Raw genomic sequence first — 72,089 nt, 5'->3', positions numbered from 1 at the left:
GGCGCACAATATGGAACTGTAAAAGCACTTCAGGTGCCTCAGCAGATCAGTGGGCATATTACAGTACAGTTCTGCCTGAATCTCCATGATCATCATTGTTTGCCGCATAACTTTGATTTGACCATAGAGGAGGGAAGTCAATCCGCAATCATGGGGAAGTCTTTACAGAACCACCAGAGCAGCTCGGAAGAAATACGTTTTGTGAGGCCCACACCAATGAATATCAGAAAGTTGCAGGCGGGCTGCCAGAGATTTTACATTCATTGAAATGTATCCTCATGTGCCAATCACTCATTCAGGCACATCTCGGTATGTACCTGAGCTGATCGTTTTAAACCTTAAAGTCCAGTTCAATCATGAGGTGAGTTTCCAACCCCGTATAATTTCCATCAAAAAGATTGCCTATTTCCAGGTCTGCGACATCACCCACTTCCGACCCCGCCTCAGCTCATCTGCCACTGAAACCTTCGTACGCACCTTTGACACCTCCAGACTCGATTACTCGCAACTGTGGCAACGTAGGAATCGTGGCCCAACAGCAAATTTAGAGCTGAAACCTGCCGCAGTATCCAGTGTCAGGGTCATCTAATTAAATAAAGCAGATAGGCACCTACACCTGTTCAGGCAGATCTTTGGTGCTGCCTGGAAGGGGGAAGGATTATAAAATGTAACACTGAACAGCTGCTTGTGGCGGGGTGGGGAAGCCAGCTCAACCAGCTGAAGTGGCAAAATGATAAAATCAGCCCCCTATGTAAGAGGACAGTTTTCATTACGTATGCTTGAAGTCATATTGTAAAGTCCTCCTGAGTGATATGAACATCTGAGCAGACCAGATGTCCGCTGGTCTACAGAAGTGGCTTATAGGTGACATGAACAGAAGTTGCTGTGCATAGATAGCTGCAATCTTCAAGGAGTCAACCTTGCAATCTTCCTTCTCCTTCAAAGAGGCCAACAAGCCTGAATGACGCAGGATGTAGGAGTCATGATTGCTGTCCTGGAAATGTGAATTTATGTGTATGATTCGCGTGCAGTGGTCGCTGACTATTTATATATTTAGCGAGCTGGAGCCATTCCTGTTCATGTAAAGTGGGACACGGTGTCCAGATGCGTGAAGTGCTGCATCTGTGCAGTCTGTTATACCTTATACTGCAGAGGAACATTACTGCCTGTAGAAATGTTTCTGCCTCTCCAGCTGCTGCTCCACTTCAAAGCTGATGTGGGATTTCTTATGCTAAAATAGAGCATCTTTCACCTGCTTGATGCAGTAGTGCATGGGAAAACTGGCTGATCCTGTGGTATTGAAATTTATGGTTGTGGTGTCTTATTATTGCCACATGTCGTGTAGTCCATATGGTCGACAGCAGAACTGATCCAATAGGTTTTCATTTCTCACCCAGTGCCTCCCTAATGACCCCCAATCTCCTCAAATGGAATATCCTCTGTGAGGTCTAGGTCGTTCACTCTGTCATGGTACATCTGGTCTGGGAAACTGATCTTCCTCCATCAAATGCACCAGACTTTCCTGCACGAAGAGGTTTTGTGTTCTCATAGGACTGCTGGTGTTCCTGTGTGTCTCATTTTTACTGAGGGGTGGATTCGGAGGAGTGGCAGCAAAACTGAAACAACTGCGGATGTGCAGAATTGACACATATGTAATTGTTCAACAATCATAAAGCTGACTTTAAAGTGATAGTGCATGCATAAACCTGTACATATACAGTTGCTTTGAAATCACATTGATCACTTCCCGATCCTGCTCGTCCACCTTTCCTGACATGAAGCAATATGAAAATATCCCACATCCAGGTAAAATAATGGCCAACCACACTGTTCAACTTTGGCAGTGGCAGTCATATTTACCTTTGCTGCCAGCAGAACTTAACTTCAGAGAAATGGGTCTCAATATTAATCCTCCCATGACCAGCGGGAGAGAGTCGAGAGGGGAGAGAGTCGAGGGGGGTGGGGGGGTGGAATTAAAAAATGAAATATGTGGAACGTGACCCCAACCCGCCACGCATGTCCTGCTGCCTTTTTTACGGTTATCGGGGTGTCCGAGTATCCCACCGTGGAGAGGCAAGATGGTCATTAACATATGTAAATCAGGCTCCTATAATGCAATTGGGAGCCTGATTTGAAATTGATGGCTGCTGCACAGGTTTCCCAAAGGTCGGAAAACTCGGCAGTGAAACGGCGGCGAGATTGCACAGCGTTTCATCAGGGTGGTTAAAGGTCAGGAGGCCCGATCTGAAAAAGGTTCGGTGCTCACAGCTGCTTTCTCTGTGACCTCTGGGGCACGGTTTGGTGAGAGCACTTGGCGCGCGAAAGTCACTTGGAGAGTTTTGAGTTGTTCAGGTAGAGAAGTGCATGGTGGTTAGTGCCATGGCTGCTTTCGATTGGACTTCATAAAAGGAGAAGAACGAGGAACAACAGCAGCAAGGCCGTGCGGTGGAGGGAGCTGCAGGTGGCCAGCAGAGAAGGGAACAACAAAGGAGTCAAACTCACAGGAGGCACTACCCACCTAACAGGGTCGACAAACAGATGGTCAACTTCCTTCACCTGTTGGAGGAACAGTGCTTCTGAAGGCTGAGATTATGGTCGCAGCCATCTGTAGCCTCCTAGAAAAAGAGCTGCTGCCTGCTGGACCTGGCGGCCATGCATTATCAGTAGCTGTGAAAGTCACCACCGCCCTCAGTTTCTTTACCTTCGGTTCATTCCAGGACGCAACCGGAGACATAGCAATGGTCTTGCGGTTGGCTGCGCATAAATACATAAGGCAGGTGAGGGATGGATTGTTTGCCAGGGCTGGGATATATGTAAACTTCCCCTGTGATGAAAATAGGCAGAATGAGCGGGCACTTGGATACGCATCCCTGGTTGGCTTCATTCCATCAATGTGCAGCTGGCGGGCAACCACAAGAAAAGGTTCATGCAGGTCTGCACCAGATTCCCTGGGAGCTGCCATGATGCTTTCATTCTGTGGCAGTCCAACATCCCTGACCTATTCATACCTGGAACCAGCCTTAAAGGGTTGCTGCTAGGCGACAATGGATACCCCCTTCAAACCTGGCTGATGGCACCTCTGAGGAACCCCACCGATGAACACCAGGAGCACTGCAACATGAGCCATATGACAACCAGATGTGTCATCGAGCAAGCATCAGCATGCTTAAGTTGCAATTCAGGTGCCTGGACAGGTGTGGATATGCCCTTCAGTACTCACCAGTGAGGGTCTCCAGTATAATCATGTTGTGCTGCGTTCTGCACAACACAGCGCAGCAGTGAGGACTAGAGGTGCAGGAGGAACAAGCTGCTCAGCACTCCTCATCTGACGAGGATTCCAATGGCGAGGAGGAGGAAGATGGGGCGCACTACGTCAGACTAGCCAATCACATTGCTACTCAAAATGCCAGTAGCTCAAAGCTTCAGTTCGTCACTCACACTGGATCAAAGTAACTATAACGGCCCTCAACAGTCAATTCATGTTTTCACAGTCAGCATGAAACAAACAAAAAGCAGAGTTGGCACTCGCCATTCAAGAATAGGGAACACAGAAAAGTGGTGCAAAGAAATAAATGTAATGTGGTATAAAAAATTATCTGTATTTATAAATATCCAGAAACACCCATGTGCGTACCCTCGGTGAACAATGAAGCTTTTCTTTTTCTGTCACTGGCGCTTCTACGTGGTGCTTTCCCTGTGAATTCAGCAGAGGTGGAGGCAGGCTACTCTGATCTTTGCTATGTCTTCTGAGGTGGTCAAGCCGACGACCTCTGGGCGTTGGAGCCCGTGTGGGCCTTGCCAATGACTGCTCCACCTGCGTCCGTGCAGAGGCAGACTGGGCAAATGGGAGAGGAGGCAGCAAGTCGGGTACTGGTTGAGGGGGGGGGGAGCGGGTGAGACATGCAAATGCTTTGAGAGGAGTTCACACTTTCAACTCCCTTATCGCCATCCTCCCTCTCCTGGAACAGTGGAACTGCCTCTCTGCCGGAGAACAGCTTGGAGGAGGTCAGTGATGCCTTGGAAGCACACGTCTAATCCACCTGCCAGCCTGGGTAAGCAGGTAGACATGTTGGCGTTCAGAGTTTGCAAGGCCGTCGTCTGGGCCTGCAGGGACTCATTAGTGGGCCATGATTCAAATCCATAGAGGAGGCCAGTCTCGCAATGGAACATTGTATCTTCGCAAGGACCTGCAACATCATTCCACAAATGTTTGAGCTGGACTCCTCTGGTTCTCTGGGACATTGTGGAGAGTGTGCCTAGCAGGACTGCAAGTACCTTGCACAGTTGCTGCTGACTGCCTATCAGTCTCCTTTTCATTGATTGCTGTCTCCCCCCGGGTTTTGCATCTCTGTCCAGCTAAGCAGAGCTTGCAGAGGACCGCGCCCTCCGATGAGGACTCGCCACAGCAATCCCTACCATTACTCTCTGCTCATGCTCACTTGTGACGTGCGATTGTCACTGGTGACATCCCATATAACAGTGTAAGAGGACTCAACGTTGTGCTGATATCTGCACTGGTGTCTGCCGCACATGTGTCCTGTGGTGGTGTGCTCTCAGCAAGAATGAGCTCCTCTGAGGAATCCTCATCATTTTCGGGCTGGGGCACCTGTTCTTCACGCGATGGCCTTGGAGGAGAGAAGAGATGGGTTTGATTTTAGTCATGGGACTATACAAACGTTGAACTGCACATGATTGGGGTGATCTTATTTGATTAAGCGCTGAAGTCAACTCAAGATGACTTTGTCTTGTAGGAGATGTGGGTTTGAGAGGTTAATGCTGTCACCCAGCATTAAGAGACACGAAACCCAGAAGTAAAATGTTAATGAGGTGTCCCCGTTGAAATTGGACATTCTCATGCATCCCACGATGTTGCGCGTTTGCCGCCCACTATTGCGCTCCCCCTTCCTGGCTCTGTTCCCTTCTCCGTGTAAATATCGGGGCCATGGAATTAAATCACCTTACAAGGTTGCATTCTGGCATGAAAGCGATCTTGTTTATATTATATTGCTTTCCCTGAAGGAAGGCTGGGCTCAGGAGGAATCACTAATACGTAAATTGATTCTTGACATGTTGTTAAAATGACTAAAATAACATTATATTTTGGACTTGATTTTCACCATTCTTGTAACACTTTCATTAACATGTCAAGTCAGAGGCACGGCAATTTATCATCACTATTCGAGAAGCCAGAACCATACCAGAAATATTTCCATGTCACTTAATCTGTCTACAGATTGAATGAGATTCTTAGGCCTTGATTTTAACCCCCGCACGACGGTCGGGGTGGGTTAAGTTATGAGAATGGTGCAACCCACCTTGTACACGACCGCCGCCATTTCAACGGACCTCGAATTGAATTTAACCAGTGGAGCAAGGACTTCCCGAGGGTCAGCAAAGTTGCCAGGGAAACAGAGGCGAGATTGGTTGCCACTTTATCTGGATGGTTAAGGAGGCCCAAGGTGAATAAAGCTTCAGTACTCACAGGTCCTTCCTCAGTTCATTGTGTTCTATGGTGTGAGATAGTGATTTGGAGACTTTACAGTTGTTGAGAGAAGTTCGTGATGGTTGGCTCCATGGCTGCACTTGAATGGACTGACGAACAGGAGGAGAATGTGGATCACCAGCAGCAAGAACATGCTGTGGAGTGAGCTGCAGGCGGCCAGCAGAGAATGGATCAACAGAGAGGACGAGCTCACAGAAGGCCCTAACAGGGTAAACAGACAGATGATGAGCTTCCTTGACCTGCCAGCGGAGCAGTGCTCCGGAAGCTCAGAAGGTCATGTCAAATGGTCGCAGAGCTCGGCAGCCTCCTCGAGGAAGACCTGCTGCCTGTTGGACCTAGCGGCTATGCAGTGCCAGTGGCTGTGAAAGTCACCACCGCCCTCAATTTCTTTGCCTCCGGATCCTTCCAGGCCATGACAGGAGACATAGCGAAGGTATGGCAGTCGGCTGCACATAAATGCATCAGGCAGGTGACTGATGGATTATTTGCCAGGGCAAGCAGGTATATAAGCTTCCCCTGAGATGACAGCAGCCAGAATGAGCGAGCATTGGGATTCGCATCTCTGGCTGGCTTCCCACAGCTGCCATCAACAGCACACACATGGCAATCCAAGCACCCCCTTACCCGCCAGAAGCATTTATGAACCACAAGGGATTTCACTCCATCAACGTGCAGCTGGTGTGCAACCACAAAAAAAGGTTCATGCAGGTCTGCTCAAGATTCCCAAGGAGCTGACATGATGCTTTCATACTGCGGCAGTCCAACATCCCAACTGAGTTTAAACCTGGGACGAAGAATGGCTGCTGGGAGACAAAGGATACTTCCTTCAAACCTGGCTGATGACACCTCTGAGGAACCCCACCAATCAACAGCAGGAGAGGTACAACTACAGCCATATGACAATGAGATGTGCCATCGAGCAAACCATTGGCATGCTGAAGTTATGCTTTAGGTGCCTCGACACGCCTGGAGGCTCTCTACAGTACTCACCAGTGAGGTCTCGAGGATAATTTGGTATCCTGTGTGCTGCATAACATAGCGCAGCAACAAGGACTGGAGGTTCAAGAGGAAGAAGGCACTCAGGACTCCTCACCTGATGAGGAGGACAATGGTGAGGAGGAAGATGGGGTGCCAAGCATAAGGCCAACGGATCATATTTCTGCTCGAGATGACAAGGATGCCCTGATAGCTTGAAGGTTCAGTTAGTCATTCATACTGGGCCAAAGTCACAATATTATTCCCCCTCACACAAATATTCCTGTACCCATTCATCCACTGGTTCCACTTCCACCAATTGGTGACCATCAATACATCTCTCCACCTTCCACACCAGTTAAACGAAAAGCAGAATGGGAAGTCATCGTTCAATTATAGGACACACGGGAATGTTGTGAGAAGTTAATGTGCTCCAAAAAATTAATTATGTTATCAAAGATCCAGAGACATCCATGTGCTTATCCTTGGTGAACTAAATAGCCTTTCTCTTCCTATTCTTACCACTTCTACGTGGTGCTACCCCTGTGGCTTCAGCAGAGATAGTGGCAGGCTGCTCTGTACCTTACTCGGTGTTATGAGGTGCTCGCGGCTGATGACCTCTGGGTATTGGTGCCCTTGAGGGCCCTGCCACTGACAGTTCCACCTGCACTTGTGCAGGGGCTGACTAGCACAGCGGGAGAGGGAGGAAGCACGTTGGATTCTGGTTGATGGGGTGCAATGGGTGAGACATGCAGACATTCTGAGAAACGTGTGCACTTGCCTCTCCCTTCTCGCCATCTTCCCTCCCCTGGACCAGCAGCACTTCAGTCCTGCCTACCTGCAGGAGAGCAGCTTGGATTGGAAGCCGATGTCTAGTCTATCTGCCAGCTTGTCAAAGCCGGTAGAAATATTGGCGGCCAGAATATGCAAAGCTGCCATCTGTGCCTGCAGGGACTCATTTGTGCACCCTGATACAACCTCTGTTATGGCGGCCAAACGCTCAATGGAACATTGCATATTGAAAAACCCCAGCGACATCTCCCCATAAATGGTTGAGGTGGACTCTTGAATCCTCTGTGTCATTGTGAAAAGTGCGCCTGGCAGGACTGCCAGTACCTCACACACTTGCTACTGAGCCTCCAGCAATCTCCTTTTAATTAATGACCTCCCCCCCACTCCCCCCACCCCGGGTTCTGCATCTCTGTCCTAATTAGCAGAGCTTTGCGAGGATGACGCCCTCCACAGCATATGCTCCTCAGCTGTCCCTGCCACCATTCTCTGCTTCTCTGCTCGTGCTCACTTGTGCCATGACAATCACCAGGTGACATCCCATCTAACTGTGCAACAGCCCCTACCAATGTGCTCGTATCTGCATTGGTGCCTGCCACTCATGTCTCCTGTGACAGTGCACCCTCAGCAGGAAGGAGCTTCTCCTGAGGAGTCTACGTCCTCTCCGGAAAGGGGCTCATGTTCTTTGTGTGATGGCCCTGGAAAAGAGAAGAAAAGGATAAGATTTAGTAATGAAACTTTGTAAATGTTGAAATGCACAAGATTCACACGAAGGTGACTTTATCTTGTACGAGACACGGGTCTGAGAGATTAGTGCTGTCATCTTACTCCGATGGACTGCCAACCTCGCCATCTCCAATTCGGGTGACTGGCAGTGGACAAAAGGAGGAAGCGGGAAGTGAGGATGGGAGGGGAGTGAGGATGTGCATGTAAGCAGTACGATAGGTGCTGATGAAAGTGACGTGGGTGTGAGGAGTGCTGTGAATGGAATACGATTGACAAGACAGGGTGAGAGGGATGCACTGCAGGATGTAGGTGCATAAAGACGTTTGCTAACCTTTCCTACCTGGTCAGGTCATTGAACTGTTTGCGGCATTGGATCCAAGACTTCACGGTCAAGCTCCTGCTGCTCGTCTCTTCCTCGTCCACCCACGCCATGAAGGCAGCAGGTCTTTTCTTCCCACTGCTGGGAAACAGCACCTCCCTCCTGGCCTTTACTGCACTCAACAGAACATCCACGGACACGACTGTGAACCTGGGGGCAGCCTTCCCTCTCCTTGCAACCATGTCACACTTCCTCCACAAATCCAAATAACCTCCAAACCTCTTACACAGTTTCAGTGCTGCACTGGGCCTTTAAAAAATCGCTGGGAAATTGTGTCATGCGGGTGTGCATCACACCCATTCACCCACAGTGGAGCCGCAAAACCCATAAAAATCAGCCAGGCTAATCCGTCTCGCGGTGTTGAGCATTCGTTTCATGCTAGTACCCGCCTTCCCCCTCCCCCACCTCTCCTCACGCTCCGTTCCCGTCTCTGATAATATCGGGGCCTTACTCTATTGGCTTCATGGTTTACATGTGATGTTTGAGTAAAGTAGCTGCTTAGTAGCATACATTGTCCTGGTATCAAGCCATTGATGTCTTCCAAGTGAGTTAAGTGTCATAGTATTTTTTTTATCATTGCTGTATGTTAGCCAAATTGACGGTTGGCTGTCATTTCATCTCTCAATTAAGATGTTTATATGTAATGAAAATTCCAGTCCTAAAATTAGACATCACATTACAACCTCAGCCATAAATTCTTAACACTTTTTTCCCTGCATGTTACACCTACACAGGATAGAGGCAGAATGGTGCATGATCAAGTGAGACCTGATTATTAGGGAAATAACTAAATCATAAAACAAATGTAGAACGATGGTTGGCTGCTAGATTGAAAACATTGACTTAGGTGAAACAATTATAAATTAATCTACAGTTTTATGCAATTACTAACAAGATTTACTTAATAAATAAATAATACTTCAAATCTCAAATATTCCCTGAACTGTTATGCTGCACTGGTCCTAAAAATGTGGGTGCTGCAAATATCTGGATTACTATAAATATCAGCCACTCATCTTTAAATTTCTGACTGAAATATAGCACTCCCTTGGCTCAAAGTCTTTAGTAACTCTGTAACATAATATTTAAATTTACATAACATGTACAAAATATTTATAGTTCGTGCTTCATGGCATTGTGCCACAAAGTGACAAGTCATGAGATTAAGCATGTGATATAAGAAAGAAAGACTTGAATTTATATAGGGCTTCTAATGACCTCAGGATGTCCCAAAGCACTTTACAGCCAATGAAGTATTGTCACTGTTGTAATGCAGGAAACACAGCAGCCAATTTGAGCACAGCAAGCTCCCACAAACTGCAATTTGATAATGACCAGATAATCTGTTTTAGTGATGTTGGTTGAGGGATAAATATTGGCCAGGACACCAGGGATAACTCCCCTGCTTTTCTTCAAAATAGTGTCATGGGATCTTTTATGTCCACCTGGGAGGGCAGACGGAGCCTTGATTTAAAGTCTCATCCTGAAAGGCAGCACCTCCAACAATGCAGAATTCCCTCGGTACTGCACTGGATTGTCAGCCCAGATTTTTTGCTCAAATCTCTGGAGTGGAACTTAAACCCCCAACCTTCTGGTTACAACCTTCTGACTCAGAGACAAGAGTGCTAACAACTGAGCCGTAGCTGATATGGGGAATTTCTGATGTTGTCACAAAAAAGGTACTGAACAGACAGTAAACTGTATAGAATCATAGAATCTATACAGTCTATGATAGATAGAATCTATCTATCTATAGAATCATAGAATCATAGAATGGTTACAACACAGAAGGAGGCCATTTGGCCCATTGAGTCCATGCCAGCTCTTGTAAGAGCAATCCAATTAGTCCCATTCCCCCGCTCTTTCCCCGTAGCCCTGTTACATTTTTCCTTTCATGTATTTATCCAATTCTTTTATGAAAGCCACAAATGAATCTGCTTCTACCACCCTTTCATGCTGCGCATTCCAGACCATAACTATTCACTGCATAAAAAAATGTTTTCCTCATGTCACCTTTTGTTCTTTTGCCAGTCACCTTAAATCTGTGTCCTCTAGTTCTCAACTCTCCCACCAATGGGAACAGTTTCTCTCTATTTACTTTATCTAAACCATTCATGATTTTGAACACTTCTTTCAAATCTCCTCTTAACCTTCTCTGCTCTAAAGAGTAAACAATTTTACAACACCAAGTTATAGTCCAGCAATTTTATTTTAAATTCACAAGCTTTCGGAGGCTACCTCCTTCCACATCGTTCACCTGAGGAAGGAGGTAGCCTCCGAAAGCTTGTGAATTTAAAATAAAATTGCTGGACTATAACTTGGTGTTGTAAAATTGTTTACAATTGTCAACCCCAGTCCATCACCGGCATCTCCACATCATGCTCTAAAGAGAACAACCCCAGCTTCTCCAGTCTATCCAAGTAACAGAAGCCCCTCACCCCTGGTACCATTCTAGTATATCTTTTCTGCACCCTCTCTAAGGCCTTCACCACAGGGCACAAGGAAAAATCAAAGGGTGAATCAACTCAAGCAGATTTAGTTCATCTGTCAATAACTGGATCAAGAACAGCATGTTATAAACCTGTAAACAGGTTTCCCAGCCATCCTCTACAACACTAAGTCCAACATTGTCTGTGATACTGTTATAGTTTGGGGATTTTACATAACCATCTTCTTTCTCAACAGTTTAACAGGAGTGCACCTGCTCCATTACACTCTGAAGGTTGCACCTTTTCTGTATTAGCTCTTGTAGAACTAGGTACTCAAGGTTCATCAATTAGCCTCCTTGAAGTCACCTACTTACTGAATTAACAAAGTCTTGTACTGTGCTTCCAAACATAATTTAGAATGCTGGATATTAAGCACAGACCAGGGCTTACAGTCTAGATAATAATTAACATACTTATTGCAATTAAATGGATAAACCAAGCACAGAAATACTAGAAATGGCAGTAGATAATTCTAAATACTACAAGAAAAGTCCACAATGGGTTAATTATCCTCTTGTACAAACTTATGAAACAATCTAATAGTATTTTAGTTTTGAAGAGCAAAGTTCTATTTACTGGCCAGGCAAATTCAGTAGTTTAGTTTTCTTGATTCACTTTTGTTATCAGAGGAACATGTTATGCCAGATTGTCTCCCTGGAGCATTGAATTAAAATTGAATTTCCATCTGATCAATCATCAGAAAATTCCAAAAATGCAGTTCCGTTCTGAAGATCTGTTCTTAACTATTTTAACTGTTTTGGAGTAAGATTTTCAAAGCAACATAGCAATATTGCATTCATAAATATATTTGAAAATGCCACATATGAAAATATCTGAATAAATACATTTATATAACTTTGCAACTGGACAAAACTCACTATCTGCTCAGCAAGAAAATACAGTTATATCTGATAACGTTCAAATACCATTGACTGGTCACTTGGTTAAGGCTAACCAGACATTGAACAAATAATTGACATAATTATAAGAAACTTCTAATATTTACATTGATGCATCAATGGGTGGGGGAATTCAATGTCCATCACCAAGAGTGGCTCGGTAGCACCACTACTGACCGAGCTGGCCGAGTCCTGAAGGACATAGCTGCTAGACTGGGCCTGCGGCAGGTGGTGAGCGAACCAACACGAGGGAAAAACTTACTTGACCTCGTCCTCACCAATCTACCTGTCGCTAATGCATCTGTCCATGACAGTATTGGTAGGAGTGACCACCGCACAGTCCTCGTGGAGATGAAATCCCGTCTTTGCACTGAGGACACCATCCAATGTGTTGTGTGGCACTACCACCGTGCTAAATGGGATAGATTCAGAACAGATCTAGCAGCTCAAAACTGGGCATCCATGAGGCGTTGTGGGCCATCAGCAGCAGCAGAATTGTATTCCAGCACAATCTGTAACCTCATGGCCTGGCATATTCCTCACTCTACCATTACCAACAAGCCAGGGGATCAACCCTGGTTCAATGAGGAGTGCAGAAGAGCATGCCAGGAGCAGCACCAGGCGTACCTAAAAATGAGGTGCCAACCTGGTGAAGCTACAACTCAGGACTACATGCATGCTAAACAACGGAAGCAACAGGCTATAGACAGAGCTAAGCGATTCCACAACCAACGGATCAGATCAAAGCTCTGCAGTCCTGCCACATCCAGTCGTGAATGGTGGTGGACAATTAAACAACTAACGGGAGGAGGAGGCTCTGCAAACATCCCCATTCTCAATGATGGCGGAGTCCAGCACGTGAGTGCAAAAGACAAGGCTGAAGCGTTTGCAACCATCTTCAGCCAGAAGTGCCGAGTGGATAATCCATCTCAGCCTCGTCCCGATATCCCCACCATCACGGAAGCCAGTCTTCGGCCAATTCGATTCACTCCACGTGATATCAAGAAACGGCTGAGTGCACTGGATACAGCAAAGGCTATGGGCCCCGACAACATCCCAGCTGTAGTGCTGAAGACTTGTGCTCCAGAACTAGTTGCGCCTCTAGCCAAGCTGTTCCAGTACAGCTACAACACTGGCATCCACCCGACAATGTGGAAAATTGCCCAGGTATGTCCTGTCCACAAAAAGCAGGACAAATCCAATCCGGCCAATTACCGCCCCATCAGTCTACTCTCAATCATCAGCAAAGTGATGGAAGGTGTCGTCGACAGTGCTATCAAGCGGCACTTACTTACCAATAACCTGCTCACCGATGCTCAGTTTGGGTTCCGCCAGGACCACTCGGCTCCAGACCTCATTACAGCCTTGGTCCAAACATGGACAAAAGAGCTGAATTCCAGAGGTGAGGTGAGAGTGACTGCCCTTGACATCAAGGCAGCATTTGACCGAGTGTGGCACCAAGGAGCCCTAGTAAAATTGAAGTCAATGGGAATCAGGGGGAAAACTCTCCAGTGGCTGGAGTCATACCTAGCACAAAGAAAGATGGTAGTGGTTGTTGGAGGCCAATCATCTCAGCCCCAGGGCATTGCTGCAGGAGTTCCTCAGGGCAGTGTCCTAGGCCCAACCATCTTCAGCTGCTTCATCTATGACCTTCCCTCCATCATAAGGTCAGAAATGGGGATGTTCGCTGATGACTGCACAGTGTTCAGTTCCATTCGCAACCCCTCAGATAATGAAGCAGTCCGAGCCCGCATGCAGCAAGACCTGGACAACATCCAGGCTTGGGCTGATAAGTGGCAAGTAACATTCGCGCCAGATAAGTGCCAGGCAATGACCATCTCCAACAAGTGAGAGTCTAACCACCTCCCCTTGACATTCAATGGCATTACCATCGCCGAATCCCCCACCATCAACATCCTGGGGGTCACCATTGACCAGAAACTTAACTGGACCAGCCATATAAATATTGTGGCTACGAGAGCAGGTCAGAGGCTGGGTATTCTGCGGCGAGTGACTCACCTCCTGACTCCCCAAAGCCTTTCCACCATCTACAAGGCACAAGTCAGGAGTGTGATGGAATACTCTCCACTTGCCTGGATGAGTGCAGCTGAAACAACACTCAAGAAGCTCGACACCATCCAAGATAAAGCAGCCCGCTTGATTGGCACCCCATCCACCACCCTAAACATTCACTCCCTTCACCACCGGCGCACTGTGGCTGCAGTGTGCACCATCCACAGGATGCACTGCAGCAACTCGCCAAGGCTTCTTCGACAGCACCTCCCAAACCCGCGACCTCTACCACCTAGAAGGACAAGGGCAGCAGGCGCATGGGAACAACACCACCTGCACGTTCCCCTCCAAGTCACACACCATCCCGACTTGGAAATATATCGCCGTTCCTTCATTGTCGCTGGGTCAAAATCCTGGAACTCCCTTCCTAACAGCACTGTGGGAGAACCGTCACCACACGGACTGCAGCGGTTCAAGAAGGCGGCTCACTACCACCTTCTCAAGGGCAATTAGGGATGGGCAATAAATGCTGGCCTTGCCAGCGATGCCCACATCCCGTGAACGAATAAAAAAAAAATTAAGTTGGTGAACAAATACAATTCAGGATCAAAAGACCCTATCTGCTTTAATTAAAAATGAAACAAAGCATGTCAAAATTTGGGTCAGAAGGACAAAGCAAAATAAAAGTGGAGATCCCATCTATTTAATTTTGCAACAACCAAGTTGCTGTGGTCTATAACTATTATTGTAGCCAAAGAACTACTGGGAAAATCTGGACTCAGTGATCATGACAGTCAATTGATATTCATAGACATTTATTACTTTAGCATTTAAAAACAAAATCAATGTCATCCTTAGTCATCGCAAAATTGCTTACAATGAGGTAATTGAATGACCATACTCTGAAATGAAATGGTGCAGTTATACTGTACCTATTGGTTTAACATTAATATGATTCTGTTAAATGGGTGTGGTAGACTAATAGTTATGATACTGGACTAGCAACCCAGAAGTTGTGAGTTTAAATCCCACTCGGGCTTGCTAGCTGCACACTACACATCGTAGGTATAAGTAACTTGGTGCGCTATCATGGGGACCATCTCAGCCCAACCCAGTCCTGTGCCCATCGCTATGTAGGCAAGCCAGTTTTAATCTGTGATTGTAAATAGAAAGCTGATTAAAAAAAAGACACCACATGATTTATTTTCTCCAACACCATGTTCCTACATGATTTAACACCAGTACTATCCAGTTATAATAATAACCAAGACAGGATTTGGGTTAAAATACACATTGCAGTTGATTTTCTTTCTCACCACCACCAACTGCCCCCCCTCCCTTCACCACCCACTGCTTGATTGCAATTTGGAAAGATCACTGACAAAATATCCCCGCACCCAGCTTCAACAACACTGAAGAAGCTCGACACCATCCAGGACAAAGCAGCCCGCTTGATTGGCACCCCATCCACCACCCTAAACATTCACTCCCTTCACCACTGGCGCACCGTGGCTGCAGTGTGTACCATCCACAGGATGCACTGCAGCAACTCGCCAAGGCTTCTTTGACAGCTCCTCCCAAACCCGCGACCTCTACCACCTGGAAGGATAAGGGCAACAGGCACATGGGAACAACACCACCTGCACGTTCCCCTCCAAGTCACACACCATCGCGACTTGGAAATATATTGTCGTTCCTTCATCGTTGCTGGTTAAAATCCTGGAACTCCCTACCTGACAGCTCTGTGGGAGAACCTTCACCACACGGACTGCAGCGGTTCAAGAAGGCGGATCACCACCACCTTCTCAAGGGCAATTAGGGATGGGCAATAAATGCTGGCCTTGCCAGCGACGTCCACATCCCAAGAATGAATAAAAAAATAATGTACCCGAATCCATCCATATTTCTGGGTTCAGGTAATTTGCATGCAGTGGACATGTGCCTGGGATTGGGCAGATGTCCAATGCGGAGAATAATTTGTGTGTTGCTGCAGACTTTAAAGGCCTTTAGCAGCTTAAGATGCACTGCTTGTTTTAAAAGTTGACTCAAAACAAGGCTGGCAGCAATGTTTGGAAAAACCGGGGCTCCTGCTTTGACGTTGATGTTATTGACAGCTTGCTGCAGTAAGTGGAGCTCAGAAGGGACCACATTTTTCTTCATGATGGCTATAAGGTCATACCATGATGCAAAGAGCATGGTAGCAAATGGTGGCCAGCATTAATGCGAGCAACCTTGTTTGGAGGACATGGCTTGAGTGCCACAAAAACACCATGAACTTCTAGAAGGGACCAGCACCTGCAATGTCAATTTATATTTATGTACTGTACCAAGTAGCATGATCTACTCCTTCCTACCCATGCATTCCTTCACTTTCTCTCCACCTTCCCAGGGATGCTCATGCATTTTACAGCACCTCACCTAATATGCGGGGATGCTGCAAGGGCTCATGAGCCAAGGCACCAGCAGGTATTCTTGGTCTCCCAGGATAAAATCCTTCACTTGCTGCGTATCAGTAAGTAATGGGGGCAGTGTGGACTGCTGTAAAATGAATGAATCATGACTAATACCTCTCAATCAAGCATTCACTTGCATTACCTGGTGCAGATGGTCACACACAAGCTGAACATTGATGGAGCAGAAGCCCTTGCAGTCTGTGTAGGAGGCACTTCTGTCTACAACGGACTATGTGGGTACATTCAAGGACACTCTGGACTTTCAGGAACACAGCCACTTGATAGAAACATGGGGTTTGGGCCTGTCGCTGTTTGGTGTCCCTGGGGAAAATGACGTACATGTTTGCTTTGGTAAGCAATCGTTGTTTTATGTAGCAATATTCTATAAGACTGGCTGATGTTGCTAACGTCATTGAACCAGGGCCGCAGGTAGAGACTAAAATGATGTTGGCGTCTTAACTGTATAATTTGACTCCAATTATACTAATGAGGCCCCTGCCTGTTTCCAGCAAGAGTTCTAGCTGCCTAAGTCGAGGTCAGCTAAAAATGGGATCTGTGGACCTCCTGGGGTACGTCGGTGGGTCAATCCCCAAGAAATTCTGGTCCAACTACTGCCCCATTTTTAGGCATAAACAAGGTGGTATCGAGATGAAAATTGCCCCAGTACCTTTACAATTGAAAAGATACTTGAAAGAATCAATTTATTTACCTGTAGATTTTGGATAGGAGTTTATGCCCTTTCTATTTCAATGAAGGCTTAACAGATATGGGGGCAGAAATAGCTCGGAGCGGTGAACCAACAGGGCTCACCGCTCTATAGATTATTACTAACCCACTAACTTACCGCAGTCTTTACATTGGGCACTTCCTCGAATCGGAAGTGTAGAAGAGCCAGTTCAAGCGAAGTCAGGACCTGTGGGAGGAGCAAGAGGATCGATCTCTCCCCTCAACCAATCAGATTGCAGCATTTTTTGATACGCTGCAAAGAGTTTCTGCAGGCTTCGAACTGGAAAACCAGGAAGTGAAAGATACCACACTAAAATCATTGTAAAAACAGTTAAAGACAGCGTAAAAAAGGAGAGGGTAAGAAATAATTGAATTAAGGGAAAAGTAAAAAAAATGTTCTTTTTAATTTTTTGAATTTTTTTTTAATGACCAAAAACTATTGAATTGAGGAGTAATGAGACTCCACGTTTTTAAAAGTTAATTTTTAGTTGTTTGGCAGTCATTAAGACTTACCGCTCTTTTAAAACTTAATTTAGACCTGGTATTTTAAGCGTACCTGTTTGGTGGCGATATTAGTTATTTTCCAGCTGGGCAGATGAGCAAGTTGGCCCTGGTTCGATGATTCCACTGATCGCAGCGGGCGATATACCTTTAATTCGAAGCTGTCATATCGCCAGTGAACCAGAAGGAGCAAGTTCTGGATTTCCGCGTTTCGCTGCGCATGTGCGAACGCCGGAACTTGTTCCTCCATTTAACGACAGAGAGCGCAGTTGAGCTCTCCATTATTTTGTAAGCAATTTCTGCCCCACTGACTTTACTTTAGCATCATTCAACCCTATCCTTTCCTCATCCATCTCAGACACAAGATCATACATAAGTCATTAGTATGTTATGCAGTAATTTGTATAACATCAATCAGTAACAATATGGAGCATTGTCATACAATTGTCTTTGCTTCAGTTATTCCACACCAGTTTCCAGCAATATATATTTTAATGTGACACCTTTTAATTTACCAATATAACCTGTGTATCAAAGGAGCGCAATGAGATTCACTTTTGAAATTAGGTTCTTTGCTTGTATACAATTTTCCAACAATTTGATTAAAGAAGATACAAAGATCTTTGAAATCTTACTACATAACAACTTGCAATTGTATAGCGCTTTTATTGTAAAAAAACACCCCACAGCACTTCACAGAAGCACAATTTGACAAAAACTGACACAAAGACAAAGAAGGAGATATTAGGAGAGGCAACTAAAAACTTGGTCAAAGGAGTAGGTTTTAAGAAGGGTCTTAAAGGAGGAGAGAGATGGAGAGGCAGAAAGGTTTAGAGAGGGAATTTCAGAGCTTAGGGTCTGGACGGCTGAAGGCATAGTGCCAATATTGGAGTGAAGGGAATAGGTATTAACAAGAGGCCTGGGTTGGATGAATGCAGTGTTCTCGGAGGGTTGCAGTACTGGTGGAGGATGAACATAAGAACATAAGAAATAGGAGCAGGAGTAGGCCATCCGGCCCCTCGAGCCTGCTCTGCCATTCAAAAAGATCTTCAACCTTACCTCCACTTTCCCGCCCTATCCCCATATCCCTTGATTCCCTTAGTGTCTAAAAATCTATCGATCTCAGTTTTGAATATACTCAATGATTGAGCATCCACAGCCCTCTGGGGTAGAGAATTCCAAAGATTCACAACCCTCTGAGTGGAAACTTTTCCTCATCTTGGTCCTAAATGGCCAACCCCTTATCTTGAGACTATGACCCCTAGTTCTAGTCTCTCCAATCAGGGGGAACAGCCTCTCAGTATCCACCCTGTCAAGTCCTCTAAGAATTTTATATGTTTCAATGAGATCACCTCTCATTCTTCTAAACTCCAGAGAATATAGGCCTATTCTACTCAATCTTTCAAAGGAAAAGCCCTCTCTTCCTATGAATCAATCTAGTGAACCTTTGTTGCACCGCCTCTAAGGCAAGTATGTCCTTCCTTAGGTAAGGAGACCAAAACTGTACACAGTACTCCAGGTGTGATCTCACCAGAGCCCTATATAATTGCAGCAAGACCTCCTTACTCTTGTACTCCAACCTCTTTGCAATAAAGGCTAACATATCATTTGTCTTCCTAATTTCTTGCTGTAACTGCATGTTAACTTTCTGTGATTCATGTACAAGGACATCCAAATCCTTCTGACTACCAACATTTCTTAGTCTTTCACCTTTTAAAAAATATTCTGCTTTTCTATTTTTCCTATCAAAGTAAATAATTTCACATTTCCCCACATTAATTTCACATTTCCCCACCTTATACTGCATCTGTCACCTTCTTGTCAATCACTTAACCTCTCTATATCCTTTTGCAGGCTCTTTGCGTCCTTCTCACAGCTTACTTTCCCACCTAGCTTTACATCATCAGCAAACTTGGATATATTACACCCAGTCCCCTCATCTAAGTCATTGATATATATTGTAAACAGCTGAGGCCCAAGCACTGATCCTTGTGGCACTCCACTAGTTACAATCTGCCAACCCCAAAATAACCCATTTATACCTACTCTCTGTTTTCTGTCTGTTAACCAATCCTCAATCCATGCTAATATATTACTTCTAATCCCATGAGTCCTAATCTTGTGTATCAACCTTTTGTGAATGCCTTTTGGTTCCCCCTTATTTAACCTGCTAGTTACACCCTCAAAAAACCCTAATAGATTTGTCAAACACGATTTCCCTTTCATAAAACCATGTTGACTCTGCCTAATCATATTATGATTTTCTAAGTGCCCTTTTACTACGTTCTTAATAATAGATTCTAGCAGTTCCCCTACTACAGATGTCAGGCTAACTGGCCTATAGTTCCCAGTTATAGAGAATTTTAAATTTGAGGTGTTGGGGGATCGGGAACTAATGTAGGTCAGCGAGCGCAGGGGTGATAGGTAAGTGGGACTTATTGCGGGTTAGGGTACGGACATTAGAGTTTTGGATGGGCTGAAGTTTATGGAAGGTGCAGGATGGGCAACCAGCCAAAAGAGAATTGGAAAAGTTAAGTGGAGATGACGAAGGCGTGGATGAGGGCTGGGGCAGCAGATGGGCTGAGGTAGAGGCAGAGATGGGTAATGATATGAAGGTAGAAGTGACGGAGAGGATAAGGGGTTCGAAGCTTAGTTCAGGCTCAAATAGAACACCAAGGTTGCCAACAGCCAGATTCAACCTGAAACGGTGGCTGGGCAGGGGGATGGGGTTGGTGGTGATGGTACAGAATTTGTGGTGGGGGCCGAAGACAATTGCTTCAATCTTCCCAATGTTTAACTGGAGGAAATTGTGGCTCATCCAGTAATGGATGTCGAAAAAGCAGGCTGATAACACAGAGATAGTGGAGGGGTCAAGAGAGATGGCAGAGAGGCAGAGCTGGGTTTTATCAGCATGCATATTGAACCAGACACCATATCTTTGGATGATGTCGCCGAGGCCAACTTGTAGATGAGAACGAGGACGGGGCCAAGGATAGATTCTTGGGGGACCCCAGAGGTAACGGTGTAGGGGTGGGAAGAAAAGGCATTGCTGGAGATGCTTTGGCTATGATTTGATTGATACGAGTGGAACCAAGCAAGGGGAGCCCCACTCAGTGGGCCACGGAGGAGAGGCATTGGAGGAAGATGGTATGGTCAAGTATGTCAAAGGCTGAAGAAATGTCATAAGGACGAGTAGGGATAGTGCACAATAGTCGAAGTCACAGAGGATGTCTTTTGCAACTTTGATTAAGGCTGTTTCAGTTCTGTGGCAGGGATGAAAATGTGATTGTGTGACATTGGGCCAGAAATTGCAACGAGCGGCATTAATTGGACTTTTTGCCTCACTTTTCGGATTGCACTATATTTGTGCCACAAATTGCTGGAAATGTGAATTGATAATGGTGCAGCAACGTCAATGTCACATCTTTGACCTCATGAAAATCGTGCCCAATGGTTTAGCTCCTTAACCAGTGAAAGAAAAGGATAAAGAAAGAGCGAATGATGGAGAAGGAAATAAGATGAAGTAACGTCAAATTAGATAAAGAGAAATAAAGAGAGTGGATTAAGAGCGAGAGAAAAAAAGAGACAGAATGGAAAAGTAAGAAAAAAATGTAAAAGATCAAGCAGAAGATGAGGACATTGTAACGCAGTTATGTTTGGGAATTAGTGTATTGGTCTTTGAAAAGTTAATGAGTGAATGGCAGGGTAGGTGTGCTAAATGTACAAACATTCTTGATCCATGAAGTATAGAACCAGCAGCCCTGTCCATCATGATCAGGAACAGTGGAACTGCTTTCATAGGAACATAGGAATTGCTAGATGATAAAAGACCACGGTCCACCTAGTTGGCCTTCTATCATCATGATACAATGATAATGGATTTGCTGACTAATCATTGCAATCAATTTTTATCATTTAGTCTACAACAGACACAGAAATGACACGAGGAAAACCCCAACGGCGGAGAGCTTTGGGAACCATAGGTCCTAAGTCACCTTTTCCCTCCCAAGCATGCTACACTTACCACGCCATGTCTCAAATTACTCATATACTGTATCCCAAAATTATTTTCTGAAAGAAATCCACTTAATTTGCATTTCTGAGTGTTGGAACATCTTTATATCCTGAAAATGATTGCCTTCTGACACTAACAGGAGTGTGGATGGCAAGGCTGACACAAAAATACTTCCAGGACAGTTAAAAAGTTTATGTAACCTATAGGAACAATTCACTTCCTGCTAGAGTGAGACTGCACAGCTTCATTGTTCCCTTTCTGAACCTCTATCGTTGAGTATCATGACAGGACCACATCAGGACCATAAACTGATCATTTATAGTGACATTAGGACACAAATTACCATCCCTAAATGGCTGCTGCAAGATTCATTCACATGAACAGTGTAAATCCAGCTACTTCATGACACGCAATTAATTTCAAAAGGGAGGTTCACAAGAATCGGAACTCATGGGGCCATAATTTGCTACAGCAGGGCATCACATGGCGTCTGCTGTTAGTTGGACTTGCCCTTACAAGTTTAGGTTTTTACATTTTTTGCATGGCAAGTTGCTGAAAGTGCAAACTGATAACCTCACAACGAAGGAAACAGGGCATCTGGGATCTGAGTGAACAGGGCAAGCAACTGTTTATCTCCTTAACAAATCATATTGAAGAATTGTGAAGTTCACAGCGCAAGGACTGAGAAGGAAGTGTAAATTAGAGTGGGTGAATTCAATGTCAAATCAGGTATTGAAAGAGAAATAAAGAGAAAGATTGGATTAAGAGAGAAAGAAAAGAGACAGAAAGGAAAATTTTAAAAAAATTTATATTTAACATTTTTTAAATCTCCGACAAAAATTAAAACCTGAAGGAATGAGACTCTCCATACTTGTTATAGTTAGTTTTCAGTGCCAGAGAGGTTGATTGGCAGAAATGAACACTTATCACACCATTAAAAGGGTACTTAGACTGGAATGGACAAGATTTAACTTTCTGTGGCAAATTTAGTTTGTATCCACCATGCAAATACAGCAACTTCATGCCATTTAATGCAATTCAATGTGAGGCAGACAGCAAGATGCCATTTTTGTGAAGCTAACGGAGGGGCAACATAACTCGGTCAGCAACTTTTGGATTTTTGAGTTGAACCGCACATCTGCCCCTTGCCTGAAGTTGCTGTGCCATTTGCACATAGATAACGTCAAGCGCCATTAGCCTCACCGTTATTTGAACAGTAAAATCTGGCAATGTATCTTCTTTGCCACAAATTGCTGGATTTTGTACAAACTAATAATTGCGAGCGCTATTAATTCGCCATTATTTTTCCAGCAGTTTCTGGGCCAATATGTGCAAGGACTTGTAAGAAAGATGTTATTTTCTACTGTATGATATTTTAGAAAAATATACATCTGAGCAATTTTGCATTTTAATTAAAAAATGAACCCCAGTTAAATGTTATGTATTGATGCAAGGTATCGTGGCCATACTTCCAAAATCTATATTAGCAACAAAGGAATGAGTGGATTTATAAACAGCAAGATATTTTTTGGTGAACGGATTTCTAAATTATAAATGCAGCTTGTGCTTACCATGAAAGCGTCACCTGTTCAGCACAGGCCTATTTTAGAGGTTTAATGGAATGAAGATTTTAAAAACTGAACTTGTCATATGTCAGTTTTACGTGTTCAACTTACATGGATACCCATGATAACGACTGGATTAATGCTAAAGAATTCCAAACCAAATTACTGACGTTGCTTCTCTAATTATATCCTGATATTAGAATACCAGCTAATGCAATAATCAAATCTGCTCATCAGGCTTTTGTATACTAAATATAGGAACTGGACTTGCTGTGCTGACAAAATAAAAAGTATATATAAGTTGTCCAAAGAAGACTGAAAGCTGTTGGTGTCCTACCATCGGGGTAAGTTTCTCACTAACTTTCTTCATCTTAATTAGGTTTCTGATACTTTTTCCCAGTGAAGCAGAGGGAGGAGAGGACCTCATTAAGTTAAGTAAATTATTAAATGATATAACAGAAAAAATCAATCCAGAAAATTATCTCAAAGTAAGTAAGGGCCAGAGGTTATAAATGTAATTGGTACATTTAAATCAGATCTAAGGAAATAAAATTAATTTACCTATTATGTCTTTTCTTTTGCTAGAATTGCTGTGGAGGATTTTGCCTTGGACTGATAAAGGTAACGGATGTTAAGACAAGCAATGTTAAGACAACCAAATGTAAACTACATTTCTTAAATAGATAACTAATCAGAAAAGTTTAATACCATAGTTTGAAATTGAGTTTGATCATAAGTGCTGGTTATCTTTCAGACACAGGACATAAAGTTCAATTACCTGTTAATTAGACTTCAATAACTCCCCACTGGTTGTTATCTGATACCGCACTACAAGCAGGTGGATCAGCATAGATCAACACAGCATCATGTATCAGTTCAATGACATATAAATACCGCTCACATTTTATGCAAACAGTGGTGCGGCAATCATCACATCTTACAATTACGAAATCACTGAACACAGAAGTATTATTTAGCGTAATTGAAACATAATGTGCTATATCATTTACTTTTCACTGAACGATGTTTAAATCATTTCGGTTTTTTTATTCATTCATGGGATGTGGGAAAGGCCAGCATTTATTTCCCTTCCCTAATTGCCCTTGAGAAGGTGGCGGGGAGCCGTCTTCTTGAGCCGCTGCAGTCCGTGTGGTGAAAGTATTCCCACAGTGCTGTTAGGTAGGGAGTTCCAGGATTTTGACCCAGCGATGATGAGGGAATGGCGATGTATTTCCAAGTAAGGATGTTGTGTGACTTGAAGGGGAACGTGCAGGTGGTGGCCTTCCCATGCGCCTGCTGCCCTTTTCCTTCCAGCTGGTAGAGGTCATGGGTTTGGGAGGTGCTGTCGAAGAAGCCTTGGCGAGTTGCTGCAGTATATCCTGTAGATGGTACACACTGCAGCCACAGTGCGCGGTGGTGGAGGGAGTGAATGTTTAAGGTGGGGTGGCAGTCAAGGTATTCTAAACGTGCCAGGCAATGAACATTACATTAAAAAGATATGTGAACATGGGATGTTCAAACTATTTGTCTCATTTGCAGCACGACTAAATTAAGCGATACACAATTGCTCTGGTTTTGAAAATTCAAAGCCACATTCGGCTACCAGGAGAATACCAACAATATGTTTTATATGAGAAACAGCTGAATGTGATCATAGAATCATAGAATTGTTACAGCACAGAAGGAGGCCATTCAGTCCATTGAGCCTGTGCCAGCTCCTTGTAAGAGCAATCCAGTTACTCCAAATCCCCTGCTTTTTCCCCGTAGCCCTGCAATTTTTTTTCTCTTCAAATGTTTATCCAATTCCTTTTTGAAAGCCACAATTGAATCTGCATCCTCCACCCTTTCAGGCAGCACATTCCAGATCATAACTACTCGCTGCTTTAAAAAGTTTTTCCTGATGCTAATACATAGCTCATCAAGGCCCCTTATACGGTCTTATAGTCTTGAAGATAAAAAACTGTATTTTGCAATCTGGTGTCAATAAAATCACAAAAACATCAACTATATGAAGGAGTGAAAAATTTACACTAAATAATAAAGGATATGATATTTAGTGGACTTTGCAATTAAATTCACAAACTTTTAATTGCATGCAATAAAATTAATTCTAGTTCATGAATTACTGCGATATTGAACAAAATCAAATAAAAGAACAAGACATCATCACAATTCACAATTAAATTCACAAATAAATCAATAGGAATTAACTGGTTATTTTTCCTCCAAGTAATAGCTAATTAGACTAAGTTTCAATATGAGCTGTCTTGCTTTCTGATCAACAAAGGAATTATTTATTCGTGTCAACAAGTAATGCAGTAAAATTTGCTGATTTTATTCGGGTCACATTATTTATATAAATATGCACGTATATTTCAGCAATAAACCGAAGCCATGGGGGATACACAAGGAGTAAATCAGCTCAGAGCAGGTCGCCAATCTGAGACCGTCCTGGTCTGCGCGACAATTCAAAATAGAGAGTGCACCTATCACTGAATTATGGGAATGGGGGAGAGAGGGAGGGGAAGAGGCAACGCATTTATATCAGGAAGTTTTAATTTTGGTGGGACAGTTTAGCGCTTGTTGATTTTATTGGATTGGATTGTACAGTTTATAATTTTGCACGTGTTTCAACAGTAAAGCGAAGCCATGGGGGATTCGGAAATGGCAGTGTTTGGAGCGGCGGCGCCGTATTTGCGTAAGACTGATAAGGAAAGGCTGGAAGCTCAGAACCTTCCATTCGATGCTAAATCTGCCTGCTTTGTACACGACGATAAAGAATTGTACGTTAAAGGTACACTCAAGAGCAAGGAGGGTGGTAAAGCCACCGTGGAGACATTATTAGACAAGAGGGTCAGTTGAAAATTGAAAAAGAAATAAATTATTCTAAAAAGCCTTGTTGCCTTCAAGAAAGCCACATTTCTTTAAATAACATGTTAGATCTGTTGGTTATTTTTCAGACCGTAACTGTTAAAGATGATCAAGTCTTCCCAATGAATCCTCCAAAATTCGATAAAGTCGAGGACATGGTCATGATGACCCACCTGAATGAAGCATCTGTGCTGTATAACCTCAAAGAGCGTTATGCAGCCTGGATGATCTATGTAAGTACAATAGCTTCAGATCATAGACTCATACAGCACAGAAAGAGGCCATTCTTTGAAAGAGCTATCCAATTGGCTCCCGCTCTTTCCCCATAGACCTGCAAATGTTTCTATTTTGAGTATATATCCAATTCCCTTTTGAAAGTTACCACTGAATCTGCTTCCACCGCCCTTTCAGGCAGTGTGTTCCAGATTCTAACAACTTCCTGTGTAAAAAAAAATCTCCTCTCCTCCCCTTTGATTCTTTTACTAATTACTTTAAATCTGTATCCTCTGGCTACCGACCCTGCTGCTACTGAAAACAATTTCTTGTTATTTACTCTATCAATACCCTTCCTAATTTTGAATGCCTCTAATAAATCTCCTCTTAACATTCTCTGCTATACGGAGAACAGTCCCAGTTTCTCTAGTGCCTCCACATAACTGAAGCCCCTCATCCCCAGTACCATTCTAGTAAATCACCTCTGGAGCCTCTCTGAGGTCTTGACATCCTTCCTAAAATGTGGTGCCCAGAATTGAACACAATACTCCAGCTGAGGCCTAACCAGTGATTTATAAAGGTTTAGCATAACTTCCTTGCTCTTGTATTCTATGCCTCTATTTATAAAGCCAAGGATCCCGTATGCTTTTTCAAAAGCCACCTCAACTTACCCTGACACCTTCAAAGATTTGTGTACCTACGCCCCAGGTCGTTCTGTTCCTGCAGCACCTTTAAGTTGCAACATGTAAACGATTAATGCATACATTAAAGGTTTTTAATTATAAAATCCATTTTCTCTGACTTTAGACCTACTCTGGGTTGTTCTGTGTCACTGTGAACCCCTACAAGTGGTTGCCAGTGTACAATCCCGAGGTAGTCTCTGGTTACAGAGGCAAGAAGCGTCAGGAGGCTCCTCCCCACATCTTCTCCATCTCTGACAACGCTTATCAGGCCATGCAAACGGGTAAGTATGTAGGTTTTGATTTTTTTTTACTGTTGCTAATTCAGCGCTGAATTACTTTGGATTCTTGTTGAACCCAGAATCATGGAACGAATTTATGCATCGTTCTCTCTGTTATCTGAACTCTGAGCGTTGAACTTGTGTTCGTCTTATTCACAGATCGTGAAAACCAGTCTATCTTGATCACGTAAGTGTTGCTGGTTTAATATCGTCCCGTAGAGCTTGGTAGTTATCTGATACAATTGTAATTGTGATGTGGAGATGCCGGTGATGGACTGGGGTTGACAATTGTAAACAATTTTACAACACCAAGTTATAGTCCAGCAATTTTATTTTAAATTCACAAGCTTTCGGAGGCTTCCTCCTTCGTCAGGTAAACATTTACCTGACGAAGGAGGAAGCCTCCGAAAGCTTGTGAATTTAAAATAAAATTGCTGGACTATAACTTGGTGTTGTAAAATTGTTTACAATTGTAATTGACTCCGGTCTTTTTAAATCACTTTGTTCGCGCGGTAAACAGCTGATTTATTCATTTTCGACTCCAATCCCATCCAGCGGAGAATCCGGTGCCGGAAAGACTGTGAACACGAAACGTGTCATCCAGTACTTTGCATCGGTTGCAACTACAAGTGATAAGAAGAAGGAGACTCAATCAGCTGGGAAGGTACAGGCAAGACAAAACTGATACAATAAAATATGGCAACCTCTTGTGTTTAGTTATAATTAATTTCTTCGCTTTAATTACTCGCGGTAATCAAAAGTATTTTTGCAGGGAACCCTGGAGGATCAAATCATCCAGGCTAACCCGTTGCTGGAAGCCTTTGGTAATGCCAAGACAGTGAGAAATGACAACTCATCTCGCTTTGTAAGTTCCTTGAAGATTTCCTACAGTTGCATATATCATAGCCCATAGTGTGCACGATATTGATTAACAATCCAGTGTAACAGTCAATATGTTTTCGATAACACAAGTGGAATTCTGCGCGTGTTGTGAAATCGTGTTTCAAATCTCTGACTTGAATAACCTTTAAATTTCAAGGGTAAATTTATCAGAATTCATTTCGGTACCACCGGGAAACTGGCTTCAGCCGATATTGAAACCTGTAAGTGCCGCTGAACTTGATTTGAAATATCAGCCGTAAATCAATTTGTTGTCATGTAGCCTGGTTCTTCAGTAAATCTACATCTGTATGTGCACATGTCTCTACAGATCTACTGGAAAAATCCAGAGTAACATTCCAGCTAAAAGCTGAAAGGAGTTACCACATTTTCTACCAGATGATGACCAACCACAAACCAGAAATTGTTGGTAAGGTCGGAAGTTTTGGAATGTTGTTACACTCATTTTTTTTGTTCTTTGCTAAAATAGTAACCGTTAGTTATAACGGATTGTGATATGTTAATGTTTGCAATGTACCTGTATCTCCGTCACAAATCGTCCTACAAATAATTTATTTTGTTTTCTTCAGAGGCTTGTCTCATTACCACCAATCCCTATGATTATCAATTCATCAGCCAGGGTGAGATTACTGTCAAGAGTATTGACGATACGGAAGAACTGGTAGCGACTGATGTGAGTATCAGTTATATCTGTACTTTTATTCTTTATTGCGAGCTATGGATCATACACAATGTGCATATTTAACCGACCGTTACCAATTATCCATTTTGCTACAAAACGCACATGTCTAGAACGAACTTGATATGGCAGCAATAAATAAGGATTATTATCAAAAATGGTGATGATACCAATGGATCTACGCCGTTGGTAAAAAAAATAAATTAAAAGAGTTATTGGGGTGGAAGACCCGGCATAATGACGTTTTAAAGTAAATTTTAAACGTTTCCGCAACTAATTAGATAATTCTGTTTCAGTATATTAGTGTTTTTGTTGAATTCTAACTTTATTGTTTGGATTTAAAGACCGCTATCGATATCCTGGGCTTTGTCATTGAGGAGAAATGGGGCATCTACAAACTGACTGGTTCAGTAATGCACTTTGGTAATATGAAATTCAAGCAAAAGCAGCGTGAGGAGCAGGCTGAGCCCGAAGGCACAGAAGGTAACAATTTCATATATCCCACTTCCCTTCAGTATTTACTAACATTTATATGTTCATAATAATGTTACAATTCAAAAAGTGTAAACAGTTCTGTAACATTTTGGAACTATATCATTTCTGGAATCTATAATAAATTGTAAAGATTGTCGATATACCCTTTATTTATCTATGCAATGAAAGTCCTGCGTCTGAATGTGAGTCTTAGTGTGTGTCCTTACTCCATCAGTGGCACCTCCAAAACTTGATTTCAGTCATAGAGATTCGTTTGGTGGTGATTTTTCAGTCTTTTTTTCTGGTTTAATATTGTTACTTAATCGCCAGGAAAGACCAACAATTTAGGATGAGTATTTAGCGTTTCTCCTTCTTGTCTCTACTAAAATCTACCTTTGGTACCGAACAGCAGCAGATAGCACGTGCACTGAGGTTGAGATTTGCAGTTGAGATTTGAAACCAGTTGGTGTTGGGGATAGAAAGCCAGGTCTGGAGATTGATTCGATCTGCCAGCAACCCTGTTTACACATTGTTTTTACAGTCACTGCGAAGCGGGAACTATTTTGCAGTGACGCAATGGACGGTGTATGAATGTACACTTAAGAGTCCCTTAAGAGTCGCTTAACTGTTCCCTGAACCATTCATCCTACCAGGGCACGTTGAGCACTGCTCACCAAATGATCAGAGGTTTCTGCGAGCTGAGGGCGACTGAGACTTCGCTTTGGTGCTTCCTACACTGCTATTCCAAAGCAGCATATTCCGGGTTCACCATAAGCAATGAAACAGAAGATTCATTGGTTTAATATGTATATTCAACTCGGCTTTCTCACAACATTTTTAATAGTTTTCATTAGCAGAATGAGTCTTCAGTGAACAAAAAAACTGCACTCTGTTTGCGTGATGTGAACGGGATAGCACGTCACCATATTAACAATTAGCCCTTAATTAAGGTTTAACACCAGAGAACAAGATGTTCACCACACTTTTCTATTTAATTCCAAACTGTTATGTTCAGGCTAAAACTAAGTCAGATTTACAAGTAAGATACATATGAGCAGAAAATGCAGTAAAATAGTGATGGTACAAATATTTATAAAACCAGTCCACAAAGACTTTAAATATCTTCTGCAGAATATATTGCTTGTAGATTTTGTTAATTTGCAAGATTTTTGGGAGGAACAATCTTTCATAAACATCCCAATGTGTAGTTTGTACATGGGTGACCTGATTCCAGTGTAGGACCATGGAATCGAAATCTCAATTCCAGAACTGAAACTGAGCTCAAGACTGAATTAAATTTGAGCAGATATGGAAATCTCTTTATGCCAAAATAAACCATTCATGTTCCAGGTATTAATCTTCAGACATTATCTTCCTCTCAAGTATATCCCCAATGTATCAGCCACTAGAGATAACAAAGCTACTTTCCCCAGTCTATAAATTCCCATGCTTTCAACAGTTCAATGAAAGATAGCCCATCCAATGGACGAATTAGTTTCTATGTGCAAGTGGCATCAATGATAAAACCTAATAGGCTACTCCATTGACAAAGGACAAGGTAAAACTTTGTCAAGATACAGCTAACTGAAGCAGATTTTCTAATTGTATTTACCCTTTAACAATAGTTACTGTATTTTGAAAGTAGTCCATTAAATTCATAAAAAGCTATAGGACATTCTGAGGATATAGGAAACATAGGAAACAAAGGAACAGGGGTAGGCCATTCAGCCCCTCGTGCCTGCTCCGCCATTTGATAAGATCATGGCTGATCTGTGATCTAACTCCATATACCTGCATTTGGCCCATATCCCTTAATACCTTTGATTGCCAAAAAGCTATCTATCTCAGATTTAAATTTAGCAATTGAGCTAGTATCAATTGCCGTTTGCGGAAGAGAGTTCCAAACTTCTACAACCCTTTGTGTGCAGAAATATTTTCTAATCTCACTCCTGAAAGGTCTGGCTCTAATTTTTAGACTGTGCCCCCTACTCCTAGAATCCCCAACCAGCGGAAATAGTTTCTCTCTATCCACCCTATCCGTTCCCCTTAATATCTTATAAACTTTGATCAGATCACCACTTAACCTTTGAAACTCTAGAGAATACAACCCCAATTTGTGTAATCTCTCCTTGTAACTTAATCCTTGAAGTCCGGGTGTCATTCTAGTAAACCTACGCTGCACTCCCTCCAAGGCCAATATGACCTTCCGAAGGTGCGGTGCCCAGAACTGCTCTCAGTACTCCAGGTGCGGTCTAACCAGGGTTTTGTGTAGCTGCAGCATAACTTCTGCCCCCTTGTACTCTAGTCCTCTAGATATAAAGGCCAGCATTCCATTAGCCTTATTGATTATTTTCTGCACCTGTTCATGACACTTCAATGATCTATGTACCTGAACCCCTAAGTCCCTTTGGACATCCACTGTTTTTAACTTTTTACCATTTAGAAAGTTCTATCCATTTTTGATCCAAAATGGATGACCTCACATTTGTCTATATTGAATTCCATTTGCCACAGTTTTGCCCATTCACCTAATCTATCAATATCGCTTTGTAATTTTATGTTTTCATCTACACTGCTTACAATGCCACCAATCTTTGTGTCATCGGCAAACTTAGATATGAGACTTTCTATGCCTTCACCTAAGTCGTTAATGAATATTGTGAATAATTGAGGCTCCAAGACAGATCCCTGCGGGACTCCACTAGTCACATCCTGCCAATGTGAATACTTACCCATTATCCCTACTCTCTGTCGCCTTTCACTCAGCCAATTCCCTAACCAAGTCCGTACTTTTCCCTTGATTCCATGGGCTTCTAACTTAGCTAACAGTCTCTTATGTGGGACCTTATCAAATGTCTTCTGGAAGTCCATATAAATAACATCCATTGACATTCCCCTGTCCACTCTTTAGTCACCTCTTCAAAAATTTCAGTCAGGTTTGTCAGGTACAACCCACCTTTCACAAATCCATGCTGGCTCTCTCTGATTAACTGAAAATTCTCGAGGTGTTCAGTCACCCTATCCTTAATTATAGACTCCATGATATGGCACAATAAAAATACGTGTTTTTTCTTTCACCCTATCTACCTAAAGTCATATAAAATTGCAATACAGCAAGACTCTACTTTTGTCACACATACAGCAGCATTATTAATCTGAAAATCAAAAAGTGTGTATGTGTTCAATTAACACTAAAAATATGTAAATGACAGAAAACTTTATTTAATGCGTATTGCAAAACCCTGTTCCAAACATCAATTCATACATAGTTCAAAAATATACTTAATTCACCTTTACTTTTTGTTAGATGCTGACAAGGTTGCATACCTGACCGGCCTCAACTCTGCAGATTTGCTAAAGGCTTTATGCTATCCACGAGTAAAGGTTGGCAATGAATTTGTGACCAAAGGTCAGACTGTCCAGCAGGTACAGTTTCCAAGAATTTTAGTAAAATTATATGTGTAAACATTTAAATAATTTAATTTAGGCTGCTGGTTTTGGCTAAAGTGTATATTGTATTCTTTCAGGTCTACAACTCAGTTGGTGCCCTTGCCAAATCAATTTTTGAGAAAATGTTCTTGTGGATGGTTATCCGCATCAATCAGCAATTGGACACAAAACAGGCCAGACAGTTTTTCATTGGTGTGCTGGATATTGCTGGGTTCGAAATTTTTGATGTAAGAATCAGCAACACAAACTTAGCAACAAAATCAATTAAAATGTCAGTTTAAAAATTTCATCACATTTAAATTACTCTGTTCATTCAGTACAACAGCTTAGAACAGTTGTGTATCAACTTCACTAATGAGAAACTGCAGCAGTTCTTCAACCACCACATGTTTGTTCTGGAACAAGAGGAGTACAAAAAGGAAGGAATTGATTGGGAATTCATTGACTTTGGTATGGATCTGGCTGCTTGCATTGAACTAATCGAAAAGGTAGGTGATACAATGCAATTTTTAAATGTGTATCACTTTATCAATTGCAAGAATGTCTTGATATTAATATATGTATGGTTACCACAGCCCATGGGTATCTTCTCAATCCTGGAAGAGGAGTGTATGTTCCCCAAGGCCTCAGACACTTCTTTCAAGAATAAACTTCATGACCAGCATCTTGGTAAGTCAAACAACTTCCAGAAACCCAAGCCGGTCAAAGGAAGACCTGAAGCTCACTTCTCACTGGTCCATTATGCAGCCACGGTGGACTATACCATTACTGGCTGGCTGGAAAAGAACAAGGACCCCCTGAATGAAACTGTGATTGGACTGTTCCAGAAATCATCAGTAAAACTTTTGGCTCATCTCTATGCTGCATCCGCTGAAGGTAAAACTCTACTACACTCAAATGTTAATATTCCTTTTTGTTAACATTGCAATCTTCCCTTTCCTAATCAGTTTAGAACAAACAATTTTGTTGCTTCTTTGTAGCTGAAAGCAGTGGCAAGAAAGCTGGCAAAAAGAAGGGCTCTTCCTTCCAGACAGTATCTGCGCTGTTCAGGGTATGATTTTCTCTTATATTAACATTTATCAATCTGTGGTGAACTAAGGTTTAATAAATATGATTGGGCTAGCAAAACATTGATTAAAGTGTGTCAAATATGATTAATAAGTAGAACAGTCTTGTATTATTGTTACAAATACCATGGGAAGAAACTGGAAATCAATATTATATTCTTGTTCACCTCACAGGAAAACTTAGGCAAGCTGATGTCTAACCTGAGAACTACGCATCCACATTTTGTGCGTTGTTTAATCCCCAATGAGACAAAGACACCAGGCAAGTGTGATTCCATTTCTATACAATACAATTCACAAGTAAAATCAATAACGGATGTAGTCCTCCGTTTTTAACATAATAGGTCATGAAAGAAATTATGTGGTGTGTTGTATTTTAATGTTTATGTTGCGTCCATCAGGTATTATGGAAAACCACCTTGTCATACACCAGCTGAGGTGCAATGGTGTGCTGGAAGGTATCAGAATCTGCAGAAAGGGATTCCCAAGCAGAATCATCTATGGTGACTTCAAGCAAAGGTGATGAATCTCAAACTCTACACTTCAGTTTTCTGTCCTATCAAAATTTTGAGTATATGTGGTTGAAAGAGGGGAAAAAACCTAATACATTTAAATCTTTAATACAACAGATACAGGATTCTTAATGCAAGTGCCATTCCTGAAGGTCAATTCATTGATAGCAAGAAGGCCTCCGAGAAACTGTTGGGATCCATTGATGTAGATCACACCCAATATAAATTTGGACACACCAAGGTAAATATACTTAAAACGTAACTTTATCAGTGTGAAATAATAGGCTGATGAAAATGAACAATGGCACCTAAGAGAAGCACAGTTTTGAATTTAATTTGAGAATCATCCCTCCCTCCCTCCCCAACCCCCCCACGCACACACAACTATATAAGATAGGGACAGCACAATGGCAAAAAAAGCAAATGGCAGGCAAAATTATTTGTCAGTCTCCATTGTACATTGGGAAAACCAATCCAGTGCCGAGATCAAACTTATTCTACCCATTGAAAATAAAAACTAAAAACTTGTTTTCATTTATTTAAGGTGTTTTTCAAGGCTGGGCTCTTGGGTGCACTTGAAGAGATGAGAGATGAAAAGTTGGCACAACTCGTTACCCGCACCCAGGCTATGTGCCGTGGATTCCTAATGAGGGTTGAATTTAAGAGAATGATGGAAAGGAGGTAAATATCATCACATATAAACACCCAAAAATATTTTTGCCAATAAAATAATTTAATATAATATATCATTTTACTCTTACACAAAATCTTTTGAAGGATTGCTATGAACTGTGTTCCCTGTCTAACTGTTTCCTTTAGGGAAGCACTGTACATTCTACAGTACAACATCCGTTCATTCACAAACGTCAAACATTGGCCATGGATGCAATTGTTTTTCAAGATCAAACCTCTTCTGAAGAGTGCTGAAACTGAAAAGGAAATGGCGAATATGAAAGATGAGTTTGAGAAAACTAAGGAGGCACTTGCTAAATCTGAAGCACGAAGGAAGGAATTAGAAGAGAAAATGGTGTCTCTTTCACAGGAAAAGAATGATCTCCAACTCCAAGTCCAATCGGTATCAACGTTCACAGTCTTAATAAAGCAAATTCTGTTTATAACTTCTAAAAACCACAGCCTGGTGTAATTCATTGTATCATTTTTTTGCAGGAAGGTGAAACTCTAGCAGATGCGGAAGAAAGGTGTGAGGGACTGATTAAAAATAAGATTCAACTGGAGGCTAAAGTGAAGGAAATTAATGAAAGATTGGAAGATGAAGAGGAGATGAACGCTGAACTCACAGCTAAGAAGAGAAAACTGGAGGATGAGTGTTCAGAACTGAAGAAAGATATTGATGACTTGGAGCTCACATTAGCCAAAGTTGAAAAAGAAAAACATGCCACTGAGAACAAGGTATGAATAGATGATTTTTATGTATAATAGATATAAAACTCACGAAAGGATTTTCATGCCTGTTGATTACACTTTATGAAATTCTTCTATATGTTTTGTTTTTGCTGAACATAGGTTAAAAACCTCACTGAAGAGATGGCTAGTCTCGATGAAAACATCGCTAAAATAACAAAGGAAAAGAAAGCCCTCCAAGAGGCCCATCAACAGACTTTGGATGACCTCCAGGCTGAGGAAGACAAAGTCAACACTCTAACCAAATCAAAGACTAAGCTGGAACAACAAGTTGATGATGTAATTGTTCTTAAACACAACTAGGTCAAATGGGTTTAAGGATGCAGTCATTGTTTGAAGCAAATTCTGATAAAAGATTTTTTTATTCCTTAAAAGCTCGAAGGTTCGCTTGAACAGGAGAAGAAACTTCGCATGGATCTGGAACGCTCCAAGAGGAAGTTTGAGGGTGATTTGAAGCTGTCACAAGAAACCATAATGGATTTGGAGAATGATAAGCAGCAACTGGATGAGAAGCTAAAAAAGTCAGTTATTCTTACAATAAATCTGAGGCTTTAACTCCTTTATTCACACACTGTTGCTTGAGTTCTGAATCTACCTGTTATATAGTTGATTAATTTTAGAACTTGATATTGCAGAACTTGATTCTTCAGTTAGCTGATTTTCATGACCTTGAGCATGTGAACTTATGGAATGTCTGTGGTTAGATAACGCGGCTAGTGTAAAAATATTTCTCGTAAAGAGTAATATGATGTTAACTCTTGAATTAAGATTGCATTCTAAATATCCCCTAGCTGTCCTATTTGTATTATTGTCTCAGCATTATCAGAGAAAATAATTAGTTTTCTTGTGTGATTTTATTAATACTCAAAATCTATCAACTTTATTTATCATTCTTATTATTAAAGGAAGGAATTCGAAATCAGCCAGCTGCAAGGCAAAGTTGAAGATGAGCAGGCTTTGGCTTCCCAGCTGCATAAAAAGATTAAAGAATTACAGGTGATGTATAGGTCCAGTGAAATTATTGATGCTACCTCTGTAAAGGTTACATGCATGAACTAATGTTATTTGTTCTAAGATTATAAAAGACACACATTTGTGTTAAGGCTCGTATTGAAGAGCTTGAAGAAGAAATTGAAGCTGAACGTGCCTCTCGTGCTAAAACTGAGAAACAGAGAGCTGATCTTGCTCGGGAACTTGAAGAAATCAGTGAGCGACTGGAAGAAGCTGGCGGTGCAACTGCAGTACAGATTGAAATGAACAAGAAACGCGAAGCAGAATTTCAGAAAATGCGGCGCGATCTGGAAGAATCTACCCTGCAGCATGAAGCCATTGCCGCTGCTCTTCGTAAGAAGCAGGCCGATAGCGTTGCAGAACTTGGGGAACAAATTGACAATCTGCAACGTGTGAAACAGAAGCTCGAGAAGGAAAAGAGTGAGCTGAAGATGGAAATTGATGACCTTGCTAGCAATTTGGAATCTGTATCGAAAGCCAAGGTACAGTTCTGAATGTTTTGAACCTCGTTCCCTCATCTGATTACATTATATTTAATTAGCTTATGGTTTTCCTCACCTGTAAAACCTAAATTATTTGAAAATTCTGTATATTGGTTTTAGGTAAATCTAGAGAAGGTGGCCCGGTCTCTTGAAGACCAGGTTAGTGAACTAAAGACCAAACATGATGAGCATCAACATTTGATCAATGATTTATCAACTCATAAAGCACGTCTTGCAACTGAGAACGGTATTGATCAGTTCCATAATTTTGCATTGTTGTTTATAAACTGTTACATAGTCACATTATTTTGTAGTTGCATGTGGTATTATTTTGCTTCATTGCTTGCAATCTCTCTGATTTGTAGGTGAACTGAATCGCCAGGTAGAGGAGAAGGAATCTTTGGTATCTCAGCTGACAAGAGGAAAACAAGGATTTACTCAGCAGGTTGAAGAGCTCAAGCGGCAATTGGAAGAAGAAACAAAGGTACCGGAATAATTCCAGCAAAACACCTGTATTAGTTTTAACTAATGTTCCTTACGAGAATATACCACTTGACATATTCGGACTGATTGTTTAACCATCAAGTTACATCGAGTCTGAAGCACTGAAACAGGCCATTCGGCCCAACTGGTCGATGCCGCGTTTATGCTCCACACAAGCCTCCTCCCTCCCTACTTCATCTAGGCCTATCAGCGTACTCTTTTATTCCTTTCTTCCTCGTGTGCTTATCTAGCTTCCCTTTAAATGCATCTATGCTATTTGCCTCAACTACTCCTTGTGGTAGCGCATTCCACATTCTTACCACTCTTTGGGTAAAGAAGTTTATCCTGAATTACTTATTAGATTTATTAGTAACTAACTTATATTTATGACCTCTAGTTTTGGATTCTCCCATAAGTGCACACATTTTCTCTACGTCTATGCTATCAAACCCTTTCGTTATCTTAAAGACCTCTATCAGGTCACCCCTCAGTCTTCTCTTTTCCAGAGAAAAGAGCCCCAGCCTGTTCAGCCTTTCCTGATAAGTATATCCTCTCAGTTCTGGTATCATCCTTGTGAATCTTTTTTGTACCTTCTCCAATGCCTCTGTATTCTTTTTATAATATGGAGACCAGAACTGTGCAAAGTATTCCAAATTGTTCTAACCAAGGTTCTTTACCATTTTAACACAACTTCTCTGCTTTTCAATTTGATCCCTCTAGAAATGAGCCCGAGTACCTTGGTTTGCCTTTTTTTAATGGCGTTATTAACCTGCATCACAATTAACCAGTTCATAGATATTTAGTAATTTGTTTTTGATAAAAGTTTTGTTTGCAAGCCTGTGATTTTTGAAGTATTACACTGTGCTATGTGGTTTTGACTGCTGATTGATTTATAATGCTACTTTTAGAAATGCAAACATTTTTAGTAATGTCACGGCAAAGTACAACATAGGCTTAAGCATAGATTTTATTAACTTGTATTCCATCATTATCATTTCTTGATCAATTTCAGGCTAAAAATGCTTTGGCACATGCTTTGCAATCTTCCCGCCATGACTGTGATCTGCTCCGTGAGCAATTTGAAGAGGAACAAGAAGCAAAGGCCGAGCTCCAGCGTGGCATGTCCAAGGCCAACAGCGAAGTCGCTCAGTGGCGAACCAAATATGAAACTGATGCAATCCAGCGCACAGAGGAACTGGAGGAGGCCAAGTATGTTATAATAAAATGAGAATATGGTTTCATACTACTTATTCTGTCAATTAATATTTTATGTTACTTCAACTACTTTGGTCTTGTCCTTTTCAGAAAAAAACTTGCTCAGCGTCTGCAGGATGCAGAAGAGCACATTGAAGCTGTGAACTCAAAATGTGCTTCATTGGAAAAGACAAAACAGAGATTGCAGGGTGAAGTAGAGGATCTTATGATTGATGTGGAGAGGGCCAATTCAGCAGCTGCAGCTCTTGACAAGAAACAGAGAAACTTTGACAAGGTAAGAGTCATATTCCAAAGGCATGATCATAATCTTTCTTTCTCTCTCCTAATATTTGTCTTGTAACTTTTTCAATTGTACAATAAAGGTTCTGGCAGAGTGGAAGCAGAAATTCGAAGAAAGCCAGGCTGAACTGGAAGCATCTCAGAAGGAATCCCGCAGTCTGAGTACTGAGATCTTCAAGATGAAAAATGCCTATGAGGAGTCTCTGGATCATCTCGAAACTCTTAAACGAGAAAACAAGAACCTGCAGCGTAAGTTTTGATCTTTTGTTGTTTCAATATTTTTAAATGTTGCTATTGTTAAATTTCTACTTTTACTTTAGATGTTATCATTACAGATTTGCTATAATTTGTAATTTTTTTCATAAAACAGAGGAGATTTCTGATCTGACTGAACAGCTAGGTGAAAGCGGCAAGGCCCTCCATGAGCTAGAAAAAGCAAAGAAGGCAGCTGAGCAGGAGAAGAGTGAAATCCAGTCTGCTTTGGAGGAGGCAGAGGTAAAAATAATAATTATTATTTTGGAAGTACATATTAGAAATTGTAATTTAGAACAGCATTTGTTGAATCCTAATATTTATGGATATATAATAAATAAATCTATATTATATTAAGAGTTTTAGAGAGAACACACCTCCTATTAACATGCCTTACTTCTTGTTGTCATGATTTTTGGTCACGATTTAGTGTCAACTTTGTCCATATTTTCCATTAAATTTTCCTATGTCCCTGTAGCTGCACCATCCTGCCACTGCAATACCTCCATCTCCTGTCACCCAGCCCCACCATCACTGATGGATGGTGCTGTAGTGCTTTCTGTTTCTCATCTTCCAGCTGCTGCTATTTTGCTCCCCAACCAATGTTATTTTTCTAGCTGCTTGTCTCTGTGTCTTTTTCCACTGCAATTTAAAAGCAGCCCTCAGTTGCTGAACCCATTCCCTCCTAGCCTGGCTTTTGGCACCTCAGCATTGCTCCAATTTAAATTACTGACTTGTGTGACTTTTGGTCCCTGCCCAGTCTGACCCCACTCTGCAATATTTTAAAAAACTTGTGTCTGTCTCAGGCATTGCCAGGTGCTGCCAGGGAATTAGGGGTTACGGGGAGCGGGTAGGAAATTGGACATGAATTTAGATTTGAGGTTAGGATCAGATCAGCCATGATCTTATTGAATGGCGGAGCAGGCTCGAGGGGCCGATTGGCCTACTCCTGCTCCTATTTCTTATGTTCTTATGTTCTTATGTCCTAACCCTGGTTCGAGCAGCTCTTTCTTTCAGTTCCACTCTGAAATCTTTTTAAAAATTCTGTGTGTGCCTCAGGTGTTGTGTCTCAGCTGGCCTCAGTCCTATTCCTGGTGGCTTTTGTTCTTAGCCTGCAAGGATTCCAGCACTGCTCCTGCTGCTTTCCCTGACTCAGCCACTCCCCAATTGTTGAGCCTGCTGTTGCTCTTCTGAATCGCATTAGGGCCCAGTCTCCCTTCTGTCAGCTGCATAAAAAGTTTAAGAAGTGCAGCCCTGCTCCCTGATCTTCACTGCCATCCCCCCAGTTTGTTTTTAAACCATTAGAAAAGGTGGCCCTCTTTCCCAGCGATCAGAGAGAGAGAAGAGAATGTGAAAGAGAGAGATGGAGAGACAGAGTGATCAGAGGGACAGCAAGATAATGAGAAAGGCCACAAAGATCACGTGAGGAGAGGTGTCATCATGAGCAATACCATAGGATGTCTACTAGTTAATATATTTTGGAAGCAATAAAGCTGCAAAATTAGTTGAGTATGTTATAAACTGGATAGCGAATTGGTGAAGGATAGCGTACTAGAGCCTGGTCTTCAGTTACTTCCAAGCCTTTATCCACAGAGAGCCACATTACCCACTCCAAACCCTAGATCAGGTCTCTTATTAATGGATGCAAGAGAGTTCCCAATTGATACACACCAACTGGATACAATTAACGAGTATACTGGATTTTTAAAAATTCAGTTTGATCAACTGAAAGGCATCAGTAAAACGTACATTGAATGGTATTCCTTAAAAGGATTTTGTGAACGACCTTACAAAAACAGAGTTTACTTAACCTTGGAGCAAGATCTAAATTGTTCGGCCATGTCGGCATATTATAGGTTTGATCCAAGTAATGAATCACGCTTTCTGCAGCGCAAAATGCTAAACCTTTAAAACTCAGATGTTGCAACACTTTTCTTATATATTCTTATTCGAAAGTTAATGTTATGATGCATTGCTAAAGTCAGAAAAATAGATAGATAGGAATCTTTGTAGGAATCTCTGGTCACTCACAATGGTGATATCCCTGCATATGTCCCTGGCTTTAATAAGTCATAGCCACTATTATAAGCACCATATTTCAAAATCTTGGGCACTAAATTGGGCCGTGTAGCACCCGTTGTTTCGGCACTACATGGCCCTGTGACATCCAAGATGGCGTCTTGGATGCGCACACATATTTCCAGCGTGACATGGGCTGGATGCCACCTTGGTATAGGAGTTAGCGCAGGCGCAGATAACGAGCGCTGGAATCATGTAAAGTAGGGAGAAAATGGCTTCAATCAGTGTGCAACGCTGATTTAAAGTGATAGACACCATTTTGGGTCTTAACGCTCAACTCTACACACTGTCTTAACCCCGACCATCTGAACGTGTCTTAGAGTGCCAGGAGGACCCCTACCAGCACTATTTAAAGGGACCATGCAGGATTTACAGGCTAGTGACTGGATTATTGCTCCTGGCTGCTGAGACATTTGTAACTGTTTTTGGAGGTCTCCTAGACTTGAACACCAGGATGCGGGGACATAGTCTAACATCTAGAACCAGGACGTGCAGGAATGAAGTTAGGAAATGCTTCTCCATGCAAAGGGTGGGAGACATTTGGAACGCTCTTCTGCAGACGGCAGTTGATGCTAGCTCACTTATGAATGTTAAATCTGAGATTGATAGATTTCTGTGAACTAAGGGTATTAAGTGATATGGGTCTAAGGTGGGTATATGGAGTTAGGTCACAGGTCCACCATGATCTCATTGAATGGTGGAACAGACTCAAGGGGCTAAATCCCACTGCCACTTGCTGCCTCCTGGTATGCGCAGAAAGAAAGCAGGACATGTGTCTAGATGATGTGCCTGTCATGGTTGAATAGCTAGTGAGTGCGGCCTGTGAGTTGTGGGTGGGTGCCTTGAAACAGTGGTAATGTGTAAGGGTGAGACGAAGCATCTAGTTGGAAGAGTTGAGTACTGATGGAAAGAGTTTGTTGTTATGTGGGTGATGGGGGTGTAGTGTGTGGTTCAGTTGGTATGAGATGTTACTTGACAGTTGATCTCACTCACCTTGACCACTCATGTCAAAGCACTGAACTTCTTCCTGCACTGCATCCATGTTCGTGGTGCTATGTGCCTGGCACTGACTTCGTCCCCCACTGCCTCCCACTGCTTCTTGAGCATATACCTGGAGGGCCTCTTGTCCCCCTGCAGTTATAGGATGTCCCTCCTTCTGTCCACTTATTGCACCAAGGCCTCTAGTGCATCAGCAGAGAACCTCGGTGGATGCACTCTCACAGGCCTGGTACCAATTCAGATCGGCAGATTGGTGAGGTCTGGCATGCAGATTGGAGGATGTGGGATTTAGTAGTGCGCAATCTTTATTCAATGTCTTAACATTATTCATCATGGTGTAAATATAGGGATAGGACCTGCATCGGTGTTTTACATGTGCGATGTCTGATCTCTGTTCAGACTCCGTGCAGACAGTAGGCTGCTATTTTCAGCAAATAACAACCTTTAAGAGATTTCTAAGAAACATCCTCCCTTTAAGAGATTGCGCTCCCCTGGTGGTGGAAAGTGTGAATTGCATTGATTCCATGTGCAAGGCCCGAAATGGAACGCTGATTGCAAGTGAAGTCCTCTGGCGGGCCGAAACTTGTGTCCTGCCTGCGCTGGGGTCATTGGGTGGGTGGTAATAGCGCATCACGTTACCTGCACCCAAAAATGGCCCTTATCCAATATTTCCCCCCTGGTGTTCAAAATGTAAGGGCTCTTGACATTAATTTATTTAAATGATTGTTCATCAAATAATATCATAACCATTCATTATTTTCTTTTCAATGACATAATTAAAAGTTAGCATACAAAGATGCATGCAGTTAGTACACACTATCATAGTCACTTCAAGCACTTCTTATAACTACAAATGAGCGATATGTTGAAAATTTTGTATGATGCCCTTTTGCAGGCTTCCCTGGAACATGATGAGAGCAAGATCCTCCATGTTCAGCTAGAACTGAACCAAATAAAATCTGAAGTTGACAGGAAAATTGCAGAGAAAGATGAGGAGATTGATCAGCTGAAAAGGAACCACCAGAGGGTTATAGACACAATGCAAACTGCCTTGGAGTCTGAAGTCAGGAGCAGAAATGATGCTTTAAGAATCAAGAAGAAAATGGAAGGAGATCTGAATGAAATGGAAATTCAGTTGGGTCATGCTAATCGCCAGGCTGCAGAGGCTCAGAAATATCTCAGAAACCTGCAAGGTCATTTAAAGGTCTGTACAATAGTGCATTTATTTTTGTTTTTCATGTAATCACATTTAAAACATAATTAGTAAAAGCAAATGAATTATACCTTGTCGGTTCCTTTAGACTTTTTAAACTGTTAAGCATTTTGGATAAAAGAAAACGTATTATTCACTGTGGTAATACTGAAAATTTATCCGAGCTAACATACAATGTGAATGTTCAGTTTACAATAAAATCTTACATTCTAATAAATGTTTGTGTTGCAAATAGGATACCCAGTTACAGCTGGATGATGCTTGCAGAAGCCAGGAAGACTTAAAGGAGCAATTGGCCATGGTTGAGCGCAGAAGCGGCCTGCAGCAGGCTGAGATTGAAGAAATGAGAGCAACACTGGAGCAGACAGATAGAGTTCGCAAGATCGCTGAACAGGAGCTCAGTGATGTCACTGAGAGGGTACAGCTGCTGCACTCTCAGGTTTGTTCATACATTCATGTAAATTTGAACCAAATTGACATGCAGCATTTTTTACACATCCTACAAAACAAGTTCTTACAAATTGACTTTTCCTGCAGAACACAAGTCTCATCAACACAAAGAAGAAACTGGATTCTGACCTGAATCATCTCCAAACTGAAATGGAAGAAACTATTCAGGAATCAAGAAATGCTGAAGATAAAGCAAAGAAGGCTATCACAGATGTAAGTCAGAAGTTATCTTTTACTATTTATTCATATTTTTACAAATACTGAATGTCTCACTTCAATTACTTTGTTGGTTTCATTTCAAGTTTGAGCTTGAATAATGATTTGCCCAATTATCTCATTGTTACAAGGCTGCCATGATGGCTGAAGAGCTGAAGAAGGAGCAGGATACCAGTGCTCACCTTGAACGAATGAAGAAGAACCTCGAGCAGACAGTGAAGGACCTGCAGCACCGCCTGGATGAGGCTGAGCAGCTGGCAATGAAAGGAGGAAAGAAACAGCTCCAGAAACTGGAGTCAAGGGTAAGTGACAAGATTGTATTAATCGTCCGCTGCATGCCAATTTTTGTGAATACAGGTCATATTGAAACAATTTGGAAAAAATAATCATTTGAAAAGGCATAGGAAATTTTGCATGAATGTAAGACAATTAATACCTTTTGGTGACTGGTTTAGGTGCGTGAGCTGGAAAATGAACTGGAAGCTGAGCAGAAGCGAGGCATTGATGCCACCAAAGGTGTTCGCAAATATGAAAGACGAGTCAAGGAGCTGTCCTATCAGGTATTGTACAGTTTTCTCTTGTGCCAATTTCAGAATTCTGTGGAGTCTTATTATCTGCAGTGGCACAATATAATTATTATAAGAATAACTATTATTTTCATGATATATAGATAAATGTTGTTCTTTTGTACTATTTACAGTCAGATGAAGATAGAAAGAATGTTCTGAGACTGCAGGACTTGGTTGATAAACTGCAGCTAAAGGTTAAGGCATACAAGAGACAATGTGAGGAGTCTGTAAGTAATTCTCCATTTTAAACCTCAAGGATAAAACAAATACAGGACTGCAGCTGCATTTATATTTCTTTTAAAATATTTTTTATTAAATTGTCATATTATGGAAATTTAGAGTAAAGTTCAATACTTTTTTCAATCACGGCTAGAATGAATGTCCAGCATTTACTGTACCTCCCAATCATCACTAATTTATGTTTACATAAGAAAGCATGGAAGGAGAAAAGGCCGTTTACTTTATCAAACCTTCTCTTTCCACAAGTTATTTACAAACTGCCTTATTAAGAAGTCTACCTGTCTAATTTATTCTCAAAGTAAATTTCTAGATACTCCCTGATCCTTAAAGAAGTCCAAGCACAAAGTTCATCTTTTGCAACATCTGTATTATTTAGCCACATCCCATTGTGCTTTGCACATATTCTTCCCACATCCCAATGACAAAAGCACAGAAACTATCCTGTTCTATGTTATATTTGATCAGCTTGATTATTGTTATAACCTCCATTCCTGTCTCCAATCAGTCATTAATCAGGCCCTTTCTGAAGCCACTAACTGATACAGTCAGCTAATTTGCTACGAGTCAACTTTAGGCTTTTAAATTTTAAACAGGTCTTCTTATTCTGTGCTTGTGGTCTAAATCAAATAGCCCGCTTACATCTAAGTCAGCTATGTCTCTCAGCATTTTGAAGATCTGAATCACGCCCTTCAAATTTCTTTGTCTGATGAAAAGCCCATCTATGTGAGTGTATTCTCATACAAAAGAGCCCTAAGGTGCAATTATCTTGTTTCACTTATCTGAAGCTTCTCCAATGCATCATTGTTCTTTGAAAGGTAGGGTGTCCAAAATTGCACACAATATTCCAAATGTGTTTTCATCAATGATCTACATAAAACTAGAATAATTTCTCTCAACTTGTAATTAAATAACTTTGGTATATATCTTATTATTTGATTAAGTTGGTTGATGAGGGTAGTGCGGTTGATGTTGCATATGTGGACTTTCAAAAGGCATTTGATAAAGTACCACATAATAAACTTGTTAGCAAAATTAAAGCCCATGGGATTAAAGGGATTGTGGCAACATGCATACGAGATTAGCTAAGGGACTGAAAACAGAGAGTAGTGGTGAACGGTTGTTTTTCAGACTGGAGGGAAGTATACAGTGGTGTTCCCCAGGGGTCAGTATTAGGGCCACTGCTGTTTTTAATATATTAATGACCTGGACTTGCATATGCAGGGTATAATTTCAAAGTTTGCAAATGACACAAAACGTGGAAATGTAGTAAACAATGTGGCTGATAGTAACACACTTCAGGAGGACATAGGCAGACTGGTGAAATGGGCAGACACATGGCAGATGAAATTTAACACAGAGAAGTGTGAAGTGATGCATTTTGGTAGGATGAATGAGAGAGGCAACATAACTAAATGGTACAATTTTAAAGGGGGTGCAGGACCAGAGAGACCTGGCGCTGTATGCACACAAATCTTTGAAGGTGGCAGGACAAGTTGAGAAGGTTGTTAAAATAGCATATGGGATTCTGGGCTTTATTAATAGAAGCATAGAGTACAAAAGCATGGAAGTTATAAAACACTGGTTAGACCTCAGCTGGAGTATTGTGTTCAATTCTGGGCACCACACTTTAGGAAGGATGTCAAGGCCTTAGAAAGGGTGCAGAAGAGATTTACTAGAACGGTACCAGGGGTGAGGGACTGGAGTTATGTGGAGAGACTGGAGAATCTGTGGTTGTTCTCCTTAGAGCAGAGAAGGTTCAGAGGAGATTTGATAGAGGTGTTCAAAAGCAAAATCACTGTTTCCAGTGGCAGAAGGGTCAGTAAACAGAGGGCACAGATTTAAAGTGATTTACAAAAGAACCAGAGGTGACATGAGGAAGCATTTTTTTACGCAGCAAGTTGTTATGATTTGGAATGTACTGCCTGGAAGGGTGATGGAAGCAGATTCAGTAATAAATTTCAAAAGGGAATTGGATAAATATTTAAAGGGGAAAATAATTACCGAGCTAAGGGGAAAGAGCAGGGGAATGGGACAAATTGGATAGCTCTACCAAAGAGCAGGCATAGGCATGATGAGCTGAATGGCCTCCTTCTGTGCTGTATCATACCATGATACTATGAGTTTCACATTAACTGAAAATCTACAGTGAATGCTCAACAATCACAGCCAAATATTTGTCCTTCTTTATTTTTTGCTGATGAGACACCCTTTCAGCACCTATACATTTGCTGTGTTGTTTCAATATACATTGCTTTACAACTATTTACCTTTAAATGCAGCTGCAATTACTTAGATGATTCAAATCTATTGATGCTTTGTATTTCCCTTATATTTGTCACCTAGCCACACTATCAGTAACTTTTATAATATTACACAAGAGAAACTGCCCTGCCAAGTTATTTATGAATATTGTGAACAGCAGAGGACTCGGAACAGATACCCTTGCAACTCCACTAGTTCCTGTTCTCCTGTTCTGAAACAGAGCCTTCTCATTCAACACCTTCAGCTCCTTATTGTCAGGCAAATTTTCAGCACCCCATTATTCCATGAGCCTTAGCCTTCTTTACAAGTCTCCATTGGCTTTTAAAAAGTCAAGTAAGTTATTTTGTTCCATTTGATGGCCCTTGTCTGCTTGTTTAGTTGTCTCCTCAAAGAATTCCAGCAGATTAGTGAGACGTGATTATATTTCTGAATCCATACTGACCAATCTTTAAGGCCTCTGGATCATTAGATGATCACTGATAGTATTCTGTATGAAGCCCTCAAGCACTTTAACCTCTGTAGATGTAGTAATTCTGGGTTTCATATCTCACCCCATTTTGAAGTATCAGAATAACATTTGCTATCGCTAGACTTCAAGTTCAGCTCCAGTCTTTAGAGAGATCCTAAAATTTTTTTTTAAGTTTCCTCTATTTTCTCCCTTATTTCTTTAGGAATTTTAGGTTGTTTCCCAGGTGCCCGATCAATACTTTGTTCTTTGTTTCTTTATAATACCTTCGTTATTACTTCTGCTGCTATTATATACATAGGCATTAACTTGCAAAAAGTAGTTGGAGAGTAGGACTAAGGCACAGCATGCAAATGCTGACAGAACTCATGCCACCAACAGCTTGATGAATTGCGCCCTTCAATTTTCTCCCATCAGTAGGACCCCTGAGTTAATACTTTTCCCACTGCATTGCAGAAATAACGGTGAGGCTAATGGCCCGCACCGTTACTTATGCGCAAATTTTTTTTTCCCAAAAATATACTTTATTCATAAAATTTGCAGCAATACATACAATACAGTTGTCATATCACATTCCAAACGTACACAATACAGATCATACAATTTGCAGGTTACATCAAGTACAGTTCAATGAACGCATTGGACATAATTACAGTTCATGACACTCTGGGGTGCGTCATTGCATTACACTCAATGCAGATTATTGATAACAGGTACGTTACAGATTCTTTACAGGGTGCATTACAGATTCATTACAGTTACATTACATCAATTTGAAGTTTACATTCTGCCCGAGGGGGTTTTTCCCTGATTGCAGCCCCACGGTATACAATGGCGGGAAGGCTCCAAACGGTTGCCTTTCCCCACAGAGCCTTTGCGGCGGCCGCACCCAGCTTCAGTGCATCCCTGAGCACGTAGTCCTGGACCTTGGAATGTGCCAGTCTGCAACAGTTACTTATGTGCAAATAGTACAGCAACTTCAGGCAAGGGACAGATGAGTGGTTAAACTCAAATATCCAAAAGTTGCTGTCTGAATTGCGCCACTCCACCATTAGCTTCACGAAAACGGCTTCTTGCTGTCTGCCTCACCATTGAAATGCATTGAATGGCATGAAGTTGCTGTATTTGAACAGTAGATACGAACTAAACTCGTCACACAAAGTTAGGGCTGGTCTTAAGTGACACAAGGAGCCTGTCTTGGAGCCATTTAAGGTCCGTGCATATTTAATTAAGCCTGGATTCAGACAAAGGGAGATTTTTTTAACTGTCAGAGATTCTTTTAACGATGTGCTAAGTGTTATTTACTGCTAATGAACCTCTCTGGCACTGAAAAATAATTATTACAAGTGTGGAGTCTCATTCCCTCAAATTTCAAATGTTGTTGGAGATTTTAAAAATATCAAATTTTAAATTTAAATTTTAAAAAAATTTTCCTTTCTGAATCTTTCTTTCTCTCTTTTAATCCAATATTTCTTTCCCTCTTTTTATTTCTCTTTCAATACCTGATTCGACATTGAATTCACCCACTCTAATTTACACTTCCTTCTCAGTCCTTGGGCAGTTAATCTCACAATCCTTCAATCTGATTGGTTAAGGAGATACCCTTTTGGTTGCCCTGTTCACTCAGGTCCCAGATGCCCTGTTTCCCTCGCCGTGACCTTATCAGTTTGCACTTTCAGCAACTTGCCATACAAAAAATTTAAAAACCTAAACAGGCAAGGGCAAGTCTAACTATTTGGCAGACGCTGTTAGAAGCCCTGCCACAGCAAATTATGGCCCATTGACTCTGATCACAAGGAACCTTATTTAATAATTCTGAAGTACTCCACCCTCACTATGTGAGCCGCACCCGTGCACACACTGACAGGTCCTGTGAGGCATGCAAATTTAGATTGATGTGTGCAGCTCTCCATGTGATGATGGTACCAAGAGATCCATGAATACAGGAGCAGCTCTGATATAAACAAAGCAGTTGCTCTCCAGCTCCGTCTAAATCAGTACCTATGTAAACGATGGAAAAAGAAAGAGCAGCCTTGCCAACTCCTCCTTAAATGAAGCCAGTGTAAAACAACTACAGCTGCCATATTCTGACTGAATTTGCCCTATAAAGCTGACCCCAAATTGTGAACCAATCAAGCAAAATGTCAACCAAAATTCTCCTTTGCATGCCAGAGTCCTGGCATGTCAGCCCTACTGGGCAGCTGTCAAGTTCAAAGGAATTAAGTGATGGGCTGGAATCTCCATGATGGATCTCAAATTGATGGTCCATTCTACTCTCAAAATTACCATTATGGAAGAAATTGATCCTGATTTTCCCCCAGGTCAGCACTTAAGACCAAAAGTCCCTGACCTAAAATAGTATGTAGAGTTTAATCACAATCTTGAATTTTTTAAGATTGTTGCGAAATATATTTAACATATTTACCATTTCTTGATTCTTCATTTAAATGTACTTTTCAGTGACTATTCATTGATCTTAAGTAATGGGAAACATTTTGTACTGACAGTTTTTTGTATGTATTTTCTTTAGGAGGAACAAGCCAATGTTCACCTGTCCAAGTTCAGGAAGGTCCAGCATGAGCTAGAAGAAGCTGAAGAGCGTGCTGATATAGCAGAATCCCAAGTCAACAAAATTAGGGCAAAAAGCCGTGATGTTGGTGGCAAGGTAATGCAAATAATTTTAAAACTGAATAAGTTACATAGTTAAATACATATTGAATAATGATAAGGCTGCAGTTATAGTACCACTTTCACATCAGTGCAAAGCCATTTGAGTGCGCATCAACACAAAAACGGCAGAATAACTTGGGAGTCAGGTCTGCCAATTGACTCCCAAGAGCACTAAAGCAACAGTTGTCTCGCATCACTTCAGGTTTGCATTGGAGTAGCACATTTTAAAGTGCTCAAGTTCCTTTTTGATACACTAGAAGGTGCACCGGCAGTATCATTTAAGCCTAGCAGCTGAGCATTGCATTTAATAGATACTACCTTTTAATGTAACTGCAGTTTAATTCAAAATATTGGATGCATTTTCTAGATTAAATGTGTAGTATTTTAAAAGCACTCTTTTCATTGTATTAATTTAACAACTTGCATTTTCTTTCTCACATTAGGTAGCTGAAGAGTAGAAGAAAAGATGGAATATTCCAGAGAAGAAATATGCAAAATGTGCATTTCTTTGTGACATAATTTTGTAACATACATTAATAAGATTAGTCCTGTCCATAGAAATAAAATTGCAACTCTGAAAATTCTTCTTTGTTGGGTTGTTTTAGCTACATTAATCAAAAATCATGTTTGAATGTGAATAATACATAGAGAAAAAGTTATGTTATGAAAATACATCTAATACATATGCAATGCTTATCAACCAAAACTTTCTCAAAATATTATTGCATCACTGAAACTATCAGTCACCATTTATAGATACTATTCTTTTCATTAAAGGAAAGCTCTGACATATAAATGTTATCTGTTTTTAATATAATGGGTCATTTGCTGGCTCTCTCTGCCTTCCGGATGTTTCTGCCTCTCTCTGTGTTTTTTTTTCTCTGTTTTTTTCCCTGTTTGTTTTTTTGTTGAATGTGTATTCGGGGGTTCTGCAGATGACACCTCTCTGTCTGAACACGGTGATTGCCTTGGCAACGGGCAGTTGCAGGGGCAGTCTGTAAACACCATGTATTATTCAATATGTATAAATGCGTAGGCTTCAAGGAGATCCTGAACATTTACCTGAGGAAGGAGAAAATCTCCGAAAGCTTGTGAATTTAAAATAAAATTGCTGGACTATAACTTGGTGTTGTAAAATTGTTTACAATTGTCAACCCCAGTCCATCACCGGCATCTCCACATCATATAAATTCATGTTGAGATGAATTTAGGTGTAGCTGAACCTACTTCTGATCAAGTTCAGTAAAATTGGACTTTTTTTAAACAATCTTTGTGTTCATTGTTACCTCAATCTGTTATTATATGATTCCGTTTTTCCCCAAAAGGTCAAATTTATGTATGTTTTGGATAAATGTTATCAGGGTGCCAGTCTCTTTTTGTTGATTAAATTGATTTTCTTCAGATATATCAGTGAAGAATGTGTACTTCAGAGCACTCCAAGTGAAAACTAAAATTTAAACTAAAATTTAAAATTTGGACTTTGTCCAAAATAATATAATACTAGTCACTCTCCTGTGGCTTTGCACACAGGTAGTCAAGACCCAGGGCCATCTACAGGTCAAGAAGGCTAATTAAACAAAGGCAGAGGAAGGGGGAGATAAGAGAGCAGGAAAGGTTGAAGGAGGCGTGAGGAAGAAGAGAGGGTTAAGAAGGGGAAAGGGGCAGGCAGAGAGAGAAGGAGGGCAGAGGGGGTAGGGGAATAACACAGTGGGGGTGTGTGAGAGAATGGAGAAGTACCTCAGTGGGGATGCAGGCACACTGCTGTTCCAAAAATTGAGTGTCTGATTTTTCAACAAAGGAGGAAGCATCAATTTTTCTGACAGTGAAGAGGTTCTGAAATTGTAAAAACTACACCGGTCCCAATTTATTGCTTTTAATAGACTCTGATTTTTCAAACAGTGAAGAGATTTTAATATTTTAAGCTTGCAGAGAGCCCAATTTTCTAAAAAGAGATGCCATCTGCATTGGCGAGATTTCTTCATTCGGAACAGGCACCGATTTCTCCAGCTTCATTCCTGAGATAAGGCCTAACATGAACAAAGCGTAGCATTAAAAACCCCTATTTCAGTGCCATCTATCGGTACAACCAGTATTGTAGGTAAATGTAGGCATTTTTGTAATGGGATTTTCCATAGGACCAGGTTCACCGAAGGACCTAGAAATTTGGCCACTAAATGGCCTCTTAAGCCTCCAATATGGTGGGCAGGAAGCGCTCACGCATTTCTGGCCAGATGTGTGTCGCCCGCTATATTGGATAAGCTGGCATCAGGAACATACGTTGGGCACATTCAAAGGTGCAAATCATTTCTTCAAATTAGGGTCCTGTGCCTCTTGCAGGACCCATTCTCAATTTTCGAACGCTGCAGTGCACTCGCCACATGCTGAACTCGCACAGCACAACGTAACACTGAACAGCAGGAAGGCCCACATTGCTGCGATAAATTAAATTAATCAGTGTAGAGTATGTGTCATAAATTGGGCTGTGTAGTGCCCATTTTGTAGGTGCTACGCGGCCTCCTGAGGACCCAAAATGGCGTCCGGAATGCGGCGCACACTTCTAGCATGACGTGTGGCAGGCACCATGGGCTCGATTTTAGCACCCGCGATCGGGTGCGTTGGCGGCGGGGGGGGGGGGGGGGCTACGAAAATCGTGGATTCCCGGGGCGGGTTGGGTCGGGAGCCCGGCTCCAACCCGCCCCATTTCCGGGTTCCCCACTGACATGCGCGCGCAGCCCCCGCATGTGGGACTCCCGCAGGCAATTAAAGCCGGCGGGGTGCCACTTAAAGTAATTGAACAGGGACTTCAGGTGGTTTACAGACCTGATTGACCTGTTATTTTAGCAGGGATGGGATTTTGCCACTGACTGGGACTGTTTCCCGTACTGGGGGAAACACTCCCAGTTCAAATGGACGTGTTGCAGCCATCAGCCTGTGGCAACTACAAAGGTCCATTTGACAGGTTGGGGGGGGGGGGGAGACCCTCACTCATTGCAGGAGGCCACTCTGTCACTTCGGACAAAGTTTGGCCTCCACCACCCTCCTCCTAACAAGAAAATTCACCAACTTGCACACTTACCCCGGTGTCCAGACACATGTACCTATCTTGCGGACCCCCTCAGATGTACATCTTCCGAATGGGGGCCGCCGTGGCTGCAGTCATGACCTCCTCGGAGGGTGAACAGCATCACCAGCCTCACCAGCCTCGCCGTCCACCTCTGACACGTGGAGCTCCACAACACAGTGCTGTGACACATCCACCTGCACAGCAAGAGGGAGGGCTACCGCAGAGAGAGATGCGTCGCAGAGGGCACTACCCTCGCCACAGACTCCACAGACCGAGTCTCAGCTTCCTGGACCTCTCTGAGCAGCAGTGCACATGGAGGCACAGAGTTACTCGACATGTAGTCGTGGACATCTGCAGCCTCCTTCATGCCAAGCTGCTCCTGGCTGGCCCGAGCACCATCTTCTTACCTGTTGCTGTCAAAGTCACCACTGCCCTCAACAACTTCTCCTCCGCATCCTTCCAGGGTGCCACCGGGGACATCGCCGACGTCTCTCAGCCGTCTGCACAAAAGAGCCCTGCAAATACACCTACACCCACTCTGCAGTGACACAATGGGTGGCATCAGTTGTGGGTCTTCATTGTGATCCTCAGGAAAGGGCATTATTAAACCAAACAAGATTTGCAAAGACGTGGCAGTACTGGTGCCAATATAATATGTTATGTGAGTTGATCAGAAATTCAATATAAGTAAAAACCATGACAAACCCTCAAACACCCTTGTGCATCCCCTTCATGCTCACGACACGTTTGCCTTACGCTTCCTACTGCACATATGTGATGCATGCCCTGTGGCTGCAGCACAGGTAGTGGCAGGTTGAGTGAGGCTGACCGTGAAAGAGATGCATGAGAGGGTGAGTATGAAATAGAGCCATGAGATTGTATGAGGATTGGGTTGAGTGGTAGTGGTGGGATGAGTACTGGCGAGGTGAGTAAGTGCAGGTAAGATGAGGATGAGCTTTGAGTGGGTGTGAGGAGTGATGTGACAGAGTATTGTTGGCTGAGCAGAAGGAGATGTGGGGTGGGGGCGGTGATGTGGCAGACGGAGTGTAGGGGAATGAGTAAGTGTACTCACTTTGGCTGACCTACTCTGGTCATTGGAGCGCCTCCTGCACTGTATGCAGGTGGGCGATATGTTGATGGTGCAGGTGACCTCCTCTGCCACCTCGAGCCAGGCCTTCTTGGTGGCAGAGGCAGGCCGCTTCCTCCCGCCCGCCGGGGGGATGATCTCTGTCCTCCCCCTCCTCCTCACCCCATCCAATAAGAGCTGGAGTGAGGCATCATTAAACCTGGGAGCAGCCTTCCCCCTGGGCTGCTCCATGCTGTAATTTTTCCGATTTCTTGCAGCATCAGTCAGTGGAGGACTGCCCCTTTAAATAGAGCTCCTCCAGCTGACAGACCTTACTGCGCAGCCCGCCCGCCGCGCAGCTCAGCAGTGGGGAACCCGGAAGACCAGGTAAGTGGATCCAATCAGCCTGCGATTGCGCACAGAGCAGACTGATTTCACTGGGCGCGTTACCCACGTGCCCAATCTACCCCCCGCCGCAAACCCGCCGCCATGGTAATATCGGGCCCCATGTTGGTGATGGTATTTGCACACGCGTAGATAACGAACACTGACAGCATGTAAGGAGAACATGTGTTAGATCAGTGTGCAACACTGATTTAAAGGGACAGATAGGATTTTGGTACTCAACACTCCAGCTAAGGCAATGCCTTAACCACAGCTGAACAGGTCATAAACAGCATGGAGAACCCCCCACCCCCACCCCCAACCAGTGCTATTTAAAGGGATCAGGCAGAATTGATGGGTTAGTTGCTGGATTATTGCTTCTGGCTGCTGATGCATTTGTACCTGTTTTTGGAGGTCTCCTAGACTTGAATACTAGGACTAGGGGACATAGCCTAAAAATTAGAGCCAGGACTTGCAGGAGTGAAGTTAAGAAACACTTTTACACGCAAAGGGTGGTAGAAGTTTGGAAGCTCTACTGCAAACGGTAGTTCATACTAGCTCAATTGTGAATTTTAAATCTGAGATTGATAGATTTTTGTAAACCAAAGGTATTAAGGGATATGGAGCTACGGCGGGTATGTGGAGTTAGGTCACAGATCAAACATGATCTCACTGAATGGCGGAACAGGCTCGAGGAGCTAAATGACCTACTCCTGTTCTTATCTTCCTACAATAAAGTTTCAATACTCTACAAAGAGTGGGCTGTCTAGCTGACAGGTAACAGCAAGGGCACTGACAGAATGGCAGGGGTGGGACAGGAATGCTGTCATCCTGAGAGAGGACAGCAGGTTCATGTTCCATGGAGCCACTACCACTTGCTACCTCCTGTTATGCGCCACCTTCTCTTGCAAGAAAGTGGGACGTGAATCGGTGAGTATCCTGTAGGATATTTGGAAGATGTGTCTGTCATAGTTGAATAGCTGCCAGTGTGTGTGACCTGTGAGTTGTGGGTGTACAGCTTGCAACAGTGGTAATGTGCTTTTAAAACTTAGTTTAGACCTGGTATTTGAAAGCATATCTGTTTGGTGGTGTAATTAGTTACTTTCCAGCTCGACAAATGAGCAAGTTTGCGATTTTTCAATGATTTCTCTGATTGCAACGTGTGATGGCCCTTTAATTCGAAGCTGTCAAGTCGCCGACAAACCAATAAGCAAGTTCACGATTTCTGCATTTTAGTGCGCATGTGCAAACACGGGAACTTGCTCCTTTGATTTGCCATTAAAAACGGAGAGTGCTGTTGAGCTCCTCCGTTATTTCGGGAGCAATTTCTGACCTGTTATGTTAATGTGAGTGTGCTGACTGGTCGCAGGCTAAACTGAGAATGTAGATATTCAGATTAAACTTTATGGCAGGGTATAATGTAGAGCAGCAAACCTTCAATTCTAAATTCACTTTTTTCATATTTGGTCACATATCTGGGGGTGGGGTTTGTGTGGAGGGGGTCACCCAATGTTATTGGTGCCCCCAGAATGTCGTTGGTGCCCATGGCCCCAAGAATTCTTAAACTGGCTCTGCACTATCGCAGGAGAATCTATGGGGAGGCCATCAAAAAACTGCAGCACTGGAAACTGTAGTTATCTTGTGAAGTTTACTAATTTTTGCCCTCCTCCCAAATCAAAACTGACAAGGTAAACTGAACCTGTATCAAAGGTGAAAAGGAAGCCTGCATACAAGAGACACCCAGTGACAAACTTTAAGCAAACACATTCATCTCAATGTCCCAAGAAATCCTTTCTCAGAATTCCAATTTCTGATCAACTTCTAGGAAATAAGAAAACATTTTCTGTGAATATTAAGGACAAACATTAATATAACAAAACAAATTACACAAAAAGACAAAATCAGACATTCCATTCAGTGCAACCAGATTTTGAAATCTACCTACTGTTACGTCAATGCTAAGGCAAGGTTACAGCTTCAGAGGCTTCATGGTCTTTTAGCACATTGCAGCCTTATAAAGAAAAACTCCACAAACAGAAACTGAACAAAATAAGCAGACATTACAGGAATTAAACAGGTGCTATTTGAATGATCTTATTTAATTTAGGGGCATTGCCGCAACATTGGTTGCTCAGTGCACAATTGGAAGGCTAGCCCTCATTTACATCATAGATAGGCAGACAGGCTCAAATCCACCTCTGGCTAAGTGACAAGTCTGTACGTTATAACAGCCCACAAGCATCAATCCGAAATATCCAGTGTCAAAAGATGATGGCTTGGTGCATTTGAACGTAGCTTGGATGGAACTGTCGTATTTTGTTTTGCTGGCAAATTTTAATTTTATTGTGGCCACTAGATTTTTCCACTGTATGCTCAAAGAGGTGGCATGTTCAAGGACTTGGAGAGGAAAGAGAGGTTGGAGATTGGGCAAAAGTTTGCAAGGACAGAGGGGTGGGTTTGTTGAGGCGCATGATGATGGCAGTTTTGAAAGAGAGGGGGACAGTACCTGAAACGAGGGAACCATTTACAAGAATTTGCTTAGGATGCAGGGCATCTAACGGCATCTACCTTTAGTTAGACTCACCCCTTTCCCTTTCAACTCAAAAAATTTGTGCCCACAAAGTTGCTGAAAGTGCAAGCTGATAATGGTGCAGTGAGGGAAACAGGCATTTGGGACCTGAGTGAACTGGGCAACCAACAGGGTAACTCCTTAATCAATGAGATTGAAGGATTGGGAAATAAACACAGGAAGGACTGAGAAGGAGCGTGAATTAAAGGGGGTGCCTTGGGATGTTTTATTACATTAAAGGTGCTATATAAATGCAGGTTGTTTTCGCTGTTGAATTCAATGTCAAATCAGTTACAAAAAAAGAGAGGGAAAGAAAGATCATAGAATCATAGAATCATAGAAGTTTACAACATGGAAACAGGCCCTTCGGCCCAACATGTCCATGTCGCCCAGTTTATACCACTAAGCTAGTCCCAATTGCCTGCACTTGGCCCATATCCCTCTATACCCATCTTACCATGTAACTGTCCAAATGCTTTTTAAAAGACAAAATTGTACCCGCCTCTATTACTGCCTCTGGCAGCTCGTTCCAGACACTCACCACCCTTTGAGTGAAAAAATTGCCCCTCTGGACCCTTTTGTATCTCTCCCCTCTCACCTTAAATCTATGTCCCCTCGTTATAGACTCCCCTACCTTTGGGAAAAGATTTTTACGGATTAAGAGAGAGAGAAAATAAAGACAGAACATTTTTTAAAAGTTTGACATTTTAAGAAAAGGGGAGGCTAAAGCCGAGATGCTGTTTTCACGAAGCTGACAGCAGAGCAGCCCAACTCAGACAGCAACTTTTGGATATTCACATTTATCCATGCATCTGCTGCTCACCTGAAGTTGCTGTACCATTTACCCATAAATAACGGTGAGCGCCATTAGCCTTGGCGTTATTTTGACAGAAAATTCTGGCCCAATGTCAGCTAGGAAAGGAAGTTGGATGGTCAGCAGTTTAGTGAGAATGGGGTCAAAGGAGAAAGAGGTGGGCGCAAGGATGAGATGATCTTAGAGGGGGCATGAGATTCAATAGGAGAGAAACCATAGAGAGACATGGGTTCAGTGCTAAGGTAGGGGGAGCCTGGAGGGAGGTTTGGCTTGGTGGGCAAGGGAAAGTAGCAGAGACAACTGAATGGATAGTCTCAATCATGAGTTCCTCGGACTTGTTGGAGGTGAGGGGGGAGGGGCCAGGGAGAAGGATTTAAGGAGATGGTTGGTAGTGGAGAAAAGAAGCCGATGGTTATCTTTGCTCCCCGGGATGATTCTTGAGTAGTGAACGGCTTTGGTAGAGAAGAGTGAGGCTTAATAAATACTTGTGGTCCTGTCAGATCTGGTGATGAATGGTTAAGTCAGTTGTGCACCAGATATGCTCACATATGAAAGTGCTCTCTGTTGAAGTTTAATTGAGAATCATTGCAGATCTGAATGGTAAGAAGCAATCTGAACTAAGTTATTATTTATATAAGAAGTCCCTAATAGGTAAGTGATGAATAAGGGGACAAATATTTATTTCAAGTTTTATAAAAATTCAAAATCAATTTCAGATATTTGGCCACAGCTGGGGAAGGGGGAACTGAGAGAAGTGTTAAGCATAAGTGAATTGAAGGGAAACTCATTGTGGAGGCATAAAACAGTTTCAATGGTCAAATTAAGGTATGGTATGGTAGCCCAACCCTAGGTTGATGGTTGACTAAATGGACATGCAGCTGCATGAGGTGGGTGCGAGGAGGGTTGGCCAATTTTACATTTTATAATACCTTGCCCAGAGGACACCAGAATGCCATTCCTGGCAGCAAGTGATAAGCAGACTTAATGATGTGTACACTACCTAGTGGAGAAGATGGCAGTTAAAAGAATCTGGCAAGGAGAAACTAACCAACAGTACCACGTATCTTGTGCATGGTCCAAAGCTTGAATCTGCAAAGTGTTGCCTGTTCCACATGTACGCCTCACTCATGCCAAGGAGCCAGGATTAGTGGACCATCCTACCTGAGTATTGGGTCTGTGTCACCCACCTCAGGTATAGGTAGACATCCATCTGATGAATCCTTTTAAAACACCCCTTGTCGTCCAACTCCAAAAATGGCAAGAGGAATTCCAAAAGGAATGCTCATGGGCCTGTTGCACATTACAGTGAAATATCCCAAGACTGGTTCATGGTAATGGGAGAAAAACAAAACTGAAAAGCAACAGAACAGGAATGCTCCAAATAGATTTAATACAACAATGCCAAAACGTTACAGAACAATATAAATTGCAACTCCAAGGTAGACGTGCAAGAAGTCACTTCCAGTGTCTCAGTGCCTACTGAGAGGTGCAGTGCACCTGTTTATATGCATGCACGGTCATGCCCTCAGATTGCTGGTGCAAACCATTGGAAATTGCAGGGCTGGGAGACCGCACTTTCATTTACATCTTTTTTGGAGGTGTAATGAGGTTTGCATCATGGAGCAGCACGAGCCTCCTGTACCCTAGCATAAGCCCTACAGAAAACCAAGAGTAGTACTTTTAAAACAAACATTTGAATCTGTAACACGCCTGCACCACCAGAATTGAAATTTAGTCCCATTGTATTCCCTTTTGGTCACCAATGTGGTACAAGTAATAACAATAAATTTTGCTTTGGCTTTTATATGATTTTAAGTAGTCATTAAAATGGCATCAAGCAGATAAATCTCTGGCAGATCCTAACGAAATTACCCTTTTTATGTGCCAAAGTGGATGGCCAATTCACTTGACTGGCTGTAACACAAATAGCTTTCATCTCTGTTAGATGGAGTAAGAGCCCTATATCTTAAATATTTATTTGAGCCACCTGTTGATTGCATCAAACTGTTATCTTATTAACTGATTCCATGTGGATGGCTGATTTAAATGTATTTTGTTGTTTTTTATTCATGTCAGGCCACCCAAAACACAGGCCATTATGATTATTGAGTCCTCCACAGGATTATTATGTATATTTGTCCTGCTAATAGCCATCTAAAAATATAATTTCCAATTGTGTGTTAAAAACCGTCCAAGTGAAATGTGTGACTACCAGTGAGAAGAAACATGGGGGAAAATAAGGGATAAGGGCTGTTTTTGGGCGAAGGTAGGGTGATGTGCTATTACCCCATGTCCAATGACCCCTGCGCAGGCAGTTTCAGCCTGCCCGAGGACTCACCTGCAATCAGCGTTCCATTTCAGGCCTTGCATGTGGAATCAATGCAATTTGCACTTGCCACCACCAGGGGGAGATCAATGTCTTAAAGGGAGGATGTTTCAGTCGAAATGTCTTAAAGGTAGCTGGTACCTATTATTTGCTGAAAATAACAGTCTACCGTCTGCACAGACTCTGAACAGAGATCAAACATTGCACACGTAAAACACAGATGCCAGATCCTAGCCCTATGTTTACACACTGATGAGTTATATTAAAACATTGAATAAAGGTTGTACACTACTAAATCCCACATCCTCCAATCTGCATGCCAGACCTCACCAATCTGCCGATCTGAGTTGGTACCAGGTCTGCGAGAGTGCATGCACCAAGGTTCTCTGCTGATGCACTAGAGACCTTGGTGCAAGAGGTGGACAGAAGGAGGGACATCCTATATCGGCAGGGTTGTGGGGGGGACAAGAGTCCCTCCAGACATATATCCAAAAGGCAGTGGTAGGCAGTGGGGGACGAAGTCAATGCCAGGCGCACAGCATCATGAACTTGGATGCAGTGCAGGAGGAAGTTCAATGCTTTGACATGAGTGGTCAAGGTGAGTGAGGTCAACTGTCAAGTGACATCTCATACCAAGTGCACCATACACTATGCTCCCCATCCCCCCCATACCAACAAACTCTTTCCATCAGTACTCAACTCTTCCAAACAGATGCTTCCTCTCACCCTTACACATTACCACTGTTTCAAGGCACCCACCCACAACTCACAGGCCACACACACTGGCAGCTATTCAACCATGACAGGCACATCACCCAGACACACGTCCCGCTTTCTTGCAGGAGAAGGTGGCACATATCAGGATGCTGCATGTGGCAGTGGCATTTAGCCCCTCAAGCCTGTTCCACCATTCAATGAGATCAAGGTGGACCTGTGGCCTCAGCCCCATATCCTTTAATACCCTTGGTTCACAGAAATCTATCAATCTCAGATTCAATATTCACAAGTGAGCTAGCATCAACTGCCATCTGCAGAAGAGCATTCCAAACATGTCCCACCCTTTGCGTGTAGAAGCATTTCCTAACTTCACTCCAGCACGTCCTGGCTCTAAATGTTAGGCTATGTCCCCGCGTCCTAGTATTCAAGCCTAGGAGACCTCCAAAAACAGTTACGAATGTCTCGGCAGCCAGAAGCAATAATCCAGCCACTAGCCTGTAAATCCTGCATGGTCCCTTTAAGTAGCGCTGGTGGGGGTCCTCCAGGCATTCTAAGACATGTTCATATGGTCGGGGTTAAGACTGTGCGTTGAGCTCAGCGTTGAGTCCCAAAATGGTGTCTATCACCGTACATCAGTGTTGCATACTGATTGAAGCCATTTTCTCCCTACTTTACATGATTCCATCGTTTGTTATCTACGCCTGCGCCAATTCCTATACCAAGATGGCGTAGGAAACGTGCTTGCGCATCCAAGGCGCCATCTTGGATGTCGGAAAGGCCGTGTAGCGCCGAAACAACGGGCGCTACACGGCTCAATTTAACGCCCATGGTTCCCAGGCCATCATCCTATTGTTCACTGAAATATTAGATTACTCAGATTCTGTTTGTTACTCAGGTTCTTTCCACACCAAGTGTCCAGTATAAGTATCAAATCTTGCAGCTATTCATAAATTTCTATTTGTCATTGCTGTTATATGTACGGAAGTTGGATACAGATCCCTAAGTGCCACTTATTTATGTACATCCATAGATTGTATCTTTCAAAGAAGTACCAAAAACAAACTGAAATAACTATGTATTGTTTTAAATAGCTAGCATCAGCTTGTATGTAGTGTAAATTATTGTTAATGTTGCCTATATTTTTGCTTCTGTGAGTGATTTTATTAGTAAATAAATCCGGACAGTAAATTAGTCTGTACAAAGTGGTCTAATGGTATGTTCTGTTATCTGAATTCACAGCTGATGTAGTGTGCTACTTACATATACTCTGTTAACCAATTTTCTACAGTTGATGTTACTTTTTAGATTAGGTTACGCTAATTTAGTGTAGCAGAGAAGAAAGGTGCAAATGTCACTTCGAAAAATAAATTGTCGAATCATTTGCTCGAGGCAAGAGGTGTTGAAAAATGTGCAATGAAAACCCCAATCACAGAAAAGATATACGTGCATTAGAAAGGATATAATCAAGAAATAGGACCTGAGGACACAAATGGAAATGAGTGAAAAATAGAACAGATAACAGGATTTTTTAAATGCAAATAAATGCTTAGAATAATATATATGGCAAGATAAAAGAGGCAAAACGTTGGCACTGTGCAAGATACAATTAGATGCCATAAATCAGAAGTGCTTAAAATGGAGGTTTCTCATACCTGACCACAGATATGTTCTTATGTTATTGTGGAGCTCATCAAAACTTAGCCTTGGAGTGCCTGCTTTCAATCTTGAAGGTATTCAACTTTCAGGTAGTTATCATTCCCACAATTATCACCTCATGTAGCCTCAACAATGTTTGTGCATTAGACACCATCAACTTAACTTAAGAATCTTCCCTATAGCTTGACATTAAGGCAGTAAAGAATGTGGAAGCAACTCCTGCCCACAAGGTTCTTTGGAGATAATCCATTGTGAGAAGAGGAAATGTTGAGAGCTGCTTGGCTAAGATGTGTATGTATGTGTGTGTGTTTAACTTTCCTCTGTCCAGAGATATTCCTAGCTAAATGTTTTAAAAAGGTTTAAAAGAATATTAAATGAATAAAAGCTACCTGGAATTTGAGAGCTTCAGCAACTATTTATTCAGTCTCTATTTAATCACTAAACTTATATTTTTGAGACATGCATTTCTTTTATAGGAAGAGTGAAGTTCACTACAAAAGTGCCTCTAAGGATTCCAATAGATGGCCACTATTAGCTTTGATAAATAATTTGTTCCAATACTTATGCATCTGCTTTTGGCACGTAAAAAGATAAAGGGTTTATTATTGAGGGGAAAATGTATTTTATGTTATAGCTTCAGATAAATTCCATTTTATCTTGGATTCTGACAATCTTCCAAACATGTTCACTTAGACCAGGAAACGTAGATGGGATGCTTTAAGCCATTTAGTTTAGAAAAAGGATAATTTCAGCTGCAGATATATGATCCCCAGCACCAAACTAAAATCCCTCAATGCTTTTCATTTCATTCAGTAAAAGCTGGTAACAATGGTAATGCCAGCTGAATAAAAGCAATGCCCATTGGCCTTGTTGACTGCCCCTACCTAAATCATTGGGGTCAGAGATGGAACAACTTTCATAGAAACATAGAATCATAGAAAGTTTACAGCACGGAAGGAGGCCATTCGCCCATCGAGTCCGCGCCGGCTCTATGCAAGAGCAATCCAGCTAGTCCCACTCCCCCACACTATCCCCGTAGCCCTGCAAATTTTTTCCTTTCAAGTAATTATCCAGTTCTCTTTTGAAGGCCATGATTGAATCTGCCTCCACCACCCCCTTGGGCAGTGCATTCCAGATCCTAACCGCTCGCTGTGTAAAAAAGTTTTTCCTCATGTCACCTTTGGTTCTTTTGCCAATCACCTTAAATCTATGTCCTCTGGTTCTTGACACTTCTGCCAATGGGAACAGTTTCTCTCTATCTACTTGATCTAGACCCTTCATGATTTTGAATACCACTATCAAATCTCCTCGCAACTGTCTCTGTTCCAAGGAGAACAACCCCAGCTTCTCCAGTCTCTCCACATAACTAAAGTCCCTCATCCCTGGAATCATTCTAGTAAATCTCTTCTGCACCCTCTCTAAGGCCTTCACATCTTTCCTAAAGTGTGGTGCCCAGAACTGGACACAATACTCCAGTTGTGGTCGAAGCAGTGTTTTATAAAGGTTCATCATGATTCCATACTTTTGTACTCTATACCTCTATTTATAATGCCCAGGATCCCATATGCTTTCTCAACCTGCCCTGTCACCTTCAACGATTTGTGCATATATACCCCCAGATCTCTCTGTTCCTGTACCCCTTTTAGAATTGAGCCATTTAGTTTATATTGCCTCGTTCTTCCTACCGAAATGTATCACCTTGCATTTTTCTGCGTTAAATTTCATCTGCCACGTGTCCGCCCATGCCACCAGTCTGTCCATATCCTCTTGAAGTCTATCATTATCCTCCTCACTGTTTACTACCCTTCCAAGTTTTCTGTCATCTGCAAATGTTGAAATTGTGCCCTGTACACCCAAGTCCAAGTCATTAATATATATTAAGAAATGCAATGGTCCCAGCACTGACCCCTGGGGACCACCACTGTACACCTCCCTCCAGTCCAAAAAACAACCATTCACCACTACTCTCTGTTTCCTGTCCCTTAGCCAATTCTGTATCCATGTTGCTACTGCCCCCTTTATTCCATGGGTCGCAATCTTGATGGTAAGTCTACCATGCAGCACTTTATCAAATGCCTTTTGAAAGTCCGTATACACCACATCAACTGCATGGCCTCATCTACCCTCTCTGTTACCTCATCAAAAAACTCTATCAGGTTAGTTAAACACAATTTGCCTTTAACAAATCCATGCTGGCTTTCCCTAATTAATCCGCATTCATCCAAGTGACTGTTAATTCTGGCCCGGATTATCGTTTTGAAAAGTTTTCCCACTACTGACGTTAAACTGACTGGCTGGTTTTATCCTGACACCCTATTTTGAACAAAGGAGTTACATTTTCAATTCTCCAGTCCTACCCCCGTATCTACGGATGTTTGGAAGATTATGGCCAGTACCTCCGCAATTTCCACCCATACTTCCCTCAGCAACCTAGGATGCGTCCCATCCGGACCGGGTGACTCACCTATTTTAAGTACAGCTAGCCTTTCAAGTACCTCTTCTTTATCAATTTTTAGCCCATCCAGTATCTCAACTATACCTTCCTTTACTGAGTCTCTGGCAGCCTCTTCCTTGGTAAAGACAGATGCAAAGTATTCATTTAATACCTTGGCCATCCCCTCTGCCTCCATGAGTAGATCGCCTTTATGGTCCCTAATTGGCCCACCCCTCCTCTTACTACCCATTTACATGCCTGTAGAAGACTTTTGGATTCCCTTTTATGTTGGCCGTCAGTCTATTCTCATACTCTCTCTTTGCCCCTCTTATTTCCTTTTTCACATCCCCTCTGAACTTTCTATATTCTGCCTGGTTCTCACTTGTGTTATCAACCTGACATCTGTCATACGCCCCTTTTTTCCATTTCACCTTACTCACTATCTCCTTTGTCATCCAGGGAGCTCTGGCTTTAGGTGCCCTATTTTTCTGCCACGTGGAAATGTGCCTAGACTGTACCTGAACCATCTCCTCCTTAAAGGCCGCCCACTGTTCAATTACAGTTTTGCCTGCCAATCTTTGATTCCAATTTACCCGGGCCAGATCTGTTCTCATCCTATTGAAATTGGCCCTCGTCCAATCGAGCATTTTTACTTTAGAGTGGTTCGTGTCCTTTTCCATAGCTATTCTAAACCTTATGATACTATGATCACTGCTCCCTAAATGCTCCCCCATTGACACTTGCTCCACTTGGCCCACCTCATTCCCTAAAACCAAGTCTAGCAATGCCTTCTTCCTCATTGGGCTGGAAACTTACTGGTTAAGAAAGTTATCCTGAACACATTTCAAAAATTCCTCCCCCTCTGTGCCTCTTATATTATTATTGTTATCCCAGTCCATATCAGGATAGTTGAAGTCCCCAGTTATCACTACTCTATAGCTTTTGCCCTCATAGCTATTAATTTAAGAACCATTGGAAGAATAGTAACCGTAATGATTTTTCCAGTTTGAAATCCCTGAAAAATTAGAACAGATTATTCCATTCTACTTTGTCAAAGACAGCAGCCATCTAGGAACTAGATTTTGGTTCCATCTATATTTGTCTCAAAGACAATATTGCATATCTTTAAATGCTTTTTTCTCCTTTGCCTTAACAGTCACTACTGGTGTATGCCTCAATTTGTAGTGCCCTTTTGCATGCTACCCCTTAGTGCCATCACCTGGAAGTATGGGTTCAGCCTCCATATGTATGCTGACAATACGCAGCTTTACCTTTCTGTGTCCTCTCTTGATTCCAAGGCTATTTCTCAACTCAACTGCCTATCTGACATTAAGTCTTGAATGGTTGAAAATATCCCCCAACCCAATGCAGGCAAAACTGAAACTATTCTTTTTGGCTTCTGTCAGTTCCTTTGTGCCTCTCCTCTTAACCCCAATTCCATCTCAGGCTAAGTCCAATAGTTCGCAAGCTTGGCGTATTGCTTGATCTGGAGATTATTTTTCTTCCTACATCCCAAACTCCCCCTTTCACCTTTGAAACATTACTTGCCTTCACTCCTACCTCCCTTACTAGTGCTGAATCTATGCATTTACAATAGAGTCATAGAGTCATAGAGTTATACAGCACGGATAGAGGCCCTTCGGCCCATCGTGTCCGCGCCGGCCATCAGCCCTGTCTACTCTAATCCCATATTCCAGCATTTGGTCCGTAGCCTTGTATGCTATGGCATTTCAAGTGCTCATCCAAATGCTTCTTGAATGTTGTGAGGGTTCCTGCCTCCACAACCCTCTCAGGCAGTGAGTTCCAGACTCCAACCACCCTCTGGGTGAAAAAGTTCTTTCTCAAATCCCCTCTAAACCTCCCGCCTTTTACCTTGAATCTATGTCCCCTTGTTATAGTACCCTCAACGAAGGGAAAAAGCTCCTTAGTATCCATCCTATCTGTGCCCCTCATAATTTTGTACACCTCAATCATGTCCCCCCTCAGCCTCCTCTGCTCCAAGGAAAACAAACCCAATCTTCCCAGTCTCTCTTCATAGCTGAAGCGCTCCAGCCCTGGTAACATCCTGGTGAATCTCCTCTGCACCCTCTCCAAAGCGATCACATCCTTCCTGTAGTGTGGCGACCAGAACTGCACACAGTACTCCAGCTGTGGCCTAACTCGACTTCTCTAATGCTTTCATACCCAGCTTCCTCACTTGCACACTCCATAAATTGCAACTCAACTAGAATGTCGTGCTTAAGTCCTGCACTTGCATCACTCTGATTCTCACCAGGCTACATTGGCTCCCTATGTTCCACAGTATCAATTTCAAAATCCTTGATCTTACCTCTATACCAACTGACCTTAGCGACTTCCTTCACCATTGCATCCCAGCTTGCATTTTTCACTCTTCCAATACTGATTTGTTCCTTATTCCCTATCTTCTCAGCTTTACCATTGATAGCTGCACTTTCTGCCACCATATTCCTACCCTCTAGAACTCTCTCTAAATCATTCCACCTTACCTTCTCCCTTCCAGCTTTCAAAAGTCTTATCAAAACTTTCCTCTTTTATCTTATTGGCTGCATCCTCTGATTCTATATTCCTGCTCTTCCCTATCAATTGGTGTACCATTTTTTTTCACCTCCACACTATAAAGAAAAAAATAATGTATTTCTGTCACGAGGAATGCTATATAAATGAAATTTATTATTGATCCTGTAGTTGCATGGAAGGAGGGTTGGTAACCAGAGGTCACAGATTTAAGGTAATTGGCAAAAGAAGCAGAGGGAATATGAGGAGAACTTTCTTTATGCAGCAAGTGGTTATGATCTGGAATGCACTGCCTGAAAGGATGGTGGAAGCAGATTCAATAGTAATTTTCAAAATGGAGTTAGATATATACACTTGAAAAGGAAAAATTTGGAAAACTATAGGGAAAGTGAAGGGAGTGGGACTAATTGGATAGCTCGTTCAAAAAGCCAACACAGGCACGATGTGTCGCATGACCCCCTTCTGTGGTATAAGGATAGTATTAGATTAAAAGAAGAGGTTTACAATGTTGCCAAAAATAGTAGTAAGCCTGAGGATTGGGAGGGTTTTATAAATCAGCAAAGGATGACCAAGAAACTGATAAAGAGGGAGAAAATTGAATGTGAGAGTAAACTAACAAGAAATGTAAAAACAGATTGTAAGAGCTTTTACAAGTATAGAAAAAGGAAGAGATTAGTGAAAGTAAACGTGGGTCTCTTAGAGGCAGAGACCGGAGAAATTATAACGGGGAATAAGGAAATGGAAGAGACGTTAAACAAATATTTTATATCTCTTTTTACAGAAGACACAAAAAAATACCGGAAATAGTGGGGCACCAAAGGTCTAATGAGAGGGAGGAACTGAAAGTAATTAAGATTAGTAAAGAAAAGGTTTTAGAAAAATTAATGGGAATAAAAGCCAACAAATCCCCATGGCCTGTTGGCCTACATACTAGGATTTTAAAAGAGGTGGCTGCAGAGATAGTGGATGCATTGTTTTTGATCTTCCAGAATTCCCTAGATTCTAGAATGGTCCCCATGGATTGGAAGATAGCAAATGTAAGCCCGCTATTCAAAAAAGGAGGGAGAAAACAGGGATCTATAGGCCATTTAGCCTGACATCAGTAATAGGGAAAATGCTAGAGAATGTAGTAACAGAGCACTTAGAAAATCATAATATGATTGGGCAGAATCAACACGGTTTTATGAAAGGGAAATCGTGTTTGACAAATCTATGAGAGTTTTTTAAGGATGTAACTAGCAAGGTAGATAAGGGGGATCCAGTGGATTTAGTATATTTGGATTTTCAAAAGGCATTCGATAAGGTGCCACATAAGAGGTTGTTACACAAGATTAGGGCTCATGGGATTGGGGTAATATATTAGCATGGATTGAGGATTGGTTAACAAACAGAATACAGAGAGTTGGAATAAATGCGTCATTTTGGGTTGGCAGATTGTAAGTAGTGGGATGCCGCAAGGATCGGTGCTTGGGCCTCAGCTATTTACAATCTATATTAATGACTCATATGAAGGGACCGAGTGTAATGTATCCAAGTTTGCTGGCAATACAAAGCTAGGTGGGAAAGTAAGTTGTGAGGAGGACGCAAAGGGTCTGCAAAGGGATATCTACAGATTAAGTGAGTGGGCAAGAAGGTGGCAGATGGAGTATAATGTGGGGAAATGTGAAGTTAATCACTTTGGTAGGAAAAATAGAAAAACAGAATATTTTTTAATTGATGAGAAACTATTAAATGTTGGTGTTCAGTGGGATTTGTGTGTCTTTATACATGAAACACAGAAAGTTAACATGCAAGCACAGCAAGCAACTAGAAGGCAAATGGTATGTTGGCATTTATTGCAAGGGGTTTGGAGCACAAGAGTAAGGAAGTCTTGCTGCAACTGGACAGGGCTTTGGTGAGACCACACCTGGAGTACTGTGTGCAGTTTTATTCTCCTTAACTAAGGAAGGATATACTTGCCTTAGAGGCGGTGCAACGAAGGTTCATTAGATTGATTCCTGGGATGAAAGGGTTGTCCTGTGTGGAAAGGTTGAGCGGAATGGGATGATCTCATTAAAAAATATAAGATTCTAAGAGGGCTTGACAAGGTAGATGATTAGAGGCTGTTTCCCCTGGCTGAAGAGTCCAGAACCAGGGGACATAGTCTCAGGATGAGGGGTCAGACATTTAGGACTGAGATGTGGAGGAATTTTCTTAACTCAGAGGGTCGTGAATATTTGGAATTTTCTACCCCAGAGGGCTGAGGATACTCAGTCGTCGAATATATTCAAGACTGAGTTCGATAGAATTTTGGACTTGAAGGGAATCAAGGGATTTGGGGATCCGGCGGGAAAATAGAGTTGAAGTCGAAGATCAGCCAAAAACTTATTGAATTGTGGAGCAGGCTTGAGGGACCGTATGGCCTACTCCTGCTCCTATTTCTTATGTTCTTATGGTCTTATGTATGATTCTATATGTACAACTAAATAAAGAAAACTTGTTCAATTATGCACATAATATTGTTCTTATCTTAAGACAATCTGATCTTGATAACTATTATGCCTACATTCATTTTCTAGGATTAAACACGAGGAGTGATCACTTGAGCAAGGTTGTGGAGGGCAAGATCAGTAAGGGCATCAAGACCTAAGGGGCCATATCCCAGCTGAGAGAATCATAGGATCTTATAATTTGCAGCATGAAGAAAGTCATTTGGCCCACTGAAATTGTGCTGATGAAGGAGGAGAGCAGCACTGGCTGCTTTCTACTCTTCTAGCCCTCACTAGACAATTATAGCAACCAGCAACCTTCCCACTGCATGGCTGAGATCGGTTAACTCAGCATCTAACTTGACAATCTCCTTATCTATCTAGCTCAGCTATTCACTGGATAAATTAACTGAGTTATCAAGTGAGCTTATTTATATATCTCAGCAACAGTTATATTTATTGTATTTGGGAGCAAAAGATTAGTAATGCAAATAAAAACAAATATAATTGGCTTACATATTATTTTGACTTTTAATATACTTCTGATCACATGGAAGATTTATCTTTGATTTTCCCTACTGGTTTATCATTACTAAAGAAATTAGGACATGACAAATCTCAACAAGTTGATGCTTTCTTTATTAGTGACACATAACGAACAAGTCTAATTTAATATACAAAAATAAGTTACAAAGAAATGCACATTCTGTGAATTTCTTCAATGAACTCTTCAAGCTTGTAATTACTCTTCAACTTGCACTCCCTTCTGTAAAATAAACATGTTTTTCATTTAAAAACAAGATCCAGTTATTAAACTGTATTAAACAATGTTTGTATTCTTGTATGGACAGTACTATAATTTCTGGAAAAGTACTATATGCACAAGTGAGGGTGCATTTACAGTGCAAAGCGATTTCTGCTGCATAGTGATGCTAAACTAGCAGTATAGCAGTATAAATCCAGAGTCAGAGGTCAACTTGATGCCAGAGTAAGACTCCCTAAAAAAGGTAGTCTCACATAGCTTCAGCTTGAAACCACATAGAGTGTAAACTTAGTGCATTGTCAAACCTGATTTACAAAATACTCAGGGTCAAATTTAACTTCATCTTAAATGTTTAGGGAGTGGGAATTCTACCCTCCCCACTTTCTAAACATTTAAATGTTAAAATTTTAGGAGAGGGCTCTGCCCATGTCTGTATCCAGGCATGCTAACAGTTCTCTCCTGGACAAGACTGTTTCAGTTCCAGTCAGGCAGGAGCCAGGCAATTTAAATGCAATTCTGCCTAGCTGATACCCAAGCTGCAGCTACCAGCACATTAATATCCACAGTTAGGATCAATCGATCTGCATCACATACAGTTGTGGGCTTCATATTACCTTAAGTGAAAATACAGCTTATCGCATTTAAAGCAAAAAGTTTGTTTACCTTGATGTCACGGCTTTTAGCCCTGAGTTTATTGACTTGGGATTCCGCGATATCAGCACGCTCCTCGGCCTCCTCAAGCTCATGCTGCACCTTCCTGAACTTGGACAGATGAACATTAGCCTGTTCCTCCTGGAATGATGTCAAAAAGGATTAAGATTAGGG

At 42.1% G+C, this 72,089-nt stretch overlaps 2 protein-coding genes across 2 annotated transcripts in view; one reads left to right on the top strand and one right to left on the bottom strand.

Annotated features, from left to right (window-relative positions):
- Positions 1 to 25,674: 25,674 nt before the first annotated feature.
- LOC137341244 (myosin-1B-like) lies at positions 25,675 to 50,941 on the top strand. Its single transcript, XM_068004330.1, has 39 exons — positions 25,675 to 25,886; positions 25,994 to 26,137; positions 26,925 to 27,081; positions 27,238 to 27,265; positions 27,634 to 27,742; positions 27,851 to 27,943; positions 28,118 to 28,181; positions 28,289 to 28,387; positions 28,548 to 28,651; positions 29,002 to 29,140; positions 32,439 to 32,557; positions 32,659 to 32,808; positions 32,899 to 33,069; positions 33,157 to 33,457; positions 33,562 to 33,632; positions 33,823 to 33,910; positions 34,050 to 34,167; positions 34,278 to 34,401; positions 34,705 to 34,841; positions 34,980 to 35,235; positions 35,328 to 35,570; positions 35,685 to 35,861; positions 35,958 to 36,103; positions 36,488 to 36,578; positions 36,686 to 37,075; positions 37,196 to 37,322; positions 37,441 to 37,559; positions 38,571 to 38,767; positions 38,864 to 39,047; positions 39,136 to 39,301; positions 39,423 to 39,547; positions 43,278 to 43,586; positions 43,831 to 44,034; positions 44,133 to 44,258; positions 44,393 to 44,563; positions 44,717 to 44,821; positions 44,962 to 45,057; positions 50,329 to 50,463; positions 50,912 to 50,941. Exons 1-39 carry the CDS (start codon positions 25,683 to 25,685, stop codon positions 50,924 to 50,926), a joined length of 5,802 nt encoding a protein of 1,933 aa, XP_067860431.1. The 5' UTR covers positions 25,675 to 25,682; the 3' UTR covers positions 50,927 to 50,941.
- Positions 50,942 to 71,121: 20,180 nt separating this feature from the next.
- LOC137341247 (myosin-4) overlaps positions 71,122 to 72,089 on the bottom strand; it is a 23,307-nt gene continuing 22,339 nt past the window's right edge. The window contains exons 39-40 of the mRNA XM_068004333.1: positions 71,928 to 72,056; positions 71,122 to 71,267 (exon numbers count right to left, since the gene is read on the bottom strand). Of these exons, the coding sequence (XP_067860434.1) occupies positions 71,244 to 71,267; positions 71,928 to 72,056 (153 nt within the window). The 3' untranslated portion in view covers positions 71,122 to 71,243. The remainder of the gene's footprint in view (positions 71,268 to 71,927; positions 72,057 to 72,089) is intronic.

This window comes from Heptranchias perlo, chromosome 23 (genome assembly GCF_035084215.1).
Source record: "Heptranchias perlo isolate sHepPer1 chromosome 23, sHepPer1.hap1, whole genome shotgun sequence".
In the NCBI taxonomy this organism is placed as follows: domain Eukaryota; kingdom Metazoa; phylum Chordata; class Chondrichthyes; order Hexanchiformes; family Hexanchidae; genus Heptranchias; species Heptranchias perlo.
This window is presented reverse-complemented; position numbering and strand designations above follow the sequence as displayed.

Coding starts and splice junctions, on each gene's coding strand:
- LOC137341244 (XM_068004330.1), top strand. CDS start 25,683: ATGGGGGATTCGGAAATGGCAGTGTTTGGAGCGGCGGCGCCGTATTTG. Junction 28,388..28,547: donor CCACAAACCAGAAATTGTTG/GTAAGGTCGGAA, acceptor TGTTTTCTTCAG/AGGCTTGTCTCATTACCACC. Junction 39,048..39,135: donor AACAGAGAAACTTTGACAAG/GTAAGAGTCATA, acceptor TGTACAATAAAG/GTTCTGGCAGAGTGGAAGCA.